We start from the raw sequence: 72,089 nt of genomic DNA, 5'->3' as shown, positions 1-72,089 counted from the left end.
AAGGAGAAAAAAAAGAAAGGTCTCAGAAAGTTGTGAAAGAAATAATTATTATAATAATACTTAACACTTATATAATCCTTTATGGGAATATTCTGCTCTTGGCTGGAGCCATCTAAATGAATGTAAATTAAATTCAAAACAGACAGAAATGTTGTTTCAGGTCATTTTGATACAGGATCCTGCTCTTAAGAGATGGGGACAGCCCTGTCATGTGAAATCTGCCATGGCACAGAGGACCAGCAGAACAGCTGAAACCACTTCCACTGCACTCCAGATTCATAGATGGGATTTATATGATCCAAACACCTTTTTTCCCCCCAAATTTACAGCACTTATTTGCTGCTCTGAGAGCAGAATTTTTTTCCCCTCTTCCCAGCTCTCTGCAAAAGTCAGTGTTTTTAACTGATAGATTGTCCCTTCATCTTTCTTCAGGTGTTTCTTAAAGCTATTTTAGAATGTTTCTCCAGGAATCAGGTACTTTGCTGTCCAGACAGAGTTGGGGAAAGGCAGATTTATCAGGTAAATGAAATTTGGAAAATTTATGTAGGGCTTTCACAAGGATTATATTGCCAACTCTGTAAATGCATTATTAAAAAAAATTGCTATTTTTTTGCATGAATGGCTATTAGCCAGTTTTCAATCATTAATAATTTAGTATTATAGAGAAAAAGATGTCAAAAACTGCCTCTAGATGGAGACTTTTTCTTGTTTCAGCCCAGAGCAAGAAGGTGTTTGGATCTTTTCTTTATTTTTTTGCTATTGTTGAAATTATTCTGAGCTTACTTCTGGTTTTGTTGTTTTCCTGGCCATCCTAGAGTGCTCTGCAGTTTGAGTTGGTGGATCTCAGTCCAGTGCCTTGTGGGCAAACGTCCACATCACCAAAACCACCCTCTGACCCTGCACACCGGAGACCAGGTCCTCAGCTAAATTAAATCACTACAGAAAACTGCTGTTATTGCTAGAATAAACTTCACCTGGAATTGGGATTTGGCCTCAGCACATTGTTATTACCTTTAATTTTTGGTCGTCCCAGATAGAGAGCCCAAGGATGGAAAAGTTGTGAAAAGTTGGATTTGCTCCTTAATTCTTTGAGCCAATGCTTAGGAGTTTGGAGAGCAGTGGAAGAGAAATTTCTACTGTTGCACACATTGTGTTTCTTGTTCAGTAGAAAAATTGAATCTGTTTACCAGCACTGAATTTACCAGAAGAAATGAGATCTTCAACATATTAAATATACAAAAGATATTACACAAAAAAAAACCCCAAAACCTTCTATTATGATTTTATTTATCTGATGAAAAGTGTTGATGCACTGGCAGATCTGGCTTTTCCTGAGTCGCTGGAACTTTCCCAGTGTCCCTGGAAGGGACAGGTCACACTTTAGATGGACACAGTTATGGGATCCAGACTCTGATGCCATGGCACAAATGAGCTCTCCACAAATCTCTCTGTTGAATGTAAGCTGCAGGTGCTGGCCAGGCGTGGCCACCCCACAGTGGCTGTTTTTCCATTTGTTTCAGGAGGGAAGAATCCAGTTTGCTTCTCTGTGTGTGTAAATATCAACTGAGTGTAACAGTGCTTTGTTTGATTTTTCACTGTGAAATATATTTTGGAGCTAGAAAGGCTGTGTTATTAAAAACAGTACACAATTAAAACAAAACAAAAAAAAAAGTGTGCAGTGCTCCTTGAGCCATTTTTTCTACCATGTCCATAATGTATTTCCTGTCTAATTTTCTTATTTTGCTTTTATAAATGTACAGAAAACTTTTTGTGCCGCAGGTTTTGTGACTATTTACTGTATCTAACCACTGTTTTGATTATTGACTTGTGAGTGTGGAGTGCTGGTACTGCAGGACAATTCACATCCCAAAAATGAAAACTACAACCTGGATTGTAAAGGACAAAGCTGTTTCATTGCTGCATGGTGATGTCACCTTTTACTTTCACTTTTAGTATTTTTGGAAGTCAGAGCCCAGGGAAAGAACCTTAAATGCTTAGTTCTGGGAAGTTTTGAATCATAGTGGAAAAATACTCAAGTTCCCCTGCATTATTTCAATATTTGCATTTGAAAACCAGGTGTTAAAACCTGGGAGAATGGATGAAGATAGGTGAGTCCAGAGGAAAATGCAGTTTGGAAGTTAAATCCAGACACTTTATTGGGTGTTTGGCTGCTCCCTTTCAGCATCTGTCTCTCATTGCACCTTAAGGACAATGCCCTGCAATGACAAGGCTAAATAACAACCAGAAGTGGCCATGAACTGATAATTTGAGTTTCCCTTTGCAAAGATGACTCTCCCTGGACTCTCTCCATCATCAATGGCAAGTGTGAGATAACTTCCAGAAGGGAATGAAATTCATAGAATCAACCAAGGCAGGAGGTGACCTTGAATGACAAATTTGGTCCAACCTTTCATGAAAAAGGGAGCCAGGATGAGTTTATCCCACACCCTGTCCAGCCACCTCTTGAAAACCTCCCTTGGCAGGGACCACACCACACCTCTGGGGAGGTTATTCCCACAAATGGCTGTTCTTACTCTAAAAAAATTCCTTTCTTATATCAAGATGATCCCTCTCCTGGTGCAGCATGCCACCCTTGTATTCTCCACGTGGATTCTTTGGAGAAGAGAACCTTCATCCTCTTTCTGGCCACTGTTTTAGTACTGGAATAGTTTGGTGAGGTCTCCACTGGTGCTTCAGTTCTCCAGGGAGAAATTCCTTCAGTTTTCTTCACTGCCCCCATTGTCCATCCCTCTGATGATCCTCATGGTCCTCCTTGTGACCTTCTCCAGTCTGGCCACTTCTTTCTTGCATTTTGTGGACCAGAATGGGACACAAGAGTGAGTTTCTTGGACTCATGCTAAAAACCTGACTGAGACTCCGATCCTCCTCAGCAGTGACAGAAGAAGTAGTTGCCATAATTTGCCTTGCTCATGTATTATAAATTTGTAGCTTTTCATAATATTTTCATATCAAAGGTGAATGAAATTCCACTTCTGTTTGCAGATGAAGGAACCTCTGGTCAGCTCAAAAATTCAGTTTGTTTTTTTTTTCAAAATGCCCACGGACAAAAGAAACCAGTGACTAAAAATAGGCAATGCCAAAATGATTGAGAACAAAACATATTCACTCACTGTGAAGGAAGTTCTTTAGTTGCTATTATTTTCATATTATTTTACTCCTAAAACTGATTTCTAAACTGATCAGCTCTCCTTTTAAAATTCAGCATCTTTTTTTCACCTTCTCTTCCCACTGGAAAGTTCCTGTAAAACTTTTTTGGCAGTTAAAAACCTTTATCTGAACCTGGAGTTGAAATAACTCCTGGCCCACTTGGATTCCTTTTCATACTGATCTTGCCTCCAGTTTCCTTCTCTTTTCCTGAGATATAAACAGCTTTATTTCAGATGAAGTCTACAGTTTGCCTTTGATCATACAGCTGCAAGATAAGACTAAAAATAATCATGCTATTAAGCTGCATTTCTCTCAGCTCTAATCCAAATTTGACAGCAAAACCAGTGCAAAGAATCAAATATAGACAGACATGGATTCATTAAAAATAGCAGGAAAATTACTTGGAAGCTGCTGGCCAAGCATCCTGGGGGGAAAAGGAAATAAAAAAGGAACAATAAAAAATTAAGAGAAAAATTTCCAATTCTTGAAAACATATAAATGAGATTTGGGTTTGAGCAATTTTTCTTCAGCCAAATCTAAAAGGAAAATAACTCCAATACTTTGCTTTTCTATTTTCAATTATAATCATGCAAGGGAAGCTTTTCCAATCAAATAGATGGGATGCACATTCAGTCAAAATACTGCAGGAAATCATAATTAAAATATGTTAAAATACACTGATGGTGTCAGTTTGGGAGGTTTCAGTGCTTTTGTCTGACACTACTACTAAATCTCTACTAAATCTGACCTGTGAACCATACAAATATCTAACTTTATACTCTTTTTCCAGCCCAATCCTGACAGAAATTAGATATCAAAATTTCAGAATATTAGCAAAAAAAAAAAAAAAAGAAAAAAAAGAAATATTGTTCACAGTGAATTTAACAAACAATAGCAACAAAAGAAGTGCAAACCCCGTTCATTTAACTGGCGTTATTTGCCTTGCTATTTGAACTTGGGTTTCAAGAGTGTTTCAGAAACAATTGCCCATCTCAGAAGTTTTCAGTCTGTGACCTGTGGAGGCTCCAGAGCCCAGAGGTGGTTTTTGAAGTGTCCATGGATGATTAATAAGGAAATTATATTCATTCTTTGTATAGCAATAGATTCTTTTAGGCTATTGAAGACCTTTAGTACTTTATATATTTATGCAAAGGCTCCCACAGATCAAAAACCTAGAAAATTCAATAAATTAAGATTTTCCCCATAAGATTATGTGATTCCACAATACCAAACCTTCTCTTTTGTTCTGAGATATTTCTCATGTGGACAAGGCTTCCAGAGCAAGGTGTGCTTATATTATTAATATTGTTCTTCAGTGACCTCAGCAGAGCTGCCACAGCATGAGGTGGTGAGAACAGGGTATATGGACACTACATGGGATCCTGCTGGGCATCCAGACAGGATTAGTGTCTGCTGCAGCTCCTAAGTCATATCTGTGGATATCTAGGAAAGAGATCAACTCAGAGTGGGGTTCAGTCCAAACTCAGACTTTATAATCTCAGTGGAGGCAGTGTTCCTTGGGCTCCTGTTTCTGGAACTGTAGAAACATACATAATGCAAAACTACAACCAAATATCTGTTCTTAAGTAGTTTTGTTCCTTAGGAGTTGAATATCAAGGCCTGTATTAGATGTGTCCCTTTCTACATCTGGCACTACTGGGATGAGCTATTCTGGCTCAGTTAAACCTCTGGAAGAGATCTTGAGCAGAAGGCTAAGGACACACCCACATCAATTAGACACTAAAAGGGAAAATTTCTTCCTTTAATCTGGTTTCTCCACTTTGCCTTTTTGGTCACAAGAGAGAAATGAGCAATTTTAGAGGACAAACATCAAACATTTTTGATGTCTGCTCCAGGGTGAGATGATTCACACTTTGCAAGTGGCTGTTTCTCTCCTCCAGGACATCTCCCTGACCAGATTAGAGACAGATGCTGACCCTGGGGTGGCCTAGATAGAAATTAATTTTCCCTGGCAACTTTGCCCAGTCATTATTGTTCTGTCTCTTGCATGCTGAGAAATTAGGGTCTTGAAAAGCTTTGAGCTGGCTCCTGTTGGGTGTTACCAGCCAGATTTGGGGGAGGTGGATGCCTGGTAAAGAGTTAGGAGCTCTCATGGAGAGTTTTCAGTGTGATGTGTCAGATTGTGTCCACAGAGCCAGCACTTCTGTGTCCAGGAACAAACCATAGTAACAGTGCACGTGCAGTAAAAAAATAAAACAGAAAGGATTTTGCCCTCTGATTTTAGCAGTCAGGCACATGCAACCAGTTCAGAATTGCATTTGAGAAAAAGTTAGGAGGATATGGAGGATGCAGTAGCAGCTGAGGATGCTCTGATGTTAATGATGCTCGTGTATATCTGTACTAAAGAGCTAAGTTCAGCTAAATACACATTGTACTTTGTGTATGAAAACACACCAGCAGAGCTTGAACAATGTTTTGAACCTCATGGTCTTTCACCTTCTTATGATTCAAATTGCAATTTCCCATTGGCTTTCTTTTGGGGAATTCATCCATGTGAAGAATTACTGTGTGATATGACACTGTGTGATATGACACTCTTCAGTGTCTGAAATTACTTAGGCTTCTGCATATGCCTTTCCCAATGGACTTTGTGCTTGCGGAGAAGTCTCAAGAGGCCTTTGTGTATCAGTATAATCTGTAAAAAAACAAATATTTGGTGTGTTCATTCTCTCTCCCTTCTACTTGTCAATTTAGTGGCAATGCACCCTGCTATAGCTCTGAGAAGAACCAAGTTGTCAGATGGAAAGCTGTATTTTGGCTTTTGACTGTGTCAAGGTACAAAATTACTGGCCTGTTGGGTCTAATACTGACCTTTTTTGGTCAAAATTGGTTTAATTGGTAATGGGATCTGGGGTTATTCGGCTTTGTTATGAGGTGGAAACACAGATATCAACTGCTGCTTTCTAACCTTTTTTGTGTTTTGAGAAATTGTTTTTAACATGTATACTGCTGTAGATGACACAATAAATGTATTATCATTTTGTAAAAGTCTGTTCTGATATAAAATTGCACCAAAGAGAACTTTTTGTCTGTGAACTTACAGGGTAGTGTATTCTTTTCCTGCAGCAGAAGCTCTTTGGGCTAAAAGGGTTCACTGGCTTCTTCATGGGAAAGAGACCCTGGAATCTGCTGGGCAGAGTGAGTCCTGGACCAGCCAGGGGTGAGGTCTTTGCCTTGCAGTGTTCCTTCTCCATAAACCACTGGTGTTTATCTCCCTGCATCAGTGTCAGACAGGACTGTGGGCCAATATCACCAAACCAAGTGTAACACACTCTCTCAAAACCCCTGTATCTCTGTGTTTGATCCACAGAACTAAATATTATTTCTACAGGGCATAAATGGGAGCAGAAATTCTGTTGTCCTCAAAGACCTTGACAGCTGCCAAAGGTGGGAATTGGTCTCTGTAACACCCAATGTGCTTCAAGGCTTCCTTTCTTTTATAGCCAAAGCAAACCTGAAGAGTTTTATCATCAGAGTAATTTTTAAAGCAGCAAGTAAAAATTTTTAAAGCAAATCTAGAGCACACAGCCTCAAGCTGCACCAAAGGAAGTTCAGGTTGGATATCAGGAAAAAGTTTTTTACAGAAAGAGTGATAAAGTTCTGGAATGGCTGCCCGGGGAGGTGGTGCAGTCCCCATCCCTGGGTGTGTTTAACAAAGCCTGGATGTGGCACTGGGTGCCAGGGTTGAGTTGAGCTGTTGGGGCTGGGTTGGACTCCATGATCTTGAAGGTCTCTTCCAGCCTGGGGATTCTGGGAATTCTGTGAAGCACATTCAAACTCCTGAAACAGAGGATTCCACTGAAGATTAACTATTTCTGATATTTTCCCCATCTTCTTCATCAGTTACCATAAACCTTCGCCTGTCCCTCATGAATCCCCCCCACAGGCTGCATCTTTTAACTCATTGTTGGGCCAAAGCACAGGTGTTTGGAGCCACGTGCTTTGATGGGAAAATGGACACGCCTTTAGTGAAATTGAGGTCAGAGATCACCACCCCACAGCATCACTGTGGCCGGACCTGGGAGCAAAGGGAGCCACGGGCAGGTGGGGAATTGGGAAGGACAGGGCAGATCTACGTATTTTCATTTTTGCTACATTTCAAATCACTGTAAATGCCCTTCACATGCATTTCCACTGTTACCTGAGGCAGCCTCAGTCCTTTATTTTTTGAGGGCTGGATAATGGGGCACAGGATGTGTCTCCTCTTCCCACCATGTGCAGAATGGCTGCACCAGTCAGTGTCTCCCTAATCACAGAAATAAAATATAAAAAAAAAACAACAGGGAGTCTGGAAAAACTCTAATTTCTAAACGTTTTACATAGCCTAAGTGATTTTTTTTTTTAGGCAGAGAAGGAAAAGGCACCTCCAAAAGTTTTTTAGCCACTCTACAAGCCCTGTGTAAATATTCACTATTTCAAAGAAAAAATACCACACAAGAGCACATTTGCTCCAAACCCCAGACACCTGATTTCAATGAGGAAAACTTCATTTAGTCAAGGAGCAACTACCTTGAATTGAGTTGTATTTTCTGCAGTTGAACAAATCCTCCTCAGATACTCAAATAATTCTTGCCCTGGGTGCATCAGGCAGCCTCAGGGAAGCTCTCAATGTGCAAAATAGATAAGGCTGCCTGCTGGAAGGATTTCTTTTAATTTAGAGCCCAATCAATCAAACTTTCTGAAAAAAATCATGCTGACATTATCAGAGTTAGAAACCTACTCTCAGTTAGAAATTTCAGTTACCTTAACAAACTGTCTTTGCTGCAACACCATAAAAAACAGCTGAAAAAGTAAATCTTGGTCTTTTCAGGGTGTCCTGTAGTTTTTTAAAGGGATTTAAAAAGAATTGTTGGAGAGTTAAACTCTGTAAAATACATCAGGGGATTAGAAGAGGAGAAAGCAGCTGATGTAATTTAATTGTCTCTCGCAGCTGCCCTTTGGGAGTGGTTTAAAACTCACTCAGGAGAGGTTTGGGAGCCCTGCCTGGCTTTGTGGCTGCACACATCCAGCTCCAGGAGGTGGCAGTGGCTCCACACAGAACACACAGCACAGCTAAACACGGCTTGGGACACTTGTGCTGCTTTCCCAGGCTTTCTAAATAGCAAAATATCCCTGTCTGAAGCATTCCCGGCTCATAAACACACCCACACCAACTCAGGTGTGTCACCAAAGAGGGATCAGGGTTCGTTTCACAGCCCAAGTCAAATATTTCTCCAAGAAATTTTAGCACTCCCCAGGATTATTAACCTTTTATTTTATAAAGCCTCACATGAAATATTCAAACTGACACAAATTAAATGTACAAACTCAAATGAAATATCCAAACTGACACAAAGTAAATGTACAAACTCACAACAGCTGTAATTGCCACTTGCATTTTATAGATGTACATCATACATTTTGTATACAAATTCTCATTACTATGCTCAGCAACAAAACACAGGAACAGAGGTTACTTTTACAAGCAAAGCTGATAAGAAAGTCAGAATAGACAAAATTATTCCTTACAACAACCATATGACATTGTGACAGATGGGTTGAATGCCTAATTAATAAATAACTTATTAGAATCATGTTTACAGAAGCCTGGACAATTCACCTCTGCTCTAATAGAACTAGAGATGAAGCATCTAAAATCAGCAAAGAGATTTCCTGGAGTCAAATGTTTCCTGACCTAAATAATTACCCAAGAGCAGAGCAAACTGAGGGACTGGAATACTGGTTTTTTTTAAAGCTGAATTGATACTGGAAATCAGAGAGTGAATGCATGGCTGTGTTCTCCAAGCCTGCTGCAGGTTCTCTTGGGAATGCTGCTGTCTTGACCCATCCCATGCTCCTCCTGTGCCTTTTCTTTGCTTTTGGAGAAGTTGAGGTGGAGTTCAGCTCAGCCCTGAAGAAAGAGGAAGGTCACCCAAAGAATGGTGCAAGCACAGCTCTGGCTCTCTCTGCTTCTCCAGCCCTCACAGCTGGGTGTTCATCCTGATCCCTGAACCAAAGGTGGAATATTTACCTGCCATTGTCAGCAATCTCACTCTGGCTCTGATTATGATCTGAGCTGTCATCTCTAACCTTGTAAAAATTGGTTTTGAAGATCTGTAGGATAAGAAAATCCATCTGACTATAAGAAAAGGATCTCTCTTTGAGGTGTCCCATTGAAATATGAGGCCATACAATTGCATTTTTTCTCCTAACACTGCAGGAAGAAATGGTTGTGACATTGCATAACCATGTGCTTGTCTTTGTTGAATTGAAGGGCCTCAGCTGTGAGGGTTGTGGGCGATTTAATCTTGCAGTCTCCTCTCAATAAGTTGAAAAGTGGTGCAAGTTCATCATTTGTGATCCCCAAAACTGGCCTGATCCAATCCACTCAATTTCTCTTAAAATCTGCTGTAAGTCCTGGAAATTGTTGACATTGGTTCTGAGTTGTTTATTCTGTGGCCCAATTGTTTGCTCGTTTGTTGAAGGGCCTCAGCTGTGAGGGTTATGCGTGATTCAATGTTGCAGTCTCCTCTCAATAAGTTGAAAAGTCGTGCAAGTTCATCACTGGTGAACTTGCCCAAAATTGGCTTGAAGCAGCAGATTTCTCCTAAAAGCCACTGTAAATCCTGGAAATTGTTGACATTGGTTCTGAGTTGTTTATTCTGTGGCCCAATTGTTTGCTCTGTGATTCTCCATCCCAAGTATTTCCAAGGTGATATTTCTTGGACTTCTGATGTAGAGACTTCCTGCATTTTCAACTTCTGCAATCATCTGTCAGGAGCCTCTTGCGTTTCTTTGTGTGTTGGGGCTGCAATGAGCAGATCATTCATTGTTCAGTTCTGTCACTTCACTGGGTGTGGTGACAATGAGCTGAGAAACGCTGGGTGGGACTGAGACTTCAGTCCTCAAAGGCAGGTCCTCAAAAAGCACAAAATTACCCTTTATTTAGATGTCTCACTGATTGATCTTCAAGGTTTTGAAGTCTGTCCCACAGAAAAACCAACATCTGGGCACTAAGATTGGGTCTGTAAGTCATTCTGAGCACAAGGTAGCCCAGCTGGCACCTGGCATTGGGTTTGCTTTGATTTATTCCTTCCCACATCTTCTCCAAGTATATATATATCCCCCATACTTCAGCCAAGTATTTGGCTGCTCCATATTTTTCTTTGGACAAGAAACGGTTTGGGATCTTCTGGCCTAATTTAATCTCTGTTCAACAGGCTTAGAAGAAAAAAACAAATCAAGCAGGTGTTTTGTGTCAGTTTTTCGTGTCACTGAAGACCCTTTGAGTTTCCTTTTAAAGCAGATTACTGTTCTATAGGTAAGTGCTTTTCGGGTTTCTGTGCTTAATTTCCATTAGATCATCTGAAGACATCTCAAAACCAGTAGTAAAACATCAGAAATCATTACAGCAAGGCATGGCCAGCAAGTAACCCTTTCAAATGATGGCTAGGAATTGTGGGCTTGGAAACTGGAAATTTTGGGAAATGCTAACAAAGATAGGACAAACATTCAGGGCCTGGGAGGAGTTAATGGTTTGGAGGGGGTTTTTTGTTTGTTTTGGGGGTTTTTTGGTTGATTTTTATTGTTTTTTGTTTTGTTTGGTTGGTTTCTGCTGTTTTTGTGGGCTTGATTTTTTATTTTTTGTTGTTTGTTTTGGGTTTTTTTTTTTTTTTTTGGGGGTTTTGTTTTTTTATTTTTTGTTGTTTGTTTTGGGTTTTTTTTTTTTTTTTTGGGGGTTTTGTTTTTTTATTTTTTGTTGTTTGTTTTGGGTTTTTTTTTTTTTTTTTGGGGGTTTTGTTTTTTTATTTTTTGTTGTTTGTTTTGGGTTTTTTTTTTTTTTTTTGGGGGTTTTGTTTTTTTATTTTTTGTTGTTTGTTTTGGGTTTTTTTTTTTTTTTTTGGGGGTTTTGTTTTTTTATTTTTTGTTGTTTGTTTTTGGTTTTTTTTTTTTTTGTGGGTTTGATTTTTTATTTTTTGTTGTTTGTTTTGGGTTTTTTTTTTTTTTTTTTGCTAATCTGTTGATTCACTCTAGCTCAAAGTCTGACTTTTCACAACAAAACAAAGGTGTTTTATGCTTCAGGAGAGAGAGAAGCAGGGTTGTGATGCAGATCTCTGCATGGTGAGAAAAGCAGCTCCTTTTTAGGACATGGCATTTACAGGAGGCTCCTTGTGGGAAACAGAAAGATAGAAACTTCCACAGAGCCAGGAGGGTTTAATCTGCATCCTTGGAAGGAGCTTGGATTGATGTAAAAATAAAGTAGAGAGACACTAAGCAGAAAAATCTTATGTTTCTGTAGCTGTAAATAAGAATATGCCTTAAGTAAGTAAAAAACTCTATTAATAAGATGGCGGGAGACATTAAGTAGAAAAATCATAAACTTATGTTTCTGTAGCTGTAAATAAGAATATGCCTTAAGTAAGTAAAAAACTGTATTAATAAGATGGCGAAGGGTTTATAATGTAGGACTGTGGTGGTAGAGGATAAACTAAGAGTTTAGAGGTTGTAATAGAAGCTGATGTTTGCAAGTGTGACAGAAGCCCATTGGATGAAAGTATCTGCAGTGCAGCAAAATTAAGTAAAGGTGGTAGGTCAGAAAAGCAAAATAAACCTTCTAACAACTGTCTATGGGATTAGGAAGTTCTGTATTGTCTTGTAACAAAAAACTTGTGACTACTTTGAACTATGGCCAACTGCTTGCTCCTCTAAAATCTCACAGCCTCTGAGACTGATGTTCATCTGAGCAATAAAATATTCTTAGCCCAAAAATAATGTTCTTAGTCCCATCCCTTCATTTATTAGGGGTGATAGCTCCTAACACTATGGAAAGCCATGAAGGACCCAGCTGGCCACCTCATGGGTGGAACATTGCAGTGTGACAGCAGCTGGTCCTGCTACAATAAATTGTTCTTAGCCCACAAATAGTCCCATCCCTTCATTTATTAGGGGTGATAGCTCCTAACACTATGGAAAGCCATGAAGGACCCAGCTGGCCACCTCATGGGTGGAACATTGCAGTGTGACAGCAGCTGGTCCTGCTGGAGCCCCTCAGACAGTGGTGACACCATCCTGGAGCACAGAGGTTCTCCTTTTGGGGCTGATTTTGTCCAGCAGGGAGAGCTGAGTGACGTAGTTGACTGGGCTGGTTTCCCTGGACAAAGCCCCCTGCTTGTGGGTGAAGGTCAGGTACTCCTGGTACTGCCACTTGCACAGTTGTTTCTTCAGCTCAGTTTGAACCTACAGGAAGTTACAAACAAAGAGAAAATTAAGGCTTAATGAACACCAGAGGTAAAACATGCCCAAAGGTCTGCCTGAGTACTTAGCCCAGATAAGCCAGGATTAAGCCTTAACACATTTTTAGAAGAGCTTGAATTCTGTCTTTATTCATTTTGAAAATAAACAGATTTAATTTCAAAAAATCAGATGATGGCATGCAGAAGTACATTTGGCATCAGGGCAGGTCACTGGAAATATTTATCATTTTTGTGGCACCTATTCTGCCTTAATTTTCCCTGTTAACCACAAGACACGCTGACAACCCCTGAGTACAACTTCATGATGGATCTCTGCACCTTCCAAGAATCGAACAAATAAGAGGTTATCAAAGGTCATCTATTTCAGAAATGTAATTTGAAAGTTTTGTGTAGGTGCAATCCCACAATATGTCTTTTGAAAATTATAATTTCTACCCTGTATTTTTTATATGATTTATAGTCAGGTTATAAGTTTTCAAAGTGGATCACAGAACAGAAAATGCTGAGAGTGGCTTGTGTTCATGGCGAAAGGCTTTTTGGAACCAATTTTGTTTTTTTTGAGGAAAAAGTCTGGTCAGAAGTAAAGCAATATGAATGGTTTGGTTTCAGGATCAAATGCTGGTCCTGTTGAAGTAGAAATAGAGACTAAAGGCTGTGACAGTTATAGGAATCCATCAAAGAATTTGTAAACATTTTCAAAGATAAGAAAACAAAAACCTTGAAAATGGAAGTATTTACTGTATAATTATTGAACATTCATGAAATGTTGATCTGCTGTGGCGTGTTGTGTGCAGATACTGAAAATGTATGAACGTTTATAGCTGGTAAGTGGTAAAAGAATGCAGTTCCAGTTGCATCATTTCCTCCACCAATGCAGTATCCCAGCTCTATCCCAGCAAACTCAAGGCCCTCCAGCACTCCTCAGTTTCATCCATATTCATTACACCTTGCCTGGCAGCAGCACAGTCTCTCACATTGTCACAGATACTCAAAACTGAAGAAACACACACACAGAGAAAATAATTATTAGTTTTTATGAGTGCAAGGAACCACAACAGATGCACTGCCAAGTGGTAATGAGTGGCCAAGCTGCTCCAGGAGCAGTTATCCCTAAGAAACGTGGAAAAAAGCCAACCCAGCTTCATCTTGGGGCCAGAGATCAGGCTCTGCCTGTCCTGTTTTTAACACCTACTGGATTTCTGTGTTGTGGGGTACAATATGCAAGCTATTAAAAGGCTGTTGAAGCTAATAAAAGGCTGCTGGGAAGGACTCTGTGATACAGAAGGCAGGTTGCAAGGAAAGCTTTCTGTATTCACAGCTGAGTCTTGAAGGCACTCTCTCAGAATGGCTATTATAAATTGTTTTTCTAAGTAACAAACGTATTTTAGGAATTATTCATCCTTGGGTAGGGTTACTTGCACCTTGCACCTCATTTTAGCCATTCCTGTGAGGTGCTGGAGTGTGTCCACTGAGGGGCAGTGGAGGGATTGGGGAGTAAATCCCATGAGGAGCAGCTGAGGGGCTCAGCCTGGAGAAAAGGAAGCTCAGGGGGGACCCTCTTGGTCTCCACAACTCCCTGAAATAAGGTTGTGGGTGGGAGTTGGCCTCTTCTCCCAGGGAACAGGGACAGGAGGAGAGGGAACAGCCTCAAGTTGTTCCAGGGGAGGCTCAGGTTGGACACCAGGAGGAATTTCCCCAAGGAAAGGGTGCTCAGACCAAGGCAGGGGCTGCCCAAGGAGGTTTGGAGTCCCCATCCCTGGAGGTGACCAAGGAAGATCTGGAGGTGGCACTCAGTGCTCTGGGCTGGGGACAAGGTGGGCATTGGGCACAGCTTGGACTTGACAATCTTGGAGGGCTTTTCCAACATTCATAATTCCATGCTCTATGAGAATTCTCCAAGTTTAAGTCACTGCAAAGACCGAGGCACCATTAGTGTGTCATTCTCAACTAATTTATTCACTTTTCTGAGGATGAGATGCAGTTTTATATTTTCTCATCAGTTTTGATTTGTTCTGTTCCTTTGAGGGAAAGTGCCAGCAAATTTAGTGAGATTTTTAAATTATAGACTCACTACATTTAACTGCAGGGAGTTTACCCAAATTCTACCATTGTTATAAAAACAGGAAATAAAGTATTTGAACAAAAGTCCTGATTGCATGACCAGACCTGGGAAAGGGAAAGGGGAAAATGGAAAGGGAAAAGGAAAATGAGGAAAGAGAAAGGAGAAAAAATAAAGGGAGAAGGGGAAAAAGAAAGAGGAAAGGAGAAAGGAAAGAGAAAAGGGGGAAAGAAAGGGAAAGGGGAAATGAAGAAAGTCACCAGGAGAAAATAAACCTAGAGAAAATAAGAAGCTCTACAAGCTTTCCATTGAGCTATCATCGTGATAGATGTCAAACATAAATCAGGAGAAAAGTGCCCTGACAGGAAACTCAGCAACCATTTTTAAAGGGTCACTGCTTCAAAGTTTATTTTGTGTCCTCCTGCCAGAACTGTATGAATACAAATAAGGTCAACAAAGCTACCAAGGGACAAAAAAGATATGGGGATGTCATGGTTTCAGGAGCAGATCAAAGTTAGATCTGTTCTGAAAATAGGAAAAGAAATTTAAAAATGAGAGGGAACTGTGAGTTTTAAAGGACTTGATAATCTCATGTACTTGCTACTCACCTCTGCATTTGAGAAGCAATATAGGAGAGCAACAACAAAACCCTAGGACAGGCAGGGTAGGGAGAGAAAAACATGGATTTAAAATCTGGAATCAATAACAGACACCAAGTTTCATTCTCAGTGTGTGTAAGACAACAAAGAATGCATATTTCCCAGTTTTCTACTGGAGTTCAGACAGTGTGACACTATTTAATGAGTTTTCATAATAGAATTATATTTCTCAGTGGACTGGTGACATTTTATATTTATTATTGCCCTTGTACAGAGACAAAAACTTGCTGTTCACTGTATCCTACAAACCAATTCTCCCTCAGATAAGGCAAGCATGGAAGAGGCATCATTTGCAACATATGTCAATGTGGACAAGTTGTGGTGGGGTACAGGAGAAAGAGGATGGGAAAATAAATCAGCTGTTCAGTACAAAATGTACCAGACATGGGCCCTGACCCTCTCAAATACATGTTCTGAGTAGTGGAACAGCAAAATAAACAATGAGATATTAACATGGTTCACTCCTCCTGAAGGGTAAGGGCAGAGCAGGTGGTTATGTGCTCTTATTTACCACCCCTCTTATCGTTATTACATGTGAAATCATTTTCAATCAGTTCACCTTAATCCACAGACTGGTCTTCATGGTGTTCCAGCATTGTTATTCAATAAACATAGATGTTTTATTTATTTGGTGATTATTCATACAAAGTCTGACCCAGAGATTTCAAATAATAAGGGAGCAAGCAACAGAAGAGCTCGTGAAGGAGTGAGATGGGATGTGTGCATTGAATTTGGATGCATTAATAAATCCTGCTCTAACAACCAGCCTGAAGTGTGGTGGTACAGACAAAACATCTCAGGCTGTTACACTTTTGTCCATCTTACCTGAAATGAGCCCAGGCCCAGCTCGATGTAAAGCCGAGCCTCCAGACCCGTGCTCTCTGGGAAAAATGCAAACACAATGTAGTGCACCCCAAAGAGGGGGATCAAAAGTAACGTGGACTTTGCAAGTCTCCTGAAAAAGCAAGAATTGAAGAACAATGCACTGTTAGAAACAGGGAATAAGGAACAGAAATTATATATAGGAAGATTTTAAAATTCAGAGGACAGCTCCAAATGGAGGCAGCTGCATCCATTTGGAGAAGTTATGAAAAGGTCCTGTGACTGCACTGATGGGATCCCCAGCTGTTGTGAGGGGTTGGTAAGCAGCCAGCACCAGGCTTGGTTACAGATTTATCCTGTTACTGCAAAGAATTTACCCTCTTACTGAATCTTTCTTTATGTGGCCATTTGTGTGGAAAGGACTGGGAGTGAGATGGATTCATCACCTGACATTTGGTGTTTACACTTTCAAGCTTTTGAAGTTTCATACTTTATTATTTTACTTTTCTCTTTTTCTCTGACATATGCACCCCACCCTTTTTGCCCTGAAATAAAAAGGAGATGTGATATTTGGGATGAAAAAGAAAGTTCACATTGTCATTTTTTCTATTTCTATTAGAAGGGGAGTAGAACATTCTGTTCTCCTGCTCATAACAAATTTCTTACAGCAGTTAGAATAGGTCAGTCCTAAGAGACCCAGAAATACTTACACAAAGTGGCTTGAATGGCTCCCTCCTCCCTCCTGGGATTTCAATTTATGGACTAGAATCCTGATCACATTAATGAATATAATAAAGTTAATCTGTAAAGACAAGACAGAGTCTTTAAATTTACTACAATCCAGGACATGCCTCCAGGTGATACAAATAACTAAAAATCCCCACTTTTAGGAGCTGCATTGCTATAAACCAATGCTCATCCCTTCTCAGCTCAGATCAATAGCTTTAGAAATAATAATTATATTTCCCACCAAAATACAGTTGTACATAAAATATGGTGACAGTCACGTTGAATTATTGTGAACCATCTTAATATCATTTTATGGCTGATATTAATGCCTTGTGCTTCTGGTCAGAACTTTAAATATAGATTTTAAATTTAGATTTTAAAAAGTCTAAAATAACACCCCCTGTTCTTGTCATTATTTATGATAGGGATTATATCAGATACAGACTTAAAAACCAGATTGCTCCTCCCTATAAATTTGTGGATAAGGGAGAATTTTTTGTCTTACATTACAATCATAAGAACTCATTTTAAAAACGCACTAGATAAAATTATCTATGTGCAGAAACTCGAGGGAAAATAAAAACTTACTAATACAGTCAGCAGGATTGGGCCTTTGATGATCCATAACACCACTCCATTTTCATCATCGTCCCAACATCTGGAACAACAAACAAAATCAGGTTATTCATCTGTCCCATGGGAGCTCCCCATAACACACAAAAGCACTTCTGCCACAGGAAAGGAAAGTGGTGTACACTAAGTTTATATCACTGTCTAAATGTCCCTGGTTTCCCTGTAGTTGAAACAAAAGAAAATTTAATCAGCAAGAATCACCGACTGAAGAACTAAAGCAAAGTAAAAAACCCCACATTTATATTTTCAGGCTTCTTTCCTGCTCTTCTTACCACTCTCAACTCAACTTCTTATTTTAGTTTCCTGAGTTCTGAGCAGGTGGGTATAAAATAGTATATTTTCAGGCTGATGTGAAATGATCTGAAAGCCTTCAGAATAGCTTACAGCAAACAATATTTCTATCAGGAGCTCATGTTAAAAGATACAGATAAAATTAAAATAAAATAATTTAATGGAAACAAAAGAAATTACTGGAGTCAATGTTGATTGTTTGGAAAGTTCTCATTTGAAGAGATTAGGGTTAGTTATTTATGGTTGAATTTATACAGAAACAGCAATCTTTGTGAAATACAATTATTTCAAGGACTGGAATTAGGGAACTTAAATGAAATTTCAATAGTTAATATGATATTATCAGGTTTTCTTTTCTTTTATGTATGGACATAAAAATCACAAGACTGTAAAGTATTTTCTCACTTATGTACAAGCTGTAAAAATTAGAGGTAGAACTTTGAATCAAGAGAGTTTTTTCCCTTATCTTTTCCTGTACACATTTTTTTTTCCCCTCAGAAAAACAGAACATCCTAAAAAATAGGAATTTTGGTGTTCTTTGTGCCAGCTCTGACTTACCCAGTGTTCTGTTGATGGATTCGTGTGAGGACCCAAGCAAACATCACAGCAGTGGGAGCTCCTGAGCAAATCAAGAGGAACACAAGAATTGGTTTGAATATCCTGTCCCATGGAATCTTTACTCCAGTAGGTTCACAGTGCAGCAGGTTGGATTAAAGGTCAATTTATGGGTCAGACAATTTTCAATAACTTTATGAAAGAATTTAATTTGCAGTTCAGGGAAAGGAAAAAAAAGAGAAAGGAATAAAAGGGCAGGAGAATGAAATCATAACAAAGGAGAACAGGCGATGTTGTGAAACTATGTTTTCAGAAATAAATGTAAAGAATTCCTTGAAGTTTGGGATAGGAATTACAAGCACTTATGAAGCTGGAGTAAGCATTTTTTTAGATGGGGTCTTTTATCTTGTGGATTGTGGCCAACAAACACCCTTTGCACAGCAGCTGGAAAAGTTCATAATTTTTTCCTCAAGACTCTAATCACCCCAGACCAATCAGTTGATAAGAATTCCACGAAAATTTACCTGATTTCAATGATTTCTAGCCTTGCTTTATCACTGCTTATCCTTCTGTCCTTCTACATTTTTGACTGGGGTTTTTTAAGGCCTATAAAGCAGAAATTGCTTTTTTTTCCTCATGTGGAATTGAATTTCCAAAGACTAAGTGACTTTCAAAGCAGCTACAAAAGGGACTCTAATGTGAAACAGGTGACATTTTCAGTTATTATTCTATAGAAATATAGGGAATTTCTTTCGAGTATCATTTGAGATGTGTGGGAAGGGTTCAGAATTTGTCCTTCCAAATTTTTGCCCTTTGCTCAACTCCTTTAAGCTGGGACCTTGTTAAATTCAAGTTGGCTTTTTAATTAATGAAAATAAATATTTCCCTCCACATCACCTAAGATGAGAGTTAGCCCTGAGGTATCTCTCACCTCCCACTGATTGCAGAAGGAGATGAGGATTACCACATTATTAATTGAGTTGTTTGCTTTCTTATCTCAAGTTGGCCGTGATTAATCAAGGTCTGAGAGTTCTACTTTCAGACAACCCTATTTGGAATAGCTCCAAAAAAATTCAATTGCATTAAATAAAGTCTAAAAATCTGAAGATGAAGGATAAATTAATATTTATTCAGGGTAATTTGAATTTCACTTCCAAGTCAAAAAATGTCATTGTAACTACTCAGTTTGGGTGTCTGCATTTTAGACCAGCCAAGGTGAGACATGGGAATATCTGAGAGTCATAATCAACAATTCTGGGCAGTGAAAGAAATCCTATTTATTTCACATTCCTATTCTGAGTATCAGAGATAACTTCAATTGCTGTATCACCTCAAAAGATTCCTTAAAGTCAGGAGATCTCTGAAAATAAAATAAATATATAATTGTTTGATTCCTAGGCCTGGACTGACACGATTTAAGATTAATCTATCAAATTCTGCTTGCTAAAAACAAAAGGCAACTTAGTCACCCAAACTTCTTTAGTCAGTGGAGAAATTCAACATATTTTTGGATATTATCCAGCCATATCACTCATCCTCTTGAGGCCTGGATTATTCACCACCATGGTGCAAATAACTGAGATATAAAAGCGAATGCAATGATGCAGCAGTACTGGATGAACGGGCAACTTCCCTCAGAAAAGTGTCACCTTTGACAGGCTCCTTTTACCTCAAAACACAGATTTCATCCAGATCTGCAAGCAAGAAGAAATACTGAAGGGCACGAAGAGGAAGGGAGTACTAACCCCAGCCAGTAAATATGAACCACCACACAAACTTCTTGTTGGAAACAAAGGTCAGCAGCAGCAGGGTTTGCAGGTAGATCCCTTCTATGAGAAGCCAGAAGAAATTGGCTAAAATACTGAACTGAAAGAAGGCCACAGCAGCCTTACAAGCAACCTGGAAGCGCAGAGGAAGAAAAACCTTTTAGGTCTTGTTATGGCTGGTTTCTATAGAACTGTAGGCAAAATTCAATGTTGCCACACAAGAATGAAGAAATAACAAAATTTCTGTACGTTTAGGTTTTCATAATTTAAATTAACTTTATTTTAGATTTTCAAAAGGGAAATACTGGGGTTTTTATCTCACAGATTAAATTCTTTACTGGTAGAAATTATTAGAGCTGCATTAGAGTCAACAGACCTAAATATCAAAGTTGAGTGCAGCCTTAGCATTTGGTTTATGGGTTTGCATAATACTGTTTGTTTCAAGATTTCAGTTTTAGCAATAGGAATAATAGGATGCAAATATCTCCCTGTTGCCTTCAGGGAAAGAATTAAATGCTCACTCAAGGGTGAGAGCCAGGGAAAGTTCAGTACCGTTGACATGAGGCAGTGGTCCATAGTTTCATCTGCAAACAAAACAGCATCTTTGGTGAAAACAGCAACTGCTCTCAAGATAAAGGAGACAAACAGGTGCATGTGGATGTAATTCCGTGTGCAGTGGAATTTTCTGGCATGGAAAGAGAAAATAAAAAATTGTTCTTTAAGAGAAGTTTCTCAGAGTCTCATCAAAAGTCAAACAGGGACACACAAGACTGCAGACACCTTGCAAAGCAATAAATGATCTGTTACTATTTGAGAGGCAGCGAGACAGGAGGGAGCAGAGAAGCTGTTACCTTTTTCAGCTAATAAAAATTCCAGGTTAATTGTCCTTGGATCACCACACATTTAAAGGAGATGCCAGAAGCAGAGAGTAACCGTGGGAGTCTTGGGCTCGATTATGATAATACCTCTTAATTATTTTTGAAAGCTTTTTTTGTTGAAGAAGCTTGCATCAGGCTTTTCAGCCCCTTTTGGGTCAAAGAAAGGACTGAATCAGTGTCAGTCACATGGTATGGGATGGCTCCAGAGCAGTTGCCCTAAACTGCTTTAATCTGATGAGAAGCAGCTGAGGGAGCTGGAAAAGGGCTCAGCCTGGAGAAAAGGAGGCTCAGGGGGGACCTTCTTGGTCTCCACAACTCTCTGACAGGAGGGGACAGCCAGAGCTAGGCTCTTCCCCCAGGTAACAAGGACAGGACAAGAGGAGAAAACCCCAGGTTGTGGCAGAGGAGGTTGACATTGGATATTAGGGAAAATGTCTTTATGGAAAGGGTTGTCAATACTGGCACAAGCTGCCCAGGAAAGTGTTTTGGTGCCTAAAGTTTTGGCTTTCATATTTTGCAGATTCTGTACTGCATTGGTATATATAACTCTGAATTTCACATAAAGTGTTAGCAAGTTCTCCTCACAGTTCAGTCAGACAAAACAATCCTTTTCCAAGGAGAACCAAGGACACCACTACATCTTCAGGCCCAAAAAGTGTGAACAATGGAGAATTGAGGAGAGCAAACTGGGAGGATGGGACTGCATAACCTGGAGCTGTAATTGGATAATTAACTCCAATATGGAAGTGGACCAAAACTTGTAAAAGTGTGCAAACTTGTGACCCAGCATCCATCTTGGGTCCAGCCATGGCCAGGCTCTTGTCCTGTATCCTTTGAAGGCCTTTTAATAAATCCCTACTTCATTTTTTATCTCTTCCAGGGAGCCTCACAAGGCATCAGCTGAGTCCCCAACTCTCTGGGAATTTAAAACACACATAGCTGAGGTGCTTGGGGGCCTGGGTTAGGGATGGACTTGGCAGTGCTGGGTTCATGGTTGGACTTGATCTTATATTCCTATAGCCCAATATTTCTGTGATCCCCTTTTCTAGACTGTCCTGTGCACATTTTAGCTGAAGGAATCCCCCTCAAGGTTTGGACACATCAGCCTCGTGCTCCTGGGTCCCTCTGTAAGGACCACGAGACTGCCAACCCACTCCAGTCAGGGAGCTGCTCTGTGCTCTGCCTCAACCAAACCCAGATCCACCTCCTAATAACCAACATCATCAAATGAGGCATTGAAATTTAATTAAATCTCACTTTTATAGCTCTCAGTTATGGAAGCAATGGCCTTTCACAGAGTGAATGGGCAATTTAGGAAAACTCTGGTTCTGGGACATGGGACAATGTTTATGCAGAGTCTGTCCTGCCGTGCACTGTAGGAATAATTAAAAAAATGTTTAAAATTATCTACAGTTAGGGCATTTCCACTGTATGGTGTCATCAAGGAGATTAACAGAGACTGCTCAGCTTGTTTTAACATCTGCAGGGAAACACTGCAGCACGAGTAGAGAAGGACCCACCAGCATCAAAGGAGTTATGTCTTAGAATAATTAGAAAACAACCATAAAAAATTCCACAAAACAAAAGCACAGAGGATCTGAGAGAAACTGTCTTAAGGCATGCTGAGAAAAAGCCCATTTATATTTACCTGAAGGCAGCAAAGACAATTAGAGCTGTAATGAGTGAAGTCACGGATGCTGCATAGCCAGCAGTGTAGACACGCCAAAATGCAGAATAATAGGATTTCTGTTGGAAAAAGAGACACAGCCCAATGCAGGTGGTTGTGCTGGATGCATCCTGGGGTGCTCATTCCACTGGGACACATTTCCCTCACTGGTCAGTCCCACAATCTCTGTGCTGTTTTTCACGCTCGAGATCTGTTTCAGGATTTTCCCTCCACCATTAAAAAAAGTCTTCCTTAACCCTACACAGGAGAGACGTTTCACACACCACAGGCTCATCTGACCCCTCTGAGCAAGTTCTGTTGGAAAATATTAACTGTGATGTGTAACCACCTTTTCTCATGTCAGTATATAAAAATTCAGGAGCACTGAAACGTTCTGGTGGGAGATTTGTGAAGCTGTTACTTTAGACCTGGGCCAAATTCAATAAGCATTGATTTTCATAAACAGCTGTAGCTGAAAGAGAAATAAAACTCTCAATTTGCAGGTAAGAAAGCTGAAACATTGATAAAGAGTTACATCAGGTTGTGAAGGTCAAGGAAATCACCTCACAATCCTTAATTCTCTGGACAAACAGTTCATTCCTTGCTGTGTATTGTAGCACTGTAAATTCTTTATAATTCACTTGTTTTCAATTAAGACTTACATCCTAAAAAATCCTAATCCTATGTCCTAAAAAAATAAAGCTTGTTTACTTGGTTTTAACTATGCAAATTTTATTCTGATTCACTACAAGTCCACCTAATTATTTAAAATCCCAAGACACTAAATTCTCTGGACCCAGGCAAATTTCCTCCTTATAAAGCCAGTGGACACTTTGTTCTGTAATTGATTCCAAATCTGTTTATACAAAAGGCTGCAATTCTAGGCTGAGACAACAAATTAGCTATTTTAAATAGATCTATAAAGAGATCTTGTAACCCTGACATGACAGGAATCATTCTGTGTTTTTGAAAGAGTCCTGATCTTTTATACAGTATTTTCAAAACACAGATGAAAATTAGAAAAGTGGTTATTGTTATTTAATTTAATAATCAAGTGTTTCAATTATTTTATCTGGTTTTGTAGGATGGATTAAGAAACAACACTAAGCACAAAAGATATCATAAGTGCTCACTGCACATACAAAATACAAAGCAAGTGGTTCTATTAGGACACAATTGAGATTTTTACTCACTTGCTTACGTGTGCAGTGCAGCAGAGATTGCTGATTTTATCTTCCTTTTGTAGTCAAACACTGTGGATTTGACTGGAATAATAAGCTAAACACAGGCAGAGCACAGACAGCAGCTCTGTGCAGAAATCTGCTATCATTGTGAAATATAAATATAGCTCCTGGCTTGATTTTAGCCTAGACCAGCTAGAAATTATGCCTGGCTTAGCACAAACCAGGGACTGCTTGGAAAAAGCCACCTGGATGCGTGCTCCAGAATACACCTCCTTTTATCAATCCTACATCCCTCTGAACTGTTCAGATTATTTCTAGCATCTTTCTAAAAGGCTTTAAAGAAGTTATTTAAATTTTCTAAGCATTTATTTAAGCTTTAAAAACATTTCTCTTTCCCCAAAGTGCAAAGCACAAATATTCTTATTTATAGAAGGTCACTGAGCTCCAGATATGAACTCCAGTAGGATGAGGAGGAATGTGGAAATTTAAATCATATCAAGATGTGGATGTAAAATAAATTCTGAATCTTAATTGAGCATAAATGATGATTGTCAGACAGGAAAAATATTCACTTTCTGCTCCACTGAATACCTGAGATAAAGTGGGGAAATACTCAGTGGCATCCAAGAGCTCCCCCCTAAGGATGTGTGTTGCCTACCAGGCTATAAAGTTAAGAAATATTTTTTTTTCTATGACTCAAAGAAAATCTGCAAAAAATACAAATAGGAGGGATCCAAAGGAATTTTCCCTGAAAAAAATCTCTGAGGACAGGTGGGTAGGGCTTCCCTGGGAGATGTGTTCATGATCAGGATTTACATCACCTCTGTTTGGACAGGTGAACTAAGCATGAGTTTAACCAAGAGGAGACTTTGGATGAAGAGGAAAGTGCTGAATGCTGCTCACTTGTTTTATGTTGAGCCTAATTTGTTAATCAAGTTCTAAGTATACTTCAAAGTTTTGGGTTTAGCACTGAAAATGGGTAATTTTCACATGTGTGGAGCATCCAGCTGCTCAGGAGAGGCTGCTCTGGAGATGTTCAGAAGCAGGAAATGAAAGTCCCACCTGATCCTCAGGTCCTTTACTGGAACCTTCATCAAAGCCACAGGCAATGGTGTATGGTGGGAATGGCTCTGACCAATATTCCTCCTGTGTGCAGTTCCTCTGGAGAAAACCTTCAATGGGAAAACACGGCAGAGAATTAATTAGGGGTGCTGCTGTTCTTTAAGTTTTGATGAGTACCAACAATTTCTTATTACCCCTTTGATTCCTAAGTTAGGGACTTAGAGGTTGAGTCATGTTCAGAGAGATTAGCTATAAGAACGACAATATTCTCTGTATCTATCCTTTAAAAAATTAAGGGACATGTTCCCAGTCATTTCAAGATGCAGTGGGACTTGTACATTTCATATGGGAAATCAACTCTGTAAATTCATTCCTTCCACAGAGGAAATCAAATTATATCTTTAACACATATTTTGGGATTTTTGGTAAAGCCCTGAGCCATCCTTTCCAGGCTGGAAAAGTTTTATAAGTCCCTATAAGTTTCATAAGTCCAAGTTTTAATCTTGGTCCTGCTTTGACTTGAGGATTGGACTGGCTGACCTTAGGATGTTCTTTTTAATATTAATTTATGTACAGTTTTACAAATCAGTGATTCTAGGACATATCCCTTTATAAATTTAGCAGCATGGTGCACTTGTCCATTGTATTTACATCACCAAAGGGATTAAGTAATTCAGTACAGCATAACACAAAATTGTCAATATTGACCCCAAGCCAACGTGTATCTGGATAATTACTGAATGCTGACTGATAAGAGCATTGTAAATCAGGAAAATATGAAGGAATCCTCAACTACTAGAACTCATTTAAAACAAAATTTAAAAAAATAGGGATAAGAAGAATGGGAAAAAAAAATCTTGCCGTGTGTACTGGTGAATTCTTCAAAAAATCGTGGGCAGGGAATTTTAACCACTTCCCCAAAAGTGGCTCTGGGCCAGCAGGTTAAACCATCCCAATCTCTGGCACATCCTGTAAAAAAAAAAAAATTGCCTCTATATAAAGAAAATCTCAGAGAACATCACACATTTATCTTCCATAATGAGATTGTCTGTGGCTTTCCCACTCATTCACATGCAAGAAGAGCCACAGCAGGACGTGCAGCTCTGCAAATGAAGGAGAGGAGTGTTTTCCTTTTCTCCTTGAATGCATCCTTGTGCACACTTGGTATTCCAGCTGGACCTTCCCCCTCCTTATCTCATGAGAGAATGTACCTGAAATTCAAGCAGACAATCCAAGAGTCAAATCAATTGGAGCTCTTTTCTGTTGTCAAAACAAAAGCCACTGAAATAAAAGTATTGAATAATGATTAGCACTTGAGATTTCTCATTGCTCCTTTCTCATCACTTGAGGAGATTCCTCATTACAGAGTCTAACTGAAATGCACCAGACTTAAAACTCAGCCTTAACCTCTTTATTTCATGTTTAAAAATCTACCAATTTCACCTGGTTTAAAGGAAATGAGGGCTGAAGTCCCAGTCTTAGGCAATCAATGGCATTTTTGTGCTGGATTTCCCAAGGGATTAAATTCATCCCAAACTAGAACATCTCAGCATTATAATAAATGACCCTCACTGGGAGTGGGTCTGACTGTAAAATTCGAGAGGTTCTCTAAAGCAGAGACTGCTGGCTGATGACACAGGGTGTGCTGCTGGCTCTGAGCTCCCTAAAAAGGGTTTTCAGAAGTTTCAGTGAATCACAACTTTGTCACAGCTGCATCACACTGAGACTTCAAGCTGTTGGCAAGTGGGCGTGGGGGCAGCTCAGAGAAACTGCCAGCATGTAAATGTGCCTGAAACAATAAAAAAAAGCATCAGGCTCTAACCAAAACTAATCTCTAGGTAGTCATAAGGGGGATATAAAGCAGGGGGTTGGGTTGGGAGCTGTTATTTCCTTCCATGATTCTTCTCTGCGATGGATGATGAGGCAAATCTGAAGTTGTCAAATTGAAATGTGGAAGCAATACTTGCCTGTAGCTGAGCAAAGTCACTGACTGACTTTCAAAAGGATAGTCCTGAGAATCTCCCACAGCATTATCCTCACATCACCCTCGGGAAGATGAAATTCCTGGTATACACAATTTTCCAGGGAAAATAGAGGCCCTCATTCATTAGCTGTAATTTTAATTACGTCAGCTAATCTCTGTTATGTTCCCTTTGGGATCAACAGAAAGAGACACAGCCTTCCAGAGCTGATTCATCCCAAATATTGGTGCCTTCTTCCTGAGGACAGGATGAATCACACGCTGCAAATACCTGGCTCTCACTGATGATTACAGCCTAAACTCAGCTGCTAATTGTCAAATTTATGAAGCCAGGTAATATCAGCCCCACTTAGACATGCAGTGGCCCCCACACTTACACTTAGCAGCTGAAATGGTCCTTCTTAGAAAAGCCTGTCAGATTTGAGGGACTGGGTCTAAAAATCTATTTTATTTGGCAATGTGGAGTTAAAAATTCTATTTGTGTGACCTCGTGTAGGAACAGAACCTGCATGTCTGAAGTCTTAGAAATTATTTATTTCCAGTGATTTACTTCTACAGTTTATAGCAAAGAAACTGCTGGTGGCAGGGGCTGAAAGGGAATTTTTCATGCCAAGGTTTTCAAGAGCCTGGTGGTGTCCAAGTCACCCAAGACACCACAAAGAAAAGTGCAGTAGAGATGGTATCTATGAATGTTGACACCATAGATATTTGAGTCTTGTTCAGTAATCCAGGAATTTTTAGATAGTGAAGGAAAAAAAAATGGAGTTAGGACTTGATTAATTTGACCTATTTTACACATCTGCTCCAAAATTAGAGGAATTTCACCCTGGGTTCTGCTGGTGGCATTTGTTGGCATCTGTACAAGAATAATGTGGAACTACTTCACAGTAAAATCTCTGCCACACAGACTGATTCCAGCACAGACTCTGTGACTGCTGAGGTTTGACTCTACAGACTGTGATCCCTCTGTTTGTCCCACTGAGTTCCTGAAAACTGAAACACAAGCAATGGACTTTTACCTATCTTAGTGTAGCTTTATCCTCCGGATATAATACTTGGGATAAATGTAATTTAAATTAAACTTAAATGATGTTCACAGTTTTTGGATTTCCACATATTTACCAATGGGCCAAAAATATTTTTGCAAATTTTCCCAGCTCTAATATTTAATCCTAAACTATAGTGAGAAAGGCTGTAAACACCAGAACAGATTTTTCATTAAGTGGAGAATAAAAGGTGGAAAGGGGAGCTTTGAAAAGCTCAGAGAGGACAAGGTTGAAGATTTTTAAAAAGTTAACAGAACTCTTAGAGATTTTTTATTTCTTTTGCTACAAACAGGATTCTAAAACCATGTTATTATTTTTGTGTTGAAGAGGAAGATGCCTGGAATGGCATCCTGTAATGAAGCTAACAAATAATTTTTGAAAATGCCTAATTTATACCAGAATTTGTGGTGGCTTACTGTGTGTTCTAAGTGCAAAATGTGTCCAAGAGGCATTTTGCACTTTATTCAACTCCAAAAGCATGCAAATTAAAGTCCAAAAGTGTAAAAAAAAAAACCCCTTTATTAAAGTGTGTGTAAGAAATAGCACCAAAATAAAATAAGAAACTACAAGAGGAACATGAAACATGAGAGAGATTGGAAATTCTGCAGAATAACATTAAAGACAAAGGAAATCTTTTGGGGTCAGACTCTGATTTTCACCAGGCTGCTGAAGGCAGACTTCCAAGTGTTTCCAATAATTCCATCCTAACGAAATGCACAAAGTATCTCTGTCTCACAATTCCTCTGCCATGAACATCTTAAAATTCATGGAACTGAAAAATCTCACTGAGGTGGATTCAAATTTTTCGAAGCAAAGCTGACCAGAATAAAATATGGCTGAATTTTTGAAAGAGTCCAAACATTTTGAAATTCCATATTGAGTTATTTCTAAGCATGTTTTCCAAAACCCCAGGAGGGAACACCTTACACAGCATTCTAGATATATTTTACAAGTTTTGTTCAGTGTTCACTTTACTTTTCAAAATTTGTATCACGTGATAGACTTCTGAACACCACCACAGTAAATCTTTAGAAGCAAAAAAAGAATGTTTAAAATTGTAAAAATGTAATATTTTGAAGAACTTGGGATTTTCTTTTAAATTCCACCCCCCCACGCACCCCAAAGAATATTTTCACCAGATTTGAATGATTCCCAATGTGATACAATTTCAGTAGTGTCTTTAGTACCTTCTGGAGGAGTTTCTTTGGGGGTTTGGATGTACATAAAGAATACTTCAGTAAAGTGAGACATTCCAAGCCAGAGGATACCCATCAGGACCTTTACCTTTAAGATCAGGTGAGGCAGATTCATTGTGTTCCAAGCAGAGAGCCTCCTCTTTGACCACCTGCTGGAATATTTTGCATTCTGGGTGGATTCCCGTAACCTTGACAAGAGAAAGACAAAAAAGGGAAAAAAAACCCCCAACAATAATTTAAAAAAAACCAACCAAACAAAAACCAACATAACCACAAAAACAAACAAAAAACCACAACAACCCGCCCAAAAAACAACAGAAAATCCCACAAAAATTCCCAAAACAAACAAAACAGGAAAAAAAAACCCAAGCAATCAAAAGCAAAAGGAAAAAAAACCCCACAAAAAAATTTAAAAAAAAGGAAAAGAAGAACTTCTGTGATTATCAGAATGAGAAAAGCCAGTTTGTACCTCATGGTTTATATCTTGAGGCCTGTGAATGTGAAAACTCCAGCTGAACTTGGGTTTCATTTTTAAAACTAGAACATATACAGCACCTCTTCTCCAATCCGAATATTTTTATCCTCTTTCCTCTGCAGTTATATTTTCCACAAAACTTAAATGTTCACAGTTTTTGGAACACAGTTCATCTATTTACCAACTAGCCAAAATTGGATGAATCCAAGAGCTGTGGATTATTCACATCAAGTTCTCCAAATTCTCTTAAATTCAGCCTGACCACAGAAATATTTCCTCTCCATAAACAAACTAAAATTAAATACATTTTACTGTATTTGCAGGGAGCCCTGATAAGGAAGGAATGATGAATCTGATTCCATGTTCTCAGAAGATTAGTTTATTATTTTATGATACTATATTATATTAATACTATACTACATTAAAGAATACAGAAGGGATACTTACAGAAGGCTAAAAAGATAATAATGAAAACTCTTGACTCTTTTCAGAGTCCTGACACAGCTTGGCACTGGTTGGTCACAGAGTCAAAACAAGTCACAGTGGAACCCAGTGAAACAATCACCTGTTGGTTAAACAATCTCCAACCACATTCCACATGAGCAAAACAGAGAAGCAAAAGAGGTAAGAATTGTTTTCCTTTTTCTCTGAGGCTTAGAGTCAAAACAAGTCACAGTAGAACCCAGTGAAACAATGACCTGTTGGTTAAACATCTCCAACCACATTCCACATGAGCAAAACAGAGAAGCAAAAGAGGTAAGAATTGTTTTCCTTTTTCTCTGAGGCTTCTCAGCTTCCCAGGAGAAAAATCCTGGGCAAAGCGATTTCTCAAATAATGTGAATGCTGCTACATTTATTTAAAGAATGGTAGTCTTGGCTATAATTTAATCTGAATTATTGAAAAATTCTATTAACGTGTTATCCAAGGATATTGCACACACCTTAGACTGAGGAGCTGCTTCCATTTTAACAGATGAAGAAATGAGAAAAAATTAATGACTTGACTGGGAATCTTAAGGAATTTTTTTTCTCTCACAGATAAGGGTACATTTAAACAGTTGAATGGATTTCTAGACAGCAGTTGTTGAATAGGGTCTAAATTCATCCTCTTAGTCACAGATATTTAGTCCCATTTATTGCCATGTATTTTGCTTGCCCTCCATCTCCCCCTCCAGCAGGTTTCATGTCCCCTGTAGTCCTGTGTCATCACTCCTGTGATTGTGAGATGTTCTTAATGTTCTAAATAACATTAAATTATCATTAATGTTCTTAATTAATGTTCTTAATAACCTACACAACCCCAAAACAGCTTCATCTGCAAAGGCAAAGAAATTCTGAGAAAGAAACTACATGTCAGTGTCTACACTTGCTTTATCTCATCTTTTTCAGTCCTTGGGAATTTCAAGGATGTCTCAGTCCCCCAGTTAGATCTCAAGGATGTAAAACATCCCTCAGATGTAACCCACAATAAAGAAATGGTTGGTGCTGTTTGGGATGTTAGAAAATATCTCAGCCCTCTTGTGTAGACTCTGAATTAATTTTGCCAGCCCTGTGAAGAAGTATCAAATGCATTATTTGAAGTCTCAAATGTGTTATTTGATGTCTCAAATGCTTCTGCACCTTCAGGAAACCAAATTAAACTGAGTAAACAAAGCCACTGAACTGTATTCAGAGAACTGGATACTGGACCAAATATTGGGATATTTGGATCTTCAAGACATAGGGAGTCGTATATGGAATAGAAATTCTCTCTTTTTTTTTGTTTTTGTTTTTGTTTTTGTTTTGTTTTGTTGCGTGCTTCCTCTAACCTATGCTATTTAAGACAAAGCCAGGGGCTCATTTAGCAGAGATTTTAATGCAAAAGGATGGACTGAAGACTTTGCAACATGTTTTTGAGAAAGACTGTAGGCCCTTTTAACCTCTAATGACTTTGAAAAGTCAACGCAGAAGTAAACATCACTTCCATATTGCCTTTTCAATCTCAAAAAACTGATTTATTGTCTTTCAAAATGTTTTCAGTCTGCAGAGCAACCAGGATTTCTTTCAGCTTCCACAGAAATGTTACTGAAAGTTATGCAGACTATTCCATCTCAGCAATAATATCTGCCAAGGGGCAAAAATTAGAGCACAATTTTATCTTTAAAAACCCTTAGAAATTCTGCCTACATTTGGGTTTTGAAGTAGCATAGACAAACTTGTCTTAATTATGAGGCCCCAGAGATGGTTCATGCATGCTAATATTAGAACAGAAAGAGGATTAGGGGCACTGTTTGAAAAGAAGTTAAGACATTGTGCTTTTTCATGCCTTATATTACTCCAGTGGGTAATTCAAAATACATTTTATAAATCAGCATGAGTGACTCTTAAAATAGTACTTTTTGCTCTTCAACTATAGTAACTCAATTTTGAAATGAAATTTTTCAGGTATTAATAGGATCCCTGCTCATCACTTTACATTTAAACAGACACTTCATTTTGCAGTTTGCCCACATAACAAATGAATTCTCTGAGTAGAAGTAACAAAATAATTGCTCTATAAATCTCTCAGTATTTCAGTTCATAAAGGTGGATTCAGCTGGACAGGAAAAATGCCATTCCTCTACTTCCTGAAATTCCTGGATTCTGTTCCAGTGATAATTTTGTATTTGGAATATTCTCAGGTTTGGTGTTTAAAAGTCATGGCAATTTGACATGATGCTCTACCATCTACTCTGAGTCCTCTTATGCTAAAAGGCATAACCCAAAATGCAAATAAACCCCAAAATTTGAAATGTATTAGAAAAAAAGCACTGAGGAGTGGTGGGTTAAATTAACTCTCACCTCATGCCACAAAAGTTGGGAATCCTAGAAACACACAGAATCAGTTATGGGAAAAAAAAATCAGAGGAGGAAGAGTTATGTTTTCTCCAGAAGTCAGAGAGACACAGGCAGGTGGAATGAGGGACACAGAGGGAGTGTGCCAGACTCCTGCTGCTCAAAGCAGGCTGCACCTCCTGTCTTCTCTCCCTTGGTAAATCCACACCTGCTGAACCAGAGCTTCAATTACCATCATTCATCAGAACTGGTGGAAAAATGGAGTTCTTCATTTGGCTGGGGAAGGTCACACCCCACCCCTGGGGAGGTGGTACGGCCTTGGTGTTACACATGACAGAGGAATTGTTAAAACAGGGCCAGGTAGTCCTGCCTCTGAAATTTATCTGGTGAGAAATCATCAGAAAAAAAAAAAAAAAAAATATGATTTCTTTTGGAAATCCTGATCCACTGGTAGTGATACCCAGAGTCCAGGCTGGCACAGGGTGCCCAGAGAAGCTGTGGCTGCCCCTGGCAGTGCCCAAGGCCAGGCTGGACAGGGCTTGGAGCACCCTGGGATAGTGGAAGGTGTTGGGGGTGGAACTGGCTGATCTTTAAGGTCTCTTCCAACCCAACCCATTCTGGGATTCTTTGGTACCCATGGTGGAACTGCAGTAAATCCTACTGACACTCATAGGTAGATCAATTAACCATTGGCTCAAATTTGTTTCCTTTTGGGTTCTGGATTTGGGGTGGGCAAGGCTACAACCACAGGAGCCCAGACATGTTATCACACACCAGTGACATTAAATATTAAATACCACTGACACTTCAGGGTTTAAACATCAACCTTTTTCAGATGTAACCTATAGACTATCCCAGCAGAAGCCAAAACAGGGCTGGTGTTATTAATTTATAAACATACAGCCTCACTCAAAGTCATCCTACTATTGGACAGGTTGGACAGAAGAAAAAAAAGGACAAATATACAAGAAATCAAGAGCAGTGGTGATGCTTCAATTTGTTGGTTTTCCTCAGGCTTTGAGAACAAGAAAGACATAAAACCATTGTACAGTTAAAGAAAAGACTTGTGGGCAGAGCATTACTTGTGATTTGTTGTCTACGGCTTATTTTCTGCTATTAATCTCACAGTGCCTTGAGTGAAAAGTTTTTGCTCTGATCTGACTGCAAGTGTTGGGTGATAGGGCTTTCTAAAAAAGCAGGAGCTCTGCATTTGGTGCAAGGACATTTCATGGCAATTTGGGAGGCATCTGCTGAAAAGTTGGCTTTTGTAGGAAAAGAGTGGCTCCTGCTCACCATAAAAAAAGGAAAATTTAGGAACCAAAGCAGAGCAGAGCTTTCTGAGGCAGACAAGTCCAATCTGGCACAGTGTTCCCTGCCACAGCAAGAGGTGTAGGAGGCTGATTTAAGATGTTATTCCTTGGATCAATATTTCCCAGTATCTCAGCACTAACCTGGCCTGACTCTCACTTGAAATCACAGTGAGGTGCTTTCATTCCAAGATTCACACATAAAACTTTGAGATTTCACAAAATATTGTGGACAATCCTCAAGGAACAGAGCTTTGCATTCCTGAGCATCATAACACAAAGGGGGTTTTTTCTACTGGATTGAATGTTACTGACCACTTTGAGTCAAAGTTCACAGGGATGTTCTGAATCCTAGTCCTTACCACAAAAACAATCTTGCCTGGACCACAGTGAACACTAAAAAATTACCTATGACAACCATAGGCTAAGAACCTGAGACACTTTAGAGAGACAGATGTTGGGCTTGCATTTAATTTTATAGTTCATTTTTTTCACATCTTGTAAGGTTATTGCACTGAAATCTTAAGTGGCTTATTCACTGAGAGTAGTATAACATTCTTTTCGATTTCCTCTGTTCCATGATAGTTTATTTATTTCCCCAAATCTGCACAGAAAAATCAAAGTAATGGCACTTTGGGCTTTGATACACTTATGTTGGACAACAGGAAATTTAGCAAGCCCTGGGAGGAGTATTTCTAGCAACATCCTCATGCCACATGTAGTGCAATTTAATTAAAAGCAATCTTTCCTGAAAGTCCATTCAAAAATGATGCCCCTAAGCTGCTGTGGGGGTAAAAAAAACATAATTTAGATGTCACACAAAAGACAGATCTTCACTCATTAAGAAGTCCATTAGCACACTTGGGGAAAAGTAGGGACATTTTCTATGCTCTCTGAAAATTAGGAAGTGCTTCAAAGCTGGGCACTGAATATATTATTCACCTTTGAAAAGGCAATTCCAGGGGATCAAAGAGCCAGCAGTAACACTCAGTCTTTTTTTGAAAATTAATCAAAGCTCGAAGAATTGGCTGAATTCATTGACAAGATGAGAAGGCTTCAAGAACTTGAAGGCTCTTTCCAGTGGTCTGTTTCAGCTTCCCATGGCCTGCAATCCTAAAGCCTCACAAATAGGTTTTACGTCAAGTACATAAATCATTGACTGAGAATATTCATCACTGTTCTTTCTGCCTCTGCCTCCTCAGCTTACATTCACTCAGATCCCATCTCAGATATGCTCTGAAATTAATCCTGTACTCCCAGTTCCCTCTGTCTGTGCTTCCCCACTTCCTCTGATATGACTCTGATGCCTGAATATTTTAGTTCTCCCTCACAGAGAGTTGTCTGCCATTCCTGTCACATACAGACTCATGCCTTGGAGTGTGGAAACCCAGAGCACTGGGAATATTTCTCTGTCTGCTCTGGGGTGCCAAGCTCACAGTAGTGAGACTGTTTGACTGATAAGAAATAATAAACACCTGAGACCAAACATGAAGCTACCATCTCAAGTGCCTTCAATCCAGACCCAGAGAAACCTATATTGGAGGATTAAAAACTCACCTGGTATTTCAGAATACAGAAAAACACATCTAAGACAACTCCTGCATCCCCATTTTTAAGTGTGGAATGACGTGTTCTGTCAGTCCTGAAAGTTGGCCAGGATTGCCAAAGACATCAGGCAGGAGAATCAGGATATGCTTTAAAATACATACATTTTTTTTCAGTGAAATTTTGATGGGCAAGAAAGGCTTTTAGAATGGAGGAAGTCTCATGAAAAAAAAAAAAAAGTTGAAGACAGTTTGAATAATAGACAAAGAAAACCTCAGCCTTTATCATAAACTTCCCAGTCTGTTGAATGTGTCTCATCTAAACCTTTTATCTGCTGAATGCCTTCTTTAAAAGCCAAGTGCTAATTAAATATCTTTGAGATTGGGGAGTGCAGGACACTGAAGCCAATTTTCATGTGCTTTGGAGGGATCTGGGGCCCACCCCAAGCTCCATGAGCTCCTGTGCATTTCATACCACATTCCCAGAAACTGCCCAAAAACCTTCCTGTCCAAGCCCTATGGCCTATGAGTAATTCTTGGATATTTATAATGCCATGTGCAGAGTGTTGTTCTCTATCAGAAAACAAGAAACTATAAAAAAAAAAATAAAGATTTCTTATGCAGTAAAAAAAGTCAGCTCAACTCTTACAAGCTCAGTTTCATCCATCTAGGTTTTTTCCACCATCCCCAAGCCATGTGTGCCACTTTGGGCTCTGGAAAGCACCAGGTGACCCCAGCAGTGACAGAACTCCAGTGCCCAGCCCTGAATTCAGCTCTCACACAAAGGCCTGTCCTCAGCCTCCAGCTCTGACACCTGATCCCAGAAGCTTCCAACCCCCAAGCTAAAGTCTCATTTCCAATCCTTCTCTTCAGTCAGTTAAATAGATTATTTCATGAGTCTTTTTGGCTGAAAATGACTACCTAGAGGATATTTTCTGTGTTTGTTTTCTGCCTCTAACTCGATTACCTGTGGAAGAAGGGAAGCTGAGACACTGATTGCCTCACAGTCATTTAGAGGAGCATATTTACATATTTTCAATATTGTTTTCAAGACATTGAAGCAATTCTTGAATGCTCCTCTGTGGATTGGACTGTATTTATATGACTGTGTTTAACTGCATGACCTTACAGGGAACAGCACTTGCTATACATTTTTATCCATGTATATCATTATATTTATTCACTCATAGGTATTCTTTATGAGACAAAACAGTCATACTAATTTATTTTCTTTATGAAAGCTGTGTAATAAGTATTACCTTGAGAAAAATTAATTTATCAGTGCTCTGCTAAATTGGATAGAGCATTTAATTATTACTGCTTGAAGAATAACAGAACACTAATAACTGAGGATCCCCATTTTCTGCTATTGCAAGTATCCCTGTAAATTAAAGAGAAATTTATTCTTTTTGGTATCATTTTTTTGCAGTGGGATTCATGTCATCTAATCCAAAGTCCTGAAACCTGGAAATCAAAATCCTACAGCAAGTTCATTTAATTGATCTGTATTCTTGGAGTGCTTCCATCTCTTCCCAGAAATACTGAAGAAGGTTCAATGAGTAGCTTTAGACCAGATTCCTAATTTTAGACAGTTAATTGTAGATGATTAATCTAAATTCCCCCATCAAGCCTCCCTTAATGATCAGTGAAAGCAGACAAGCAGTTCCAGGGAAGGATTCCTCCTGCTTTGCTCAAACACCTGTTTGAGGACAGTGACTGTCTGTACAGGAGCCTGTCTCCCTTCATTAACTCCCTCCAGGCTTAAAAAAAATTAAAAACAGATTATTCCACACATCCAGCTCCCCATGGAGAGGAATTGAAGGTCTGCAGGGAGCAAGCTGGTAGAGGAAGCACAAATTAAACATTGAAATTGAGACATCCAGGTTTGTTTTACTGGGAGCTCTACATCTTGCCATGGGTTTGGATCCCTATGTCCACAATACTTTATTGGGTTTTTTTTATTTATTTATAATATTTATTATTATTCAGCACAATACTTTGCTGAAGGGATTGTATAGCTCAGTGGAGACCCATCTGTGTTTCCATTCTCACCTCCATTCATCAGAACAGACTAAAGCCCTTCCCAGAAATGGGAAATGTAAGTGTTTGGAGAGGAAAGCAGTTTAACACAGCAGGGAGAGCAGTGAAGGCAGAGTCTTTTCTGCTCTTTGTCCTCTTCTTCCTGAGACTCTGAACTCTTTAAGGCGTGAAAAGTCATTTTTAGGCATTTCAGCCTCCTCTGCTCTCTGTTCCTTGTCACTTACCTGTGAATGGTAATTCTTTTAGTGTCAAGGACTCTATTCTGCAAGGCACAAATACATCCCTGTGGAGCTGACAGGAGGTAACAGTACCCAGCTCCACAGAGGAAGTTTTCAGGATTAGCCCTGTACTTTGTTTTCATATCTGATTAATGACTTATTTGCAGAATCCATACAGGAATTATTTCTCTGCTCAGACATGAGCCTTTGAAACAGGAAGGAATTATTTCCTCAGTACATCCTAGGGGTCTCAGGCCTTCCCTGACCCACTGAACATGCAAGGAGACCTAGACTGAGACACAAACCCCACTGACATTCAGAGCACTGCCTCTCACCAGCCATGGAGCTGATGTTCATATTTTGAGGCCAAAAGCTGTGTAGAGCACGCAGTTTATAGAATTCCTCTTGTTATGGCCACAGCCTTCTGCAATATGCTGCAATATTAAAATGATGTATGGCAGGCCCCAGATGTGCACAATCCATCACTTTGGATCAGCTCCACTCTGCTGACAGCTGCAAGAATGAGCTGTGCCTCCTTTACGTGTAAAAAAGGCTTGCCCAGATGCCAAAATCACTTTACCTGCAGCAGTCTCAGCCTTTAGGCTGCCTGGTTTTGCATGGAAGAACAGCATTACACATGATAACAGCAGCACTGGTGAGGTTTGCCTTGCAAGGACCCCCAAGCTATCCCTTGTACATAAATCTGTGTAAATACAGAGCAAACTACAAGATACAGGGGTTGTGCAGGTGTGAAAATTTACATCCCATCTCCCACCATTTGGAAATGAAAGGTCAGGGTCAGTCTGTCATTTCGGCTCTCACAGTTACCCACAGAGGAAGGCAGGCCCTAGAGAAGCACCCACTCCATCTGGCTTTCTCAGGACAAGATGGAATGTTTCCTGGGAAGGTGACTCTCTCCTTCCAGACTCCTGCTCAATCCCAGCCCACGCTGAACACTTCACTGTGAAATGAGTAAAGTTTGAATTAACGAGTCCCTGGTAATCACACTCAGAGGAAAGGTTCCAAACTCTTCCCTGAGGCTGAGCATTGAGGGCAAAGAAGAGAAATTTCTGAGCTTGGATTTGCACTAATTTTTGTTAAGCATCCCAGGCAATGCCAGTAGTGGAGTGTGGAGATCAGGGAGGGATGGCTGTGCCTGGATTGTGTCCCTGTGCTCATCCATCTTCCCTGATGTCCAGTGGCACAGGCTCACCTGCTGCCCTCAGTGCACGCAGACACGAGACAGTTCATGCTCCTGCTTCGTGATATTAGAAAACTCCAGCTCTGAAAACATCCCTGCCCTCTCAGAGAGAGGTAACTGTCCCTATCCATCATGAGAAACTATTCCTTTCTAGCTATCCTCCTTGTCCTGCAAAGTTGCCTTTCTCAGGACAGCTGGGACAGCAACCTGTCCCCTTCTGTCTGTCTAAAGCCCTGCTACAGCCATTCTGATTTGGGGATGCTCTTCTGTCCTCTGCAAACTGCACTTCTAAAGAATGGAAAAGTCATTTATTAACAGCATCTCGAGGCTGGGAAATTTTAACGAAAGGAGCTTGGTCAACACATTTACTCAGGGATATTTTTTTTCCTTCCTTCCCTCTAACATCTCTGTCTCATTTTATATTTTTTCTTCTTAATCTTTCCTTGTTTTTCTTTCTTTCTGCCCGCTCCCCATTAGGACAAAAGTTACCCAGCTCCTGCGGACTTTCCCCCACCCCAGCTGCAGTGGGGCAGCAGCGGAGCCATCCAGCTGTGGCCGGGCTCCAGATGTGCGCTCCCCCCGCCCCAGCGGCTCTCACTCACCAGCGGGAGCAGCAGCCAGCGCAAAGTTCGCATCCTCCGCAGCAGCCGCCGGCTCCTGCCGCTGCCTCTGCCTGTTGTGATGCTGCCAAAAGCCGAGGCTCTGCCCGCCCCCACCTGCCCAAGGCCCGCCCCGAGAGCCCCGAAGCTCCCTGAGCATCCCCCCCCGTTTAGTCTTACAAGACCTTGGAACAAGAGATTGTAGCCATTTTGTGCCTCGCTGCCAAATTCACAGTTTTGAGTCTGTTTGACTGATAAGAAATAATAAACACCTGAGTAAAACATGAAATACCACCTCAAGTGCCTTCAATCCAGACCCAGAGAAACCAATACCCCGCAGTGTTGGATTCACCTCCGTGCACCTGGCCAGTGCAAAATGATGAACATGTCCCAGAAAAAAGCAAAGCAGGGAGCTGGGACACCAGTGTGGGTTTTGGGGTGGTTTGGGAAGCAGGAATTCTCTGTGCTGCATTCACCCCTCCTGGTTTTCCAAGGATTTGGGTCTGGCAGTGTGGGATTCCCTTTGGGACTCTTAGAGATGGAGTTTCTGGGTTTTGGCATCCCCCTCCTCTCAGACAGAAAATTTTGTGCAATGGCAGAATTTCCTCCACAACTTGCACAAGATCTTTTTGGCCCTTGTATTATAAAGGTGTCTTGGGTTCAGGTTTATTTCTTGGTGCTAAGTTCAAGCTTTTCTTGCCTACAGATTAGATTGTTTGGGGGAAAAAAAAAAATTAAGTGTCAGGTTCTTAGGGCCCAGGCACCAGCTCTGGCTTTTGCACCACTGAATATTGCACCAAAATATTTTCAGGGCCTGACAGTACCCAAATTATGAACATGGCCAAAGCAGCTTTCCTTGGTAAGACCGAACTGCTGTTTCATATCCTGTTTATCATTCATTACTTCCCAGTGGTGTTAAGCACGTAAGTTCTATACAGTGAGAGGAAATTCAGGCCTTGTTTAAGTTACCCCAAAACAGGAATTCAATGCCACTAGAAAAAAAAATAATAATTATTTTTGCAGCTTTTTCCATATGTGTACAGCTCTCCTACAAGTCCTGTGTCTGGTTCTCCAGCTCCACCTAAATATTTCAGATATACAATATATAACATTTGTGACCAAATTCTCATTTAATCTGCTCTTTTCTATATGTTTGTCTTTCATTACTGCAAAATGGCACCTGATTCCTGACCTGCACAGCCTCAGATGTTACTCCAAAAATCAGATTTGTGAGAAAATAAAGAGATTAAAACTTAGAAAAATATATATATATAAATTAAGTCTGATTTTGACTCTTTCCCCATCTGTAATGGATAAGTTAAGACTGTGGCCACTTTCACTAGTGAGCAAGGTGGTTCCTGTCACACTGGAATAATTTTTAGGATCCCATTACAAGGCAGGCAACACATAGTGTCAGGCAGTTTCTACTTCTAATGCAAAGAAAAATGCAGAGTGCAGACCTCTCAAACACCCCCAGGACAGGAACAGTTCATAATCCCTGCTGAACTTTATTCAACCAACTCAAATGTCCAAGATCAGAGAATAATTTGGGTCAAGGGGATGGAGCTCTGGCCCCAACCCTCTCCTCTCACAACTCAAATTTCACGGTCAGGAATTTGTGCTTCAAAGGGAATTGCTCTCAGGAGCCACACTCTAAACACAAAAATGCCACTGAAAGAACATGTGTGTCATCCCAGCCTCCAATATTTCACCTGGATTCTATTATTTAATATCTTGAAGGTCACTTAAATGAGGGTTTTTAGGTCATCACCATCAACTTGGAGCAAATCCAAGTGTGAACCACTTTTTTTTTGTATTTTTTGAATGTAGTTTTCTGGTATGAGTATTTGCAAGCAGTTTTTAGGAGAAAGCTTTGCCTGATGGAGCAGACCTGATCTCTCAATATTTGCTTTCTCATACATTTTGTCTCCTCCATCCGCTTTTCCTATCTCATCTCCAGCTGATCAAAAAAGCAGTCCATGTTCCCATCCTTGAGATTTAAATTAATTACCTGGAAATTCCTCTTGTAAGAATATTTTTCCATCCTAATAAGGAAATCAAGTCTGTTTTTATTGGATTTTTGAAACATCTCACTGTAGTTAATGTTATAAACCTCACCTACATTAAAGTCTCCGATTTCCTCAGTCTTCTCACATCCCTTCATTATTTTAAACAGATCCTTAAAACTATATTTATTCTAAAACCTAATTTCTATTCATCATTTTAATTTGCTTTATTCATTTTACTTTTTGAAGTTTCTCTGTATGTACCCAAAGCTCCAATAATAAAAAATGCAGGGGAAAAAAATCATACTTATTTCTCATAATATTTTCATATGCTCTGATGCATTTTGCTGCTTTTTGTCACAAAATAGATCCTTGCCTGCTAAGCTGTCTCTAACTAAGCATTATTATTTTATTTTTGCAAAAAATTACAGGATAACTAATCAAAGATAAGAACCACCTTTGTTTTCCTGCTGCTCCACAACATCAACCTGGGCTCAGAATTCAACAGATGTGCATAAAAACCTCCTCTTGTTAACAACAACAAGCCATTGTGTTGGTATGAAACTTAATCAATGAGGCAACAGACCTGAGATTCCTCCTAATCCCCCTCATGGATATTCTGAATCAATTGGTGCCATTTAATGAAAATTACTTGACATTTGCTGAGCTGCTGAGCACCTTTGTGGAAGCTGGAGAATGGGGTTTTGATACCATATGTTACCTGAAAATGGGTTTTTCATAATAAAAATCTTCCCGAAACACACCTGAATTTCGTCCAGCAGCACTTCAGGCTGGAAAATGGGGTGCCTCAGCCCCACACTGCAGCATGAGCCATCAGCCAGAGCATAAAGGTGAATTTATTGACATTTCTGAACACTCTTTTGACAAATCTGACTAAAGACGCAAAACAAAAAGCCCTGGGATTATGAGAAGGAGGCTGCAATTACAGAGTACATAATTCAGTGCTCAGCCAGAACATGGTGTTACTGAGAAACATATTGTGACTTTAATTAACAGCAAAACTTCACGGTCTTTAGAAAAAGGAGAGTATAAAAAAATGCTGGAGGTTTTATTCCTGACAGTGATCTCTGTGGGGTGTTTGAGACAGAGGGGTGAGAGCAGGGAAATCAAACAACTGAAGGCAAAAGGCTGGGTTTGAGATACTAAAAAGGGAAGGCTCTAAATATCAGACAAGTGCCTGGAGCTGCATGAGGATAATTTGTCCAGCTGATGTTCTCTGTAAGCCCTCCCTGTGTTATCTCCTCACTGTTTTTCTTGGATAAAATTGACTCCTGCCATGTCCTGGGGCTCTGACTCCATATGTGCCCATATTCTGTTACAGTTCCTCGGCCTGGCCCCAGGGACACCTGGGACACAAAATAAAGACAAGAATTACAGACCCTTGGATTACATGGATTCTGTCCTACCTGTTTGATCTGTAAACTTAATTTCATCCAAGTATCTAAAGCACTTGGTGAATTTGAAAAACATATCTGACTTGTACTCATCTTCCACAAATATATCATTTAACTCCTTTAAAAATAAACTCCTTCAATCTTTTCAGCATTGAAAAAAACCAAATCTGTCAGCAATCCCTTCTCTACTTCCATTGTATTTTATTCAAGAATAAGCAAGTTATTTTTCCCAACCTAAGGGAAGTTGCTTTTCCCAGTGACACACAATGAAATCTTCATTCCTATTAATAGTCTCTAAAGAGTTGACAGACCAGCTGTTCTTGTCTCAGAAATTGTTTTATGCATTGTATTATTCATTGCTTTTCTTGCTTTCCTCTGGCCACCTCAACTCAATTTCAATTCTGTTTCTTTAGCAGGAGAAGGAGAACAACCCTGATTTTTATTCACTAAAATGCAGGTTTAAGACTAAGCTTGCTCCCTTCCTAAGGGCAAAGAAAATATTCATGTTTCTCCCAGGTATAAACTGAGCCTATAAAATCAAATTTGGGTAAACAGGAATAACCTATTTTTAACAACATGGAAGTCTAGTTACTGGTGTATGCTAGTCTTTGCTTCTTTTATGTTTAAAAGAGAGATACATGGAGTTCCAGGATGGTTTGGTGTCTTGCTTTGAAAAGACAGGTGTCTGCCTTCAAGGCAGGAGCCTCCCTTGAAATGGAAAATGTAAACCCCTCCCTCTAAATTATTAGGATTTTGAAATTAAGGGGCTCTCAGGCAAATATATGGGAGCAGGAATAACAGTTCTTTATTAGGGGAAAAATAAAAGAAAATATAAAAATAAAAGTGCAGTAATACCAAAAAAAGCTGCCAGGTCAGAGCAGGAGCTGTGGTGGCACAGTCCCATCCCATGGGGGCTCAGCCCTCCTGCAGTGCCAGCTGTGCTTCTGCTGGAGCAGGGATCCTGCACAAGGCTGCAGTTTTCCTCTGCAGCTCCAGGGCTGCTGGAGATGGGCCTGCTCTTCCTCTGGGAATGCAGGGCAGGAGAAAGCTGCTCCTCTGGGAATGCAGTGGGCAAAGGCTGCTGTGCTGTTCCAGGCTCAGATTGTATCCAGGTAGGAATGCTTGGCTCCTCCCCTGGGCGGAGCATCTCCCCATGGGATGCTGGAATTTGATCAGCCCTGCAGGGACACTCAGTGGCCATGGACAGCAGAGATCTCCTGGAGGGAGGATTGGCTGTGGGAGAGATAAAGAAAACTGCCCCATGAACAGAGGAGAACTGCCCCAGCTCTGACAGATGGGAATAGAACACACACCCCCTGCCACGTCTTGCAACCTAAGACATTTGCTTTGGGAGGAATCCTAAAACTCATCTCATTCCACACCTGTGCCATGGGCAGGGACACTTTCCATTATCCCAGGTTGCTCCAAGCCCCAGTGTCCAACCTGGCCTTGGACACTTCCAGGGATCCAGGAGAAGCCACAGCTTCTCTGGATAGTCCATGCCAGGGCCTCCCCACCAAAAGGACATCTTTTTTTGCAGAATTTTCCCTTTGATTATCCCAATTTCTCCACTGAGACTGCAGGGGGGACTCACCTCACCCCCCTACAGCAGCACTCCTCTCACCCAATCTCAGACATTAAGAATGTAAATGTGAACTGATTATTCTGGGTTATTTTCACAGTCACAGGCACCGCTGAACGCAATCTGCCTGATATAATTTGGATGTCTACGGAGGACAAGATAATAATTTCCTCAGGGTGTACTCCTCTCCATCACCATCTCTGAAAGGAGGGAAGGATGAGAGCTCAGCTCTGGATGTTTGCTTGGGGGTGAAATTCCACACACTTCACACATTGGGTTATAAATACCTAATGTAGGCTGGGTAAGCTGGAAAAGTGAACTCCCACTGTGATTAATCACCAACCTAAAATAATTAGTCAGTTTGCCCTTCATGTTCCTGTTAGAACCTCCTTTGTGCTGTGCTGTGGTAGGAGACCCTGTGTCCAAAGCCATCCTGTCTCTCTTAGTGACTTCAAAGGCAGGTGTGAGGTGGAGTTTGTTAAAGACACTGGGAAATTTAGACATCAGCATGTTGGTGTCCAGATGCAAACTGGATATTTCAGCTTCCTTTGGGGTCAATAATCACCTAAAAGGGAACCTTTTATCAGTTTAGTCCACTGAATGGTTCTTTAGAGTATTGGCCAAGATCCTGCATAAATTCACACGCTTCAAGGCTCAATTTTTTTCCCAATAAGAGGAGACCATAACCAATTAAGATCCTTTATGATATAATATAAACAATTGTGTTTTTAAGTATTTGCAGTGAGGGGTCAGAAGTCAGATCAGGCTCTGCCCTGTGGGCCCCAGCAAAGGCACAGGAGGAACAGGCAGGAACTGATGCCCAAGAAATTCCACCAGAACATGAGGAAGAACTTCTTGCCTGTGCAGTGACCAAGCCCTGGATTGTCCAGACAGGGCATGGAGTGTCCCTCATTGGAGATATTAAAAAACAATCTGGACACAACCCTGAGTATCCTGTTCTGGGGGGCCCTGCTGGAGCAGAAGGTTGGACCACATACCCCCAGTCTCCCTTCCAACCTTCCCCAGTTTGTGATTCCCTGATTTAACACTCAGGAGCTGCCAGCTATGACACAGGGACATTGAAGGCATGGCAGGTGGAGGCTGCCTGGCCAAAAGGAACCAGATTCCTTTGAGTGGAGAAATGAATCAACCTCTGAAATCAAATAAGATACATCCCAGCCAGACCAGATATCTGATTTTGGCTGACTTTTCTCATTCATCTTCAGTAAGAGGAATCCCTTGCCATGTGTTTCTGAAAGATTAATTGAATTGCAAAGCCTGGCTTCCTTTATCAAAACCTATTTTCCTTTTTACCTAAACTTCTTACCTAAGCCTATTGTCCCCACCATCCCAGGCTGTTTTTCCTCAGGACATGGAGCTTCTTGTGTAGTTGTATCATCTGGTGGAAGATTTCACTTCCTCTATTTAAAGTAAATACTTTAATTTTACATAGAGAAAAAAGAATAGTCTTTTGCTGAGGGGAGATTATCATAAGATCTTTGTTTCTTGCTTGCTGTATTTCTGCATATTACAATGATATCTTCCATCATTTAAGGTTGGACTCACAGTGAGAAAGGATTTATGTCTGCAACTTTAGAAGCGCATTGTGACTCTCTTATTAAAGAGGTCAAAACATGTAAGGAATCACAAAGTTTATCCTTGAGTTTTCTAGGTGTAGTAAAACACCCACTACTAAGAGAAAGCAGTTTCTGTGGTGATTTTAAAGATGGATGTCAATACAAACACTACTTGAAACTACCCTGAGAAGGAAGGTGATAAAAAAGCAGATTTGTGACAAGAGCTCGTTCAGGACATCTGTGGGATCTCCAGAACTTCCTTGTTGGTTGTGCTGCCAAAAATTATGGGAGCTCAGTTGTTTCTGTGCCCTCATGTGTTGCTCTTCACCTTAACCATAAGGAAATGTGCTCAGCTCTGTTATTGATGAGACAAACCTTTCTCTGAGCAATGAACAGATGAACTTTCCACCACTGTTTTCTCTAAAGAACAACAACAAAGTTCTTGGTGTGTTCCAGTTCTTCCTGTCATTCAACACAACCCTTTTAGCGTTTCTCCCTAAAGTCTCAGCTCTGTGGAAATATCCCACTTTGCTCAGTTTAACCCAAACTCCAAACTGTTGGGAAGGGCCAACTTCTTAATAGCCATGGGACAGTGCAAATAGAGCCATCTAAGAGGACAATTAGCTAAGGATTGATTGCCTTTTGATTAGCTAAAGATTGCATACAGAGCAAGACTGCAAGATGTAAATATTTCCATTTTTTAAGAATACCTGTTATTTAGTGGTTTTGTTACCTGTTATTAGTGGTTTTGGTTTGTTAATTTGAGATTTTGTTAATTTTGAGATTTCTTGGTAGTGAAGAGTGTGGTGGGTTTGGTGCTGGTTAATTACTAATGTATTTACTTTTTATTGTGAGATAGGATTAGGAGAAAGGTAAAGTAGGTTTAAAATTTTAAAAAGGTATAAAGAAAAATTTATTAATAGTAAATAAAATAGAGTAATAATAATTAGAATAAAACTTTTAGAATACTTCTCTCTTTTTTTATACTTTTTTTCTCACTGATAATGTACAAACAAGAAAAGAAAAAGGAAGAAACAAACCTAAAATTTTACTAAGTTTACTTTTTTAGAATGGTCCTAAATTTACTTTGGGAAAGAAGTTTAGTTTACTTAGGGAGAGAATTTGTTCCGAATAGTAGTAAAACCATGACATTCAAAAAATAATGTAAAATATCTAAACAGACACAAGTCTGATGTATTGATAACCATCATTCCTCACTGATTAATTCATTCATCCATTCATCCCTGATCCTAGAAAGAATGAGGTTCTTCTCTCCTTCTTCAAGTTTTTTTTTTTGTGGTATATATGTACACCTGAAATTCTCAAGCCATACTTTTAATTATAATGAAAGAAGAAAAGAGGACATGCTTAACCATCTCTTTTTCATTAAAATTTTCTGATTTTTATTTTACCATTTACCAGCTTTCATTTTACCATTAGTCCAACCAGATCCTTTATGCAACTCCATTCCTTACAAAAGGAATCCAACACATAAATCCTTTATGTGATCTTCTCACTGGAGACTCGTTATTCTGAGTGTTGGCACTTTGTAGAAGAAGAATGAAAGAAAAAGGAAATCATAACAGGAACCAAAATCTTTCCCACGAGGGAAACTTTGTGAGCTCAAAGCCAAGCACTGCAAGTTGTACATAGGGAAAAATAATTGATTCAGTTTCTGAGAGGGCAAAATGTTGTAACTAAAGATTTCTGAGTCAGAACCCTCAAATGAGACAGAATCTTGTCTTACAGGGATGAAACTTTCTTGTAGGTCTTCCAGCTCAAGCTGTGGTCATCAGAGCAATGGTATTTGCCCAGAAATGTAATTACCTCAGGGAAACAGTAATTACCTCAGGTCCATCAGTCTCTGGCATTAAAATCAAAACCAAAACCAGAGGGAATTCAACCACAAAGTGGTTTTGGTTTTGTTTTTCAGAGAACAGTGCAATAGCAAGTGTATTACATAATTATAATCAGAGAATGAGTCTACTTCATACAATATTGTGTTGAATAATGTGAGAAAATTCTTATTGCAAAACCCCAGTGAAAATAGCTGGGTGAAAACCACATCAGCCTTAGGACTGATCTGTACTGAAAAACTCACAGAATGTACATAAAAACCAACTCAGGGTTACAACTGATTTACACCCAGGAGAGCAGGAATAAATAAATATTTCATGAAGCACAGACAGGGGAAACTTTGAGATTTAGAGCCTTTGCCTATTGAAAGATCCTATTGTGTTAAATTCTTTTATTTGTCAAAAATTCATTTTATTTTTAAAGACAGTTTTGTTTGCCTTCCTCTTCTTTCTCCACCAGTATGTCAAAAACAGTAAGACAAACTCTGGAATTATAGTAGTCAGATCAGAAAACATAAACATAAATTTCCTATTGAAAAGAGACAATTCCATTTATATTTTTAACAGAGAGTTTTCCTTGCTGAGCAGTTTGTCATTTCTACACATCCACTGATCTCCTTTTCCTGGTAGTCAATTTTGTATAAAGAGATTTTAATTCTCCCAGATGAATTGTTTGGAAAATTGGTGAATAATTGTTGCATACTGACAAAATAACTGTGACTTGAAGCTTCAGGCACGTGGTACCTTTACATGCTCTGATCCCATTAACTTTGCTTATGCTTTTGGTTTCCTGGTGCAAAAATTGTAGTGATTATTTCAGTATTTGGCTTTGTGTGTGTGTGTGTGTGTGTGTGAGATCATGCAGAGAGTTATTTCCCTGAGTTTTCTTCTCTTCCAGAGAAAATATTTATGAAAAATGAAATCAGAAAACAAGATCACAAAATCCCTGCAATAGTGGTGGTGAAAAAAATCCTCTAATCTGTGAGGAGAGTCAAGATTAACACACAGGGCAACTGAAATATCGGAAATTCAGGATGGTGATGGTGCAAACAGATTAAAGAATGAAATCAGACACCGTGCTTTACAAACACCTCCTTTTAGCAGCAGTCAATATCAATTTCTAGGGCCAAATGGATCAACAGGCACCCAAACGTGACCAGCTCAGCCGAAAGCAACTGACCAATGTAAAAAGTCACAAAACCATTCTCAGATTTGGCCCAGAATATTTTTCAGGAGCTGTTGAGCTGCAGATTTGCTGGAAATCAGCCAGGTATTCTTGGAAGGATTGCTGCATGTTTGTGGTGCTCTTTTATCTTTTTGCTACAGCCGCTCTCAGAGTTGTTTTCATGTTCTAAGGTTTTAAAAAGCAGGAAACAATCAAAAAAACCCCTCATCCAACAACCAACAAACCAATGTCTTTTCTCATTTTAAACATTTCAGGACTGGAAGGTTGATTCTGCTATTGAAATAAAAGCTCTTCTAGCAATAATGTTTTATTGTAATGATTGCCATTAAGAGACCCTGATTTTTTTTCTCTGAGATGTTATTAAGGGAATAACAACATAACAACACTCCTATTTACACTTGCTGCTGGATCTAATTCTGGCTGGAAATACTAACAGCAAATCAAATTACACAGAGGTAGAAGGTAGGCGAGGATGAATGAAGAAAGCAATGTGGAGTTTTCCACATTGGCAGTTTATTCCTGGAATTGCTTTTCGGGCAGGGAGATGAATCCTGAAAAGAGCCATGATTACATCCTTGGCCTGAGCACACATCCCCAGAGCTCTTCCTGGAAGCTTCAGCACCTCAATTCAGGTTGAACCGAGGTGATTGGTGGGTTATTTCTGCAGCTCCTATTACAAGAGGTATAAACTATCAGCTGCAAATAAAATTCTCTTCCCAGAGGGACAAAAACAGCTCCCCTGGCCTCTGCTAATTAATAGATGGCAGTGAGCTTGGATGGAGGGCTTAAATGTTTCCTCCTAATGCAGGGCTTGTTGTTATTATTGTTTCTCCTCCTGACAGGGAAGGCTTATTATAGTGAAAAAACTACTAAAAAGGTAGAATCACCATAATTAAAAAGACATTTCATGGAACACGAGGCAGCAAGAGCGCGATTGTCTTTTTTTTCTGCTGGCTAAATGTGAAAGTACTTCATGGCCTGAGGTTCTTTATACTGGAGGTGAGACAGTGCTGTTGGTTGGGAAGAAAAAGGAAATGAGTTTGGAAGTCCAGGCACCACAGAACTGAGATTTTTGAAGTGGAGGAGCATAAATTATTGGTATTTCATCTTGCTGTTGTTTCTTAAAAATGGAAAAGATATTCAGGCTGCCCTGGTTGGGTTTCTTCCCTTCTAACACACCACTGAACCAAAAAACACCAAACATCAAACGAGTAGGAATAGTGTGTTTAGATTTTATGAAATCTTTATTTTTTAAGTGAAGTTCATGGAAAATCCCAAATTGCCTGAGGTAACATGGCTAATATCAACACTGTAAAAAAGAAACCATCCCCAAAACCCTCTGTGATGTGTTTATTACCTTAATTTATCTCCTTATTTCTCTGCAAAGCTAGAACAGGTTAAGGAGGGGCCAAATACTGAAAAGTGTTAGAATATAAATGCTACACTTATGTCAAAACAGAGGCAAGTTGAGCCCTTGGAGATGTGTTTTGAGTTCAGAAAAGTGTGAGAAAATTGATGATTTATTAGCATTCAGACCTTAATAGAAACCACATGGACAGATTTTAAATCGTAATTAAAATCTTTACTTTCATCCTGGAACCCATACAGAAAAGTGGGTACATCAAGAAATATCTGTGTAATGCACATTTATAAACTTGGCAAATGTTTGTACAAAGCCAACTCTTTAAACGACTGCTGCTGCATAAATTTTAATGAGAATCCCATGACAAATGAAAAAAGAACAGATAAAATGAATTCAGAAATAAAAGAATTCTAAATAATATTTGGGTTTTGTTCTTTGGTTTCTTTTTCTTGTTGGGTTTTTTTCTTTTATTTGGGTTGGGGTTTTCTTTGAGCACAGCCAATTACCTTATTTTAAAAAAAAAATTATAATCAGGTTTTATTGTTGTCTGGGCTTCTGAGAAAAGGTAGAACATCCCCAAAAAGTGTTTGCTCACACTTTGAATCCAACATTTGCAACCAGACCAACAAAGTGACATTTGGGGAGACTCTCTGTGATCTCTGTATTGCCCATAACTGTGTCTCAAAGTATTAATGCCATTCCCATGAAATATCCAAAGCTAGACCTGAAGGCAGTGGAAATTGGTTATTTCCTCATGGAATCACAAATTCTGGAAGCAGAATGCCACCAAATGAAGGCAGTCTGTAATTATAAATTAAGTGTCCTTTCATTCTCACCCCACTTCCAAAAAAATCCTACTCTGTTTTTTAAATTAGTTCAAAAATTTTCCAAATAGGTGTAACTACTTTTTTTCTGCCCAAAATACCATGATTTTATGTGTGTGATTTTTATGAGGTTTTTTTAATACAAAAAAGTTCAAAAGTTTTACTGAAACCCTCCAAGTCAAAACAACAACAACAACAAAAAAAGAATTTTTCCTATGGTGAATATGAAAAAATAATAATTTTTTTTCTTTTTCCCCAGGCAGCTACTTAAAGAATAATTCAGTTGCCTAAGGATGGACATCAGGCCTAATTTGAGAATTTTGGGGACATTCTGCCTGGTCTTCAGCTGCTGCTCCAAGAAGACAAAATCTGTGAGAAAAATACAGCTCTGTAAATAGTGATATGGAACATCTGAAAATGAAATCCCTCTGTGAACAGTTCAGTGGTTTCATAGAGGATGAAATGTGTGATTTCTGTATATCTGTCTACCCTTAATGGTTTTCCTCTCCAAAAAACTGAAATCCAATGTCCTGTTTCAGTCACTCTTGAGAAAGAGGCAGTCTAGATGAAATAATAAAAATAAGGTTTTATAGAGTGGAGCATGAACTCTTCATCACTTTTTATTGTGCATGAACAGTGCATGAGACCAACACTTAAAACACACAGAAATCACATGATAGTTCAAATTTTCTGGCCCATTTTCACTAAAAAATAAAAAAGTCCTTCACTCTTTCCACTAATCACAGATCTACCTTCATGATTCTGCATCTAGAAGATGCAGAAGATGAACACTGAGTAAAAGGTGATTTTTTATGCCCTGCTGGCACACAAAAAGATCACATTGCACTGTTGTATATGTCAGTAAATAAAGCTTTGTCTGTCAACAGTAATTTAGATTTTGATCCTCACATTTTTATAGTTTTTCTTTGAAACACAATTCTCTGGAATATATTAATATTCTTATGAGCATCTCTAGCCTTGGAGACATCAGTTATCCCTTTCAAAACACTGTGAAAAAAAAAAAAAACAAATAAAACGACTTGTAGCTGCAATGTGCTGACAATACAACCCTTCCCAAAAGACCAAGCCCTTTTCTACCCGTGCTGGCTTTACATCCTGTTTGTTCTTAGCTTCTTTTCTCTGTCAGGGTCGGGATTGAAAGTGTTTGAGACAATGTCTCATGTTTAGACACAAGTGTTTATTATTTCTTATCTATATTACAGTCTTACAAGCTATGAGTTTTGTAGTGTTTCACTGATAAGGTATAACAAGGTGTAAGAACTACCCACCACCCTAAAACTTGTATCTTGTTTTATATATATTACCATATTCTAAAACTTTAAACTCTAAGTTTTTTACTACATAATATAACACAATTCTAATTCACTACACACCTATAATCCCAGTTTTATCATTCAATTTTAGAAGCTTTCTCTAAAACCTCAGATCTATAGTACTCTCTTATATGTCTGTATCTTTCATCACAGAAAATTTAAAATTCTCAGTATCTGAGATTCTCACATCCCAAAGATTTTCCTGGTGGTATTTCCAATTCTTTCCTCTCTCTCTCTCAGTTGTGGGGCACTAGATGGAGCTGCAGACCTGCTGGAGGCTCCGTGCTCCATCCCTCTCCTGCTGCCCTCCTGCAGAGGGACCCCGAGCTCTTCGCATTTCCCACCAGCCCATCCCAGCCAAAAGTTCCCTCTGGGATTTGGAGGCGTGGCACACGCAGTGGCTTTGATTCAGTCCTTCTGATTTATGGTTGTCTCAAATGGGAATTTTATTTATGTATTTATTTATTTATTTATTGGTTTGTTTGTTTATTTATTTATTTATTTTAACTGAGTTTTGAGAGACGCGAATTTTTTGAAGTAGTTAGAGATGGGACGGTCAAAGGTGTGCAGCAAAGGGTCTGGGAATGTTTTTGTGCTGTGGTTTAACCAATCTGGCAAATAAGGACAGGTTCTCACCCCCTCCTTCCGCTGAGATGGGGAGAACAATCAGGAGAGTGCAAGCAAGAAAACTCATGGGTGAAAAAAATGATGGTTTAATACCAGAATAAGTAAAAGCCCCACCCACAAGCACAGCCAAACAAGGAATTCATTCCCTGTTCCCCATGGGCAAGTAAGGGTTCAGCCCCTCCCGGAAATCAGGGATCCATCAGGTCTAAAAGTGACTTGAAGGCAAACACAACCACTCAAAGTTCCCTTTCTCCTTCTCCCCCAGGTCTACATGCTGAGCAGGTTATAAGGTGTGGAATATCCCTCAAATCAATTGAAGATCAGCTGTCCCAGCAGTGTCACCTCAAACCTCTTGTGGACCCCAAGCCTCCTCACTGGTTCAGGGACAAGCAGAAAAGGCCTGATAAACCCTTGTTGGAACCCCATGCCTGGACTCTCCCGTGCCTTCCCAGCCCAGCTGTTCTGTGTGTGTGTGTCTGTGTTTGTGGGTAGGTGTCTGTTTGTCTGTCTGTGGGTGGGTGGGTGTGCTGGTGCTCTCATGGCTCCTGCCCGTTGGCACAAAATGCTCTCAGGGAAGATTGTGGGTTGCGTCCACCACGACCATGGACCAACCCAACATCCTGTGCTGAGCACGGCTTTGGGATGCTTTCCCCAGGTCAGGAATGTGGGATGGGAATCCAAAGGCAGGATTGCTGAAGTTCACAGAATTCCCAGAATGACCAGGTTGGAAGAGACCTTCAAGGTCATCAAGTCCAACCCAGCCCCAACAGCTCAACTCACCCCTGGCACCACATCCAGGCTTTGTTAAACACACCCAGGGATGGGGACTGCACCACCTCCCCGGGCAGCCATTCCAGAACTTTCTCTCTCTTTCTGTAAAAACTTTTTCCTGCTATCCAACCTGTATTTCCCTTGGTGCAGCTGCAGGCTGTGTGCTCTGGTTGTGTCAGTGCTGCCTGGAGACAGAGCCCAGCCCCAGCTGAGCACAGGCACCTTTCAGGAGCTGTGCAGAGTGATGAGGGCAGCCCTGAGTCTCCTTTTCTCCAGGCTGAGCTCCCTCAGGGGTTCCTCACAGGGCTTGAGGAGCTGCATTTTGCAGAAGCACAGGAGAGACAGAGCCCTCCTCACTGCTTCCCACCCCCACCCAATGTGGCAGTGGGGACAGCTCTGAGATGTCATCCCAACACCTCTGATGTTCCATTCTCTCTTTTCCCTCACTTTTCAGCAAGTTACAGACCCAGCTCATGTGGTCTAACACTCACCCTCAGCTCCTTTGCCTGTGCACAAGTTCTCCTGAAATTCCAGCTGCTCTCCCAGACAAATACTGAACCATCCCAGAACTGTCCCATTCCAAACCAAAATGTTTAGCTGGTTGTGACTGCTCATCATTTCTAGACTTCCTGGCATATAGTTAAGGGAACTTGATAGGAGATGGAGCAGCTTCAACAAGGGACCTACAAGGTGATCAGAGCTGTCAGGTACCATCCCAATAACACCATGCATGATGATAATAGTATCCAAAATGATGATTCTACAGCAATTTTAAAAGTATATTTCCCATTTCCAAAGTAAATTGGACAGATGCACTTTCTCCTTATCAGCATGGGATTTAATGCCCCTAGCAATTAATATACCTTGTATAGATCATTATCTAGAATTTAAGTTATGTAAAATATCTGTCTGTGCATTTTTATCCAATTTTAGACACACATTAGTTCACATTTGCCTTCCCTTGAAAATAAACTCTGCCATGTTTGTTGCCTATTCATTCACTAATTAGTTAGGAGAATTAATTGACTCTACTGCTCTATCATTCTCCAAAGCCAGACAAACATGACAGCTCTTGGGGAAAAACTGATTTTTCTTTTGTTCTTTATTTAGAGTGATTCTAGTTTAAATTTTGGATTAATGTGGAGGAATTCTCCTTTTGTAGTGCTCAAGCCATTTTTTTTTTTGCCTCTCAGTTCTTCTGCAACAGGTGCCTGCCTTGATGAGATCTGGCTTTGAAAAGGGCAGATTTGTGAGCAGCTGCCTCACATGTCCATGGCTGATGGCAACATGAAAACCTGACCTTGGCCAGCAGCAGGATTGCCTCTGGATTTAATGGAGCAAAGCCTGGAAAGGGAGGTGGCACCTTTCATTAGAGTGGCAGATATGAGGGGGAAAAGCAAAACACAATCTTTTCTCTATGTCTGAGAAAGCAGAAGCCACAATATCCACCCAAACTGAGCTTGGGGAACTATTCCGTGTTTAATTGTGTGCTGATCAGGCAGAACATAAGTAAAAAGGAGACCCTGGGAGAAGGGAAAAATCATTATTTGATGTGTAAATATTTCTTTATTCACTTGCTGATTAATTAAATGCCTGGAATTTAATTTTCCCCCCTAAAAAGCTTTATTTTGTTATCTATTTGGGACAGATGATGTTACTAATCTATTTAAATCAGCCCAACTTTGGTCTCCAGGCTGGGCCACCAGGACTGGTTTGTACCAATGCAAGTGGTATTTAAATTCCTGGGTTGGAAAGTCCTTTGGACAGGGAAATAATGAAGCCTAGAAACAAAGGTTCTGTAGGGAAAGGGAAAGGGAAAGGAAAGGAAAGGAAAGGAAAGGAAAGGAAAGGAAAGGAAAGGAAAGGAAAGGAAAGGAAAGGAAAGGAAAAAAGTCTTTGTGTGTGAGTTTTTTGGTGGGTTTTTTTCTGTTTGTGTGTGGATGGAGATCTTGTCTGTCTTTGGGACCCTTCACCAAATCCTTTAACCTAATAATCTCGGCTAATATTTGGAGGCTCTTTGATCTCCCTTAAACAGCAGGGAACTTTATTTCCTTGGGAGCAGTTTTTCTCTTGGAGCTGTCTGAACATTAAACAGCAAATTCCAACTCTGAGCAGTCAGTCCAGCAGCAAGTTCATTTTATCAGGCTAATTAAAGGAACAATTTAATAAGCTCACACAGGACATGCTCAGAATGCAAGGATGCTGCAGTCTGTGGAGAGAAGAGTCCATCAAAGGAGTTCTTCAGGAGGGAATGTGGCATGGTTTGTTACAACTCTGATGGCACATTTCTGCCCTGAGTGGTGACTCTTTCCTTTAAATCTTCCTTCAGAATGCTTTGGATATCTTTCATTTAGCTGCTCGCTGCTGAAGTAGGAAAATATCCTGTGTCAGGAGCTTTTCCTCTCATTAAAAAGTGATTTTTGCTTTAATGCAGAGTGACCACTGATGGCAGAGGGAGCAGAATTCAGGCTCTAATTGCGAGAATCCCATGCTGTGACAAGCAGTGGTTTTGCTTGCAAGCAAGCAGGGATGTTTCAGTCCTGGGGGGAGGAGGGGGCAGGCAGAGGATGGTGCTGAGACAGAGCTCAAGCTGATGAGCTGAATCCATAAACCAGCACAGCTGATTAAAAACAGACTTTAAGTCTTGATTTGTAATTTTCCTTTAATTTTGTAGAGCTTGCTATGAGATGTTTCTGCTCAGCCATTATCATTTTGATGCTTCTTTTTCTTAAGTGAAAGCAATTTTGAAATTTTGTTGGTTTTTTTTCTCTGCTTTCACATCTCCCTCATGTTTTCAGAAAGCTGATATTTTTTATGGAGATATAATACTTTTTTACTCTTTGATATAGAATCACAGAATGGTTTGGGTCGAAGGGACCTTAAAGCTCATCTTGAGCAGGGACACCTTCCACTATCCCAGGCTGCTCATAATTAGGGATTATTTAGAATTTTTTTCCCAAAATGACCGTAATTACACTTTGATTTTGAGAAGTAGAATGGAAAAGCAGAATTAATGCACATGTCAGCCCTTACTGACAGAGAAGGGGCTGATCTCCCCCTCAGCCCCGGGCAGTGTATTTGTCCTCAGTGCTTTGATGCTTCTTTCACAGTAGCTGGCAAATATTTTATATCCAGATGTTGACAGACCTCGAGTCCAGCATGTGAAGTGGCCACCAAGCAGCTTTTTGCTGCTGTTACAAAACAAGATATGCATTTCTTCAGTCCTGCAGAATAAATCTCAATGAAAGACACAAAGCAATACCAGATATGTTTTTAGAACACTGAATGTGTCCTACAAATTACAACTGGACAGTTAAAACCATTCCCCTTTGTCCTGTGATTACCAGCCTGTGTAAAAAGTCATTCCTCCTGTTTGTAAGCCATTTTTATTTACTGGAAAGCCAAAATGAGACCTCCCTGGATCCTTCTTTTCTCCAGGCTGAGCAGTGGCAGCTCTCTCTGTCTCCACAGCAGAGGATCTTATTACTCTTGCCCTGACAATAAACAGCCTACACTGTTTCTGTTTTGTACAATGTTGTTCTCCTAAGCATCTGTTGCTTAAAAACCAACATAAGTCAACTGTAGATTTTTCTCTGCCATCCCCACTCGTTAAGAAACATTAGAGCTGCTTCTCATGGCTCTGCCCTTTTGTTTTGCTCTCATTCAGAGAATTCAGGCTCCTGTGCCTTTTGCTGTGCAGCATCCCAGCTGGTGACCCAGATTAGCTGGCTTGCTCCCAGCCTTATCTCATTTCTACCTCATTGGGATAAAACAACCATTTTTGTTAAGGGCATTATATCTCTCTAGAACCATGAGCAGGCTTCTGCTGGGAGCTGCAGGAACTTCCCAGCATGAGCCACAATTTTTTCCCCAATTGAAATCCTGGGGTGTTGGAACCCTGGATGCTGAGAATTTTGGGCTTTCTGTGCTGCCAGGCACTGACCCCCAAGAGAAAACTGCATTGACCTGAGGCCGTGGAGAAGTTTCCAAAATGGAATGACAGAACTGGGATTGTGGGTGTGGAGTTTGAATAGAAGTGTGTGATATCACAGGGTGGGAAACTCAGAGTTTAAGGGTTTAAAATATAGTAATGTATATAAAGCAAGATGGAGGTTTTGGGGTGGAGGCTGGTCCTTCTTCTTCACCTTCTTCTCCATGGTGTGGGTGGTTTTGTGTCATTGGATTAAAAAAGTTCCCATTGCGGCCATGGGTGTGGTTTGGGTGGTTTTGTGTCATTGGCTTAAAAAAGTTCCCATTGCGGCCATGGGTTAAAAGTAAAAATAATTGAGGTGTCATTTCTTAATTGGACAGTTGATCCTTAAAAGGCCTTGTAGAGTTTTTCAGAGTGCAGTGCTGTAGAACTCAGGGTTTGTGAGAGTGTGACAGAGATAAGAACTGAAAAACATCTGAGTCCCAACAAGAAATACCATCTCACACATTTAATCCTGACCCTGGCAAAAAAAAGTTAAGACTCGACACTGGAATTTTCAGAATAATCATTTTCATCCCTGGAAGTGTTCAAGGCCTAGTTAGATGGGGCTGGGAGAAACCTGGGACAATGCAAGGTGTCCCTGCCCAGGTCAGGGTGGAAAAAAATTATGTTTAAGGTCCTTCCCAACCCAAACCATTCTATAATTCTGTGATATTAAGGAAATACTAGGCCTGATAATTTGTGTCTGTCTCCCAGTGAGGCTGAGGGAGGGACAGCAATGATTTCCATCCCATCACTGCAGCATGGGCACTCTGTTTAATTCAGTAGATTCAAACCAAGCAGCCTTCTGCAGACATCCACTACTCACTGCTGCAGCTCAGCCCCACATCCAGCTTTGGCATTTAGATCCCTCAGCTTGCTCCTTTAGTCAAGGAAGTGGTCTTTGCTCTCCATCAGCTTCTAAATCTGTTATAGCCTTCTTTTTTTTTAATTTAATTTTTTATTAACTTGCTCCATTTCCAGCTCTTCATGAGTTTTTTTTCCCCTCCAGTTGCATTTACATCTCTGACCCAGGGATCTCCCCCTTGCAGCCCTCCTCAGACATTTATAGTCTGCCCTAGCCAGAGGTTGTGCTTGTTCCCTTCCAAGTTTGAACAAGGGTCAGGGATCATTAGCTTGTTGCAGTCCCTAGCATGGATTAATTATTGTATTTTTCCCTTTACCTCCTGAACAATAGTACAAAGGTACTTCTTTACAGCCAGACCTTTGCTGTAGTCAGGTTTTTCAGTGTTTGCTTCGTTTTCATTTGCTTTTCCACCCCCCAGAGTATCTGCTATAATAAATATTGGATATGAGGGCAAAACCTGCATGAATCTCAGGAAGATCCCTAAGGATACACAGGACTCTGACCTTGGACAGGTAAAGTTTAGAGGAACCAGTCTGGAGCTTGGATTTGACTTTGACATCTCTCTTAAAGGACTTTCTTAGCCCTGCTAAGATCACAGCACATTATTTACTATATCTTTTCCTATATTTTGGTTTTTTCCTATATTTTGTGTCCTCTTGGAGAAAACCACTTTTTTCCTGGGGGAAAAAAAAAGAAAAAAAGTAACTGCAGGATTTAAAATGTTGATGATGAAAACTCCTGCAGCTGAATTGTTCGAGCCACAGGGTCACAGGGCACATAGAAGAAAGACTGAGCAATGCTCTGTTTTCATCAAATGGTGTTTCACTGACAGCTTCTGCAGAGAAAACCAAGCCTGAAAGAAAGTTTTTCTGAGGCTGAGAACAATTAATAAAGGATATAAAGCTGACGTTTGGGCCCCTGGAATTATGGACACATTTCCTGTTAAATTGGCACATTAAATATTCTTATTTGCACTCTAAATTGGGCCCCACGTGAGGGCCTCACCTGGCCTGCAAGTCCTTGTGGCTTGCCTCTAAAACTCTGAATTTTAAAACTCTGAAACCTCTCAATTTTATTTAAGTTTTTTCTATTTATTTCTGCCATTTTTTATTTATCTGAATAAATAAGTGCTTAAATGGGATAGTGGAAAGGGCAGCAAGGGGTTGGAGTGAGGTAGTCTTTAAAATCCCTTCCAACCCAAACCCAAACCTTCAAGCCTGGCTTTTTTTTTAAACCTAGTTAGTTTTTTCTCGTTTAGTTTTAACTTTTTAATGTTACAAATCAGAATCTGCATGTCCATTCCTATTCTACTTTGTCTTTCTTTTTAATATTGCTGCAGATATTGGCATTCATTCAATTAACCCAAACTCAATTTGGTCTTACTAGATTGATTTTTCTGTTAACTGCATGGAACACTGGGAAAATATTTGTAGAGTTAAATAGATCTACAGGGACTTGCTGGAATATCCATACAATCTTCATGTAGTTTATCAGAACTGTCAGTTCTTCTTATCTAATTCTGACACTTACATGACCTCATTATTGAGAGATCTGAGCATTTCAGGCTTTTTTTTATTTATCTTGACAGCTTCTTTAAGGGATGGGGACATAATATTATCCCTCTTCTACAGCTGGCTGAAACCCATGAGATCAAGCCTGGATTTATTAATTTCTGTTAAGGAATGTTGAACCTGCTTTTCCTGAGTCAGAGTTGCTCTGACTCAGCTATTTAGGGACCACAGGGCAATTAAGAAGCAGATTCTTAAAAGTAACTGGATTTTTAAAAGATACAACAGTGAAACGTGGAATTTGCTGGAAATAAGTTTATAATCCTGTGGATTTTTTAAAAAAAAGGGTAATTTGGAAATGGGGTTTTATAATTTTAATCATTTTAATCATTTTGACTCAGGTCTTATAAAATTGCATAAGGAAGCACTGCATATCCACTGATTTCCACAGAATATTGTCTGCAATTACTTGAAAACTTCTGCGCCATAAAAATTAAACAAAATTATGGTCCTAACTGATTTCCACAGAATATTGTCTGCAATTACTTTAAAACTTCAACTTCTGTTCCATAAAAATTAAACAAAATTATGAGAACACCTGAAACAGTTATTACAGTTTTTAGGGTTATTAGGCTGTTTCCAACAAATTAAAAAAAAAAAAAGGCAACTGTCTTGCCTTGCTCTCCTAAACTGTAATTTTGTGGCAAACAGCAATGAGGTGACACATGGATGAGAAGGAAGCTTTCATTGCTATTTCTGTTTTGAGAGTGGACATCAGACCTTTCTCTCTGTGCCGGTTTCACCCACGTGCAGCCATGGCTGTTCAGGCCTTGATGAAACAGAAATGGTATTTACAGCAGTGCCTGTCTCACCAAAACACTGATTTTTAACCATTTAAAGCTGTTTATTGCTGCCCCTATCATGCTCAGCACACTTTTTCTCTAATATCTCACTTCAATTAGTGTTTTTTAGCCTGCAGATTCCTCTTTCTTGCTGTGTGTTCGCAGTGGCTGCACAGTGAAGTGCAAATGAAGTTTAAATGTCTCCTGCAAGTTGTTGGCATTTTGGGGTTAATGGTGGAGGTTCAATCTGCTCCTTTATTCCTAAAAAGAAACTTTTCTACACATTACTCTTTTTTTACTCTGTTACAAAAATTGCTTAGGGGGAACCTTATAATTTTGAGAAAATTGAGCCTCCGCAGCTGCTGGAGCTGACAGTGTCTGACAAATCCTTTTCCTCTGGGGTTGTGTCAATTATGTTGTTACAGAACATGCTGAGCCTGGATCCCTCCCAGCTTTTTTTGCTTTTTTTTTGACACGTTTCTTGGAGATGTCATTTGCAATGATGGATGGAACAGTTGCATTCAGGCAGCGCTTTCTATAGAAAGTTGTGCTTTTTGGAGAAAGATCAGTGTTTAATTGCAGGTTGGAACCATTAAAGCTTTTTCTATTAAGTGATCTAATAATGGGATAAAGAGGCCTTTTAAAATCTCTAGCTCTTGGGGTTGCTGCATTAAATAAAGTTTCAGAAAGCTACAGTGCTTTTTTTTCCACTCTGAACAGACTTAATTCTTCTGGTTTTGTCTCTTTTTTTTTTTCATTTCTTTTGATGCTTTGTCAAGGCTGACCTAGAACAGAGGCTGGACAGAGCTAAAGTTGGGATTTATTAGATAGTGTCAACAGATCCACCTTGGGCAGCACCAGAGCCCAGCCAGGGCTGCACCCAAGATGAACCCAAATGGCCCCAAAATGCACGAGCGCTGCCGGGGTCTCTCCCTGGGCTCAGCTCTGCTCCATGTGCACATTGCAGTTCAGTGTCCAATCCCAGCTGCAGCCCCTGCAGTCCCATCCTGCTTGTTTTTCTCTCTCCAGCCCACGGGGTTTGTGCTCCTGGGCTGAGATTTGGATCATTTGTCCTTGGTGCCCAGCTGGAGCAGGAATTGTTTTGTCTCCCTGCTCTGTGCAGAGAGCTCACCATGCCCTGATGTGAAGCTCAGACCCACACACTAGAGCAGCACAGAATCTGAAAATATAAAAGCTAAAACCTGAGGCATCAGTTTTATTTTTCTTAATGGTTTCTTTTCCTATGATACTTTCATGTTTTGCAATTTGGATTTCTGTAGCTGATAATACTCTGATTAAACGTATTCTGTGTAATATTCTGAGTAGTCTGTGTAAATGCACAGGGCTTGATCCCATCAATACCTTTAATTTCATTTGGCTTCCTTTGGCTTTTGGGGGCAGTTGGAGGCTGGGATCAAAAATATCCATCAGTTCTTAAATCAAATGTCACATTTTCAGCCTAGCAAACTCTTCACCACCAGGACAGATTTCATTACCCATGCAGCTGAATTATTACATTTTTAACATGGTTTTGGCCACGCATTTTAATTAATTCCTGGATTTGTTCACATCAGCTAGCAGAAGGCATTGGTGATTTTTCAAGAAGAAGTTTGGATGATTTCCTGATGGGTGGGGGAATGGATTTTAGGACCCATTTTAGATCCCATCTTAGGTACAGTACAAATGGGTCCAGGGAGTCTGAAATGCAGCAGCTCAGCACAGACTCCAGGAACCTCCAGAGAAGAGATTTTAGGATTTTAGGATTGACATCACAGGTGTCTCCACCAAGGTTCATGTTGACTTCACAGTCCATGGGGAGAAAAGAGCACTTTTTCCACTCTTTGCTGACTTATTTTAAACTTCTACAGTGGGATGAGTGAAAAAAAAAAAAAAAGGCAACCCCAAAATAAAACCATGTCAGAAGTTCTACAGCTCAGGAGAGAGTTGGAAGGGACCCATCAGAGGTGCTGCAGTGGAGTCTCACACTTCCCACCGAGGGTCTGGAGTTGTTTGTGTGACACAAATCACAGCCAAAAAGTTTGTTTCTCAACACCATTTGGGAAGTTAAGGAGAACTTTGGGAATTGGGACTGTTCCTGGTGCTGCCTTGTGCTTGGAATTGAAACTGGTGTGTTTTAGAAAAGTATTTCCTTAAAAACTGCTTCATTCAGAACATCAACCAGTTTGGATTGGGAAGAAGTAAGGACACCCACCTTTGTTAAAGGGATTTTCTGAGTCTCTGCTTTAAGTCTGGCTGCAGCCTAAGGTATTTTATTCCTTCTGCAGCTCTAATTGTTACAAAACATACACAACACTGGACCCCAGGCGACCAGAGTGAAGACAATTCTTCAGCAAAGCCTCAGGAAGCAAATAAAAATTATTGCAAATTGTGCTGTGGTTGGATAAAATCTTGCACTGTACTTATTTGTAATCTCTTCTTGCAATTGCATTTTTCCTGTGACCTTCTCTATTCACTGAGAACTAAAATTTCCTTAGTTTGCTCCCTTTGAAAATTCCTGTTAAGTGCTGAAAGATGAAATCCAAAATTTAATTTCTTGGCATCTTTCTAACCACAACTGTCAGAGCTCTGCAGCTTCTCAGGGTATTTCCAGTTGGACTTTTTCTTGTCTCTGTCAGGTCTCTTCTCTTGGCTTTTTCGCTTGCTTTGTGACTTCATGATGCCGTTTAAACCTTCCCAAAACATTCAAGGTGTTAAAAAAGAACACTTCCACTTTGATTTTGGTTTGGAAATGTTACAGTGGTTCCTGAGGTAAAAAAATACAAACAGTGATTTTCAAATACAGAATTTTCCCTCCCTGGTCCAAAGAAAAAGTCACAAAAATTAAGTGCTCCTACTCACAGTTAATATTTGGAATGCTAAAGCATGACAAATTGGTGAGAAAACTGACTATCACATCCCTCTAAAATACTGTCAATCAAACAAAAAGTCAGATGTTTCTAAAAAGCAACATTTTATGCTCCTGTTCCTGTTGATAAAGAAACTTCTACCTTAAAAGTAGAAGCCCAGGACTCTTGAGAAATTTCATATCAATTTTTCTTGGCTTACAGCAATTTTTCCTGTGACATTTGCAGTATTACCAACCTTGGTGAACCTGACTCAGTGTTTTCTTTCTGGTTTTAAACCTTCTTCATCAGGAAAGGCTTTTAACACAAAGACCTCTTCAGCTCCTCTGTTACCTTACCAAGGACACAACAAATTATCTGCACCATAAATTATCCCAGGAATTTTTATAAAGGTCTCCATCCTGCTGTGGATTGGGATGCAAAGCTGGGAAAGTTTAATTAAGGCAGAAGATGTGCCTTTAACCATATAAACACACACCCTTCTGATCTCTGGGGACACCCATAAAGGGAGGATATTCAGGCTGGATTAGCCACTAAATCCCATAATCAGTGCTGCACATCCTCTCTCCTGATGATCTTACACAGGCATCTGTTGGAGTTGTGGAACACAAGACATTGCAAAGAAAGAATTAAAAGAAACAAATTTAATTTTTTTTCCCCACAGACATATTTATTACAAAGTAGGTAAACAGATATGGGTTGTCCAGAAATTTCCACAATCTTGCATACAACAGAAGACTGGACCCTGCACAGAAATAATTTCATTTTACCAATTTATCTGGCGATATTTGCAGATAATAAATACAAGATTCAATCAATATATGACTGATATGAGCCAGGAAACTGCACATGACTTGAATGGGCCAAAAAGGGCCATTTCAAGGAAAGCTGGATAATTTATAGCCCACCTCTCTGGTGGAGGGAGTTTATAAATCTGTACTGGGAATTGGCTCATGGTAACCCTGTTGGCCTCCTAGGATCCCTCAATGAAAGACAATTCCAGGTGCGGCTGAGGAAAGATCTGGTTTTGTCCAAGTTTACTCCAAGCAGAGTTAGAATGAAGGTTCTCCCTTCTCCTTGAGAAATTTGTCCTCAGTAAATCCCAGTAAAAGTTCATTAACTCCTTAATTCCTGCTGGCAACCTTAGTCTTCATGTTCTGGGCGTTTTAGGACATTGGAGATTTGAATGTGATCTATAAATGTCCATCATTTGTAGATCTAGTGAGGGAAGCTCTTTGATGAAGTAAATTGGATTGAAATGTTGAGATTCCTCTCACTTGGCTTTAGGGATCTGCAGTTGGTAGCTCAGCTCTTCCCCCTGGGAAACTCATGGAAAGAAAGGAGCACTTCCATGGTGGGTCATCGTGGCCTCTTGGATGCTCTGGTCACATGAATTGTGCCAGAGATTTCACTGATGGGGCTGATTCAATCTCATTGAAGAAGCACAGGGTCAAAAATTAAATTTATTTGTATTAAGTCAAATGATTTTACTTTTTAATCCTTCATATCCATGAAAAAATGAAGGGAAATGATGATGCTGCTGCATCCTTGTTAGTGGTCACGTTGGTTCTACCACCTCGGAATTCAGGGAACACAATTTCAGCCCTTTTCACTCAGAATTTGATTTTAGTTTTGCTCCCCAAGTGAACGCTATGATTATTAGGCTGGAAATTGTTCTCTAGGATGAGATTTTTAAAAGAAAATTCAGCCTGCATCTTGAAAACTCTATTTTCTTGGTGTGGAAATAGTTTTATATAATTCTGCCTTTACCAAAAGAGATGTCTGGGAAGGGCATGAGGGACCCTCACTCAATAATTGCTTTTATAAAGCTCCAATAGAGATATTCTGAGTATTTATCTGTGCATTAGCCTGCTGTGCTTTTGGACACCATAGGGAACAGAGCTGATCCAGTCAAGATTTTTATTTTGCTTCAGTGCTGGAAGTGTCTCAGACTCTGGGCTGTCAGGGAGGTGATGTTGATTGTTTTATAGTACAGAAATATTAAATGAGCATTAGAACCCCCAAGTTACCACTGCTGGTATTTGTTTAGCTGATATTTGCTCTGTAGGAGACTTAGAGCCAGACCTTGAGTAACCACAAATTGGTGTTTCTCCATTCAATTCTTAATTCTGTTTGCAAATTGACATGACCATTTAGCCTGTTAATTGATTCTTCCCTACATCAGTTACTGCTTAAACCAATGTTTATGTAGCAGCACTGAGTCAGCCAGGCTTCATTTAGAGCTGAAATGTTTGTTTAATTGAAGTTTTTTCTGTTTGTTTTTTTCTCATAGTTGTAGTTTACATATTTACAGAAATAATAAAAACTCTATGTGGCCTTTTCTCCATCAATTATTTCATGCACATAACCTGTCTTAGAAAACATTAACACCTACAGGTGTGACAGATGGTGAGGCAAAAATCCATTTCTGAAGAACCTTTGAAAATATTGCTTGGTATCAAACTGTGCTGATCCTTGTGGATCCCTTCTGATCATATTCTATGATTCCTATTTTTTAGGCAATGACTGGCCAATTAACTAACTAAAACCCCAAATTAATCCCTGTAAGTAGCAAGTAGATGTTGCACAATCAAAAAAAAAAAAAGTCTGATTGGCAATAATTTAGTGTTTTGGAAAAGACAGACAAGGGGAGAGAGGATATAAGAGATTTATTATTCCTTATCAAGCTTGCAGCCTAATTTTACTGATCAGAAGAAGATGTTGCAAATCATCTGATTGCAGTTTCTGCCTTAAATGAGTACCAGACTTTAGAAACTTAATAATAGCACGTTTCTGAGGGCCTGGGACTATAAAATTTTTCCAGAAGTTGCGACAACAGCAGTCTTAAGGAAAATGTGCATGGCTCCATCTGGTTGGTTTTGTGCCTCATTGCTGATACCAAGAACAGAGCAGGGGGTTCTGCAAATCTGCAAAACTGAACACAGATGCCTATAAGTATTTCTGTGCTCTAATTCTCTCAGGAAGCCTGGTTTAATGGTTGTCAAGGCCCAGAAGAAAAAGGAAATCAGATGTCACAAAACAGGACAGGGAATCCCCACCTCTGCCTAAGGCAGCCAGCATGGCCAAATGTAAGCTGTGATGCCTTGTGAAGACTGACCTAGAACAGAGAATGGACAGAGCTAAAAAATATCCTCAGAGTCTGAGGCAATAAAACACCTCATACCTGGGAACTCCAGTCAGTGCTTATTTTCCTCTGTAATTGAAATTTTGTTCCATGGCCACTCCACTCACCTGCCTGTTGGAGGGAAAAGTGGTTTTAAAACCCCTCTGAGAGAGTGTCAGGACTCTGGGCTCTTTTGGCCATGTGCTTGCAGTGTGTCAAATGAGCCATTTCCATTCTTCTGCACAATCAGCCTGGAGAGGAAAAACATCCATTAGGGAGGAGCCACCTCCTGATTTTTCCCCGTGATGGAGACTAACTTGGAAATTGCTCCACATTAAACCTGGATTGCCAGAGTGGTGCCGTCAGGGAGCAGGCAGCACCATTTTCCCAACAATGAACCCCCTCTCCTATGGGGTGTGGGAATGAAGCTGTGGGGCCACTTTAATGCTTGCAGAGCTCTGACTTTATCAGCCTACACCTTATTATCCATTTCAGTGCTGGCTACAGCCTGCATTATGGGCTTGGCACTCCAGCAAGGACTTGGAAGGATTTTATTAAATCTTGGGCTGCTGCCAGCCTTCTCACTGAGCTGGGAAACCTCAGCTGGGTTGGGTTTTCAGCTGCCCTTCCTTCTGCAGGTATAAAGGTAGGCTCTGAGGTGGCTGAGGACACTGTGGTTCCAGATGTCTCCTTTTTGTTAGGAATTGGGTTCCAGTGAAATACAGCTTCTAATCCCCACATTTTGATATCAGAAAATTGTCTTTTATTTGCAGGAGCTTGTGGAATGCTGAGAACTGAAATTGTGCAGCTCTCTTGGTGTGGGTTTCCATGAGCTTTTCGTGGTGGAAAACACCAGATTTTGCTCTTCTTGTTGGCCATGCCCCCACTTGCCTCTATTTCCTATAATTTCCTTTTTCTCTCTACACATCTTAGATTAACCCCTTCTGCAGTTGTCATGGTACTCCAAATTCAGAAAATGTGCTAATCATCAATATTTAGGGTAATAGAAGATTTAAACTCTCACGCCACAGGAACCTCTTAAAACCACTTCTTCCTGACCAACTTCTCTTGAATAAATACTCTTGCATTAATACATCTGCTTTTATTCTATATTTATCAACTTTGAATCTAATCCTTATCACAGAGTCATTTAGGCCCAAGATCAAGTCCAGCTTTTGACTGATCCCATCTTGTCACCCAGCCCACAGAACTGAGTGCCACATTCAATCAGTTCCTGAACACCTCCAGGGATGGGGGCTCCACCACCTCCCTGGCAGCCCATTCCAAAGTTGAGCAACGCTTTCCATTAAAAAAGGGTTGAATTTCCTCCTGATGTACAAAATTTCTCCCAATTTTTGGCCATTATGTCTCTATGCTTGACAAGACACCAGCAAATTGTCACCTCATGCACTTGTAGACGATGATAACTCCTTTAATTTCTAAATGTTACTGTAAGAAGTCCATTTTAACAGAAACACCTCTCAAAACCCTGAAAGAATTTTACTTCTGGCCAAAGTTTTTCCTTCACTTGTATCTCATTCATTGCACTAGATAAGAGAATTCCCCTCTTTGCAAACTCCCCTCTTGTAAAGCCCCATCTTTTATGTGAATTATGTCCTTAGTTCAGTGTTATTTAAAAATAGGTTCTTGAGACTGAAATGTGGAGCAGAAATTGTTACAGATGGACTGTTTCTTAAAAAAAAGGAAAAAAAAGTTGGTGTAATGGTCTGATTAAAGGTTTTTGAAAAAATAATGTTTTAGCACTGAATCACTCAATTTCAGTTGGTTCTGCAGAGGTTCTATGGATTGTTGGGTGTGTACAACACAAATTATGGCGAGCACAGGTGAGTGGTGCAGGTGAAGCCTGCTGCTCCGAAAATCCCTGTTGAGAAAAATGTTTAATGTTGCATGAAATTGATCCAAAATACTTTCATTTCAACAGTGAGAAAAAAAAAAAAACACACAAGAAAACCCCCAAAACCCAGATTTTTTGCATGTCCAGATGGACAGAATATATCCCTTTCACTGGAATATTATTTTATTCCATACTTGGTCACATTTCCAAACAGGAATTTCAGTTCCTTACTGGTATAAATCAGCAATCCCCCAAACACACCCCACATATGACATTTAAGGACACAACCTTTTCTCTGAGCTTTTACATTTCAGTTCCTGCCTCGCACCAGTCTAAACCAGCACCAGTGCTGGTGAGTTTGTACCTGATTTATAATGCTGTGCCAACAAAAGCAAACTGGAAACCCATAAAACTTGTCATTAATAATTTGGGCATGCAATGATCAATGTAACCTACTTTTGTGCAAGTTATTTTACTTGGAGAAATAGATCAGCGTGAGTCAATCTTGTATTTCTTCAAGATAAAAATGACTGCAAGCTGTTTGCTGGGTGCTCATGGCACTGAAGGGCTCTGCAGTATTTCAGCACGTTTCTTAATGTTGCTTTTATTCAGATTTTTCTACTCTTTGCAATCCACAGTAATTCATTTAAAATGTCACCAAGAACATGTAATTCCAGCTCCGTTGGAGTGTTGACCTTTCAGCCTCACTCTCCTGTTTTTCCGTCCTCTCTGAGACAACAGAGACACCTGATCCACTGCAAATGTTTGAGGGGAAAAATAAGATTTGAGATGAAATACAGCAAGACAAGGAATTGTGTTTGGACTTTGTTCTTCAGCCTTGATGACCTTTTCTGTCAGACAAGCCCCATCCAACTCATGGTGGCACCAAATCCCAGTTTCTTCTCAAGAAATTGCACTGGATGCTTCGTTTCCTTCCTTGAAGGACAGAAGCTTCCAAACTCTATTTCTGAGTCGTTGGAACAACTTCTGTGGGTTTGCTCTGGTAATTCCATTTCCCAATTCGCAGCTGGAATTTTTGGTATTGCAGTAATCCTTTTCACCAGTAGCCAAAGCACTTTTTGATTTATCCCTTGCCCTGCTCGCATGGACAGTGGGAAGATGCCAGCAGTTGTTCTGGAGAGTCTTTTCATGCCATGGTATTTCATAAATGACATTTTAAAATGTCAGTTTTCTAATGTTTATGCAAAAATTGTTGTCTGCTGTAGCAAAAGAGAAGAATCTGACAGTTCTGTATCTCCCAGATATTTTGTCTGGCTCTAAAATTTCACATTTATTCAGAATTCTGTCTCCAGGTGAATCTCCCAGTGCTTGCACTACCCCTACCTGAATATAAGGGGGTTCCAAAGCTTCTTCTCTCTCTGTCTCAACTCCTTATGCATAAAGCACACCTAAAACATGTCTTTCAAAACTAGACTGCCTTTTTTTAAATTTTTTTTTTTATTTTCCAACTCACTCAGCCTAGCCTAGGTGCTTACAGCTCAACCAGTGGCAAAAATCCTTCCCCTCTGTCTCATCTCCTTATGCATAAAGCATACCTAAAACATATCTTTCAAAACTAGACTGCCTTTTTTTTTAATTTTTTTTTTTTATTTTCCAACTCACTCAGCCTAGCCTAGGTGCTTACAGCTCAACCAGTGGCAAAAATTATCAAGAATAGAAAAGATAAAAGCTCGAGGCCTTTTTGTGTTTCCAGACAGACAGATTTAGGACGTGCTCATGTTACTTCTGATGGCTGCAGGGTTTTCTGCAAAGCAGGTGGTGCTTGGTTCTGGAAAAGAAAAAAAGAAATTGATTTCCACAGATTCAGAGGAACCCAAATAACCTGATCAGATACATGAGCCTCAGCTGCTCCCAAGGCTGTGCTAGGAGAACTCTGACCCTGACCCTAAATAAATAAAATTTGGAACTTTGATTTGGGGGCAAAACATCACCATGAGGTAATGGGAGAGGAGTCTGTGCCTTGTAACAGTAGAAGTTTTAAGCTTCTTTTTTTAAGGCAGAAAGAAGTTTTAAGCTGGATTAGAATATTGAATTTGAGAATACAAATACTGGAACAAGTAGAAATAGAAATAAATCCTTTAACTATTCTTCTGTGCCACTTGGTGCTTTTTTTTCCCTTTTTTCCTCAGGAGACACTCATAAAATAAATGTTTCAATAAACAGCAAAAGGACACTTCATAATTATTATGAGCATTTTTATTAAAATGCCCCCATCTCAACAACCCTGGTGTGATTGCTCCAAAATCAATTACCTTTTCTAAATTAGTTCTGCTAAAAGCTAAATATACTCCTATAAAAATCAGAATGAGAATTGGTCTTAGATGGGATTTTAGCATGGTTTGAATACTGTTGTGATGAGTAATTTTGGGACAATGTGTCCCATTTGGATCTGCAATATAATTGTAAAAGCAGGTTGTGCTAAAAAAAGTAAACAACTGGCATTGCAGGGAAGAATTCCCAACCAACCCCTCAAATCCACCCCTTAATTCCATGTATTGCTGGTGTGCATTAATTGCCACTTTACTGAGTGAGGGGAAAGAAAAGCCCCACAAGTGGCAAACTCCTAGAAAAGAGCCTTTCTGTAAAATACAAGCAAAATTCAGACACTGCAGAAAGCAAAAGGCAATAAATCTACAAGTCCTGTGGGAACTAGAGCCCAGGAATGGGAATGAGAGCTCTGTTGTTATTGTTATTATTGCTTTCTTTAGCAATAGGATCACTGGCATTTACAACTCGAGCTAGAGGAAACATTTACAGCCTTGAGTGCAGTAAATGTGGCTTTTTCCCTGTGTTTCAGGAGTAATTTTCCTTCACACATGCACTCCTTTGAAGCGTATATTGTATAAATTGCATATATATATTTCCATGAGGTGAATAATGCAGTTAGCAGGTTGTGGATGGAGACAAAAACCTTGTCTAGACATTCCCAAACTGTATTTCCACTACTGAATTCAGCAAATGACAACAAGTGAATTTGACTCCATTGGATTAAAAAGTAATGTCTGAGTTGAGCAAGGCTGGGACCATCAAAAGACCCTAAATAAACAAAGAATGCAACTTTGGTATTTCAGTGCAACTTGGGGAGGATTAAATCCCCAGAACCTATAAATGAGCAAATTTGTGGTGCCCACATCTTCACCAAACAGCGGAATAATCTGTTGGGTTTTTTTTATTTAATATTGAGAAATGTACTAACAGTGCTGCCTTTGCCTGCAAAATTATCCAAAATTATCCACTCCACCATGGGTGTTTGTGTTGAGGAAATTGTCTCCCTGGTTTACTTGTTTTAAGCTGTACATGATCAAGGTTCTGTCTATATCCTAAAAGAATGGAAGACAAACCTGGCTGG

At 39.9% G+C, this 72,089-nt stretch overlaps 1 protein-coding gene across 1 annotated transcript; it reads right to left on the bottom strand.

The window, feature by feature from the left end:
• Positions 1-12,209: 12,209 nt before the first annotated feature.
• LOC120510584 (vasoactive intestinal polypeptide receptor 1-like) lies at positions 12,210-39,214 on the bottom strand. Its single transcript, XM_039726535.1, has 13 exons — positions 39,151-39,214; positions 29,038-29,137; positions 25,588-25,695; positions 24,727-24,836; positions 22,463-22,560; positions 20,489-20,621; positions 19,916-20,069; positions 18,174-18,234; positions 17,280-17,349; positions 16,673-16,764; positions 15,966-16,095; positions 15,090-15,131; positions 12,210-12,405 (listed from the first exon to the last, which is right to left on the bottom strand). The coding sequence occupies exons 1-13, from the start codon at positions 39,181-39,183 to the stop codon at positions 12,217-12,219; spliced, it is 1,320 nt and encodes a 439-aa protein (XP_039582469.1). The 5' UTR covers positions 39,184-39,214; the 3' UTR covers positions 12,210-12,216.
• Positions 39,215-72,089: the final 32,875 nt, after the last annotated feature.

The sequence above is a fragment of the Passer montanus genome, unplaced genomic scaffold, assembly GCF_014805655.1.
Source record: "Passer montanus isolate IOZ18808 unplaced genomic scaffold, ASM1480565v1 scaffold59, whole genome shotgun sequence".
NCBI classification, from domain to species: Eukaryota; Metazoa; Chordata; class Aves; order Passeriformes; family Passeridae; genus Passer; species Passer montanus.
This window is presented reverse-complemented; position numbering and strand designations above follow the sequence as displayed.

What these genes read in the sequence shown, in the direction of transcription:
- LOC120510584 (XM_039726535.1), bottom strand. Translation starts at nt 39,183, where the DNA reads ATGCGAACTTTGCGCTGGCTGCTGCTCCCGCTG. An exon ending in GTAAAGGACCTGAGGATCAG is followed by an intron (nt 22,561 to 24,726) that starts GTGGGACTTTCA and finishes TTTTTCCAACAG; the next exon opens with AAATCCTATTATTCTGCATT. An exon ending in ATCCATCAACAGAACACTGG is followed by an intron (nt 17,350 to 18,173) that starts GTAAGTCAGAGC and finishes TTGTTGTTCCAG; the next exon opens with ATGTTGGGACGATGATGAAA.